Source organism: Myxocyprinus asiaticus, chromosome 11 (genome assembly GCF_019703515.2).
Source record: "Myxocyprinus asiaticus isolate MX2 ecotype Aquarium Trade chromosome 11, UBuf_Myxa_2, whole genome shotgun sequence".
NCBI classification, from domain to species: domain Eukaryota; kingdom Metazoa; phylum Chordata; class Actinopteri; order Cypriniformes; family Catostomidae; genus Myxocyprinus; species Myxocyprinus asiaticus.
The window spans coordinates 50,539,988-50,612,076 of record NC_059354.1 but is presented as its reverse complement, the minus strand read 5'-3'; the positions used below and the strand labels follow the sequence as shown (position 1 = coordinate 50,612,076).

The 72,089-nt window shown below is 38.5% G+C and overlaps 3 protein-coding genes across 5 annotated transcripts in view; 1 reads left to right on the top strand and 2 right to left on the bottom strand.

Moving 5' to 3' along the window:
* Window positions 1-3,085, bottom strand: part of mospd2 (motile sperm domain containing 2) — a 38,016-nt gene extending 34,931 nt beyond the window's left edge. The window contains exons 1-4 of one of the 3 annotated variants that reach the window (XM_051710660.1): window positions 2,897-3,085; window positions 2,751-2,808; window positions 1,415-1,570; window positions 18-104 (exon numbers count right to left, since the gene is read on the bottom strand). In XM_051710660.1, the coding sequence (XP_051566620.1) occupies window positions 18-104; window positions 1,415-1,570; window positions 2,751-2,808; window positions 2,897-2,929 (334 nt within the window). In that variant the 5' untranslated portion in view covers window positions 2,930-3,085. The other 2 variants (XM_051710661.1, XM_051710663.1) reach the window with 2 other exon arrangements.
* Window positions 3,086-3,167: 82 nt separating this feature from the next.
* Window positions 3,168-29,302, top strand: fancb (FA complementation group B). The gene is made up of 9 exons (XM_051710622.1): window positions 3,168-3,302; window positions 7,810-8,781; window positions 12,577-12,732; window positions 12,808-12,897; window positions 13,527-13,655; window positions 15,960-16,141; window positions 23,312-23,718; window positions 25,048-25,276; window positions 27,759-29,302. The coding sequence occupies exons 2-9, from the start codon at window positions 7,867-7,869 to the stop codon at window positions 28,174-28,176; spliced, it is 2,526 nt and encodes an 841-aa protein (XP_051566582.1). The 5' UTR covers window positions 3,168-3,302; window positions 7,810-7,866; the 3' UTR covers window positions 28,177-29,302.
* Window positions 29,303-33,051: 3,749 nt separating this feature from the next.
* On the bottom strand, window positions 33,052-68,096 carry glra2 (glycine receptor, alpha 2). Its single transcript, XM_051710674.1, has 9 exons — window positions 67,805-68,096; window positions 65,386-65,507; window positions 57,887-57,954; window positions 51,890-52,113; window positions 42,331-42,413; window positions 42,032-42,169; window positions 40,261-40,475; window positions 36,427-36,576; window positions 33,052-33,585 (listed from the first exon to the last, which is right to left on the bottom strand). Exons 1-9 carry the CDS (start codon window positions 67,882-67,884, stop codon window positions 33,310-33,312), a joined length of 1,356 nt encoding a protein of 451 aa, XP_051566634.1. The 5' UTR covers window positions 67,885-68,096; the 3' UTR covers window positions 33,052-33,309.
* Window positions 68,097-72,089: the final 3,993 nt, after the last annotated feature.

Genomic DNA, 72,089 nt, shown 5'->3' with positions numbered 1-72,089 from the left:
TTTGAAACGCCACCTACAGAGTTTGTTTCCCTCTTTGTCGTATCCGTGCAGATAAACGGCGCCGCTCTCAAACATCCAGCGAGGAATACTGCTCTCTGTGAGGTCTATAGGAAGAACACAACAACAGTTAAATACCATTCATACATCACATTTCTTCCAGTTTCATTTTACTGGAAACTCACGACACGTGATCAGTGTCAAACACCAGTTTCCTGGAGAACTCTGATAGGTGACAGTCTACGCTGTTTTATTTCATCCTACGCTGTTAGGGGTTTTATTTCATGGTTCCTCTGTGGCACTAACTAGCTGAAATCATTGGAAAAGCTGAGAAACCAGACTGAAGCATAACAGCAGTTCTTATGAACTCTACTCGTCGGTAATTAACAGGAGCATACAAAAATAATTAATTATTCACACACAACCCATGATCATGTTTTCATTAGGATCAAGGGGATATAGAAATACTAACATAAAATAATAAGTCAACCCGTATTACCAGATCGACATACAGGATATCTACAGCTGTCAGTCCTTTAACGACAGTCTTTAAGGAAGTAAATGCACCATTTTCTAGCAGTGTAAATCTCTTGAAACCTGTCAAGAACATGGTCATATTTCAACGTCAAAAGAAATAAATTAATATTTTGATTAAAGGAAATGTAGCCTATTGAGGACCATAACAAAACTTTTGCATTGTGAAATTATTTTAATGTCAATTAAGCAGATTTCCTCCAAATTTTCATACTGCAATGCAAAGTGTTTTTACATCATGGCAGTATTTGTAAGTAATAGTCAGCTATACCTGCCAGGCCGATTAATCGGATGATATTTGGTCAATTTGCGATTATGGCATCCGCCAATAACCGCAACCGCTTGGCCGAAAAACAAGAGTGTTAACTTTCCCTTGTGTCAGTTCCAAAATCAACCAATAGATTTTGTCAATGGAAGTTTGTTTAAAGTTCATACAAATGTGAATAAATATTGCATAAGTGTTTGTTTCACTTACAGCGTATAATGTTTATCTGCGTTTATATCGTCCATCGGCCCTCCTGCTGTCTAAATATCGGTATTGCATCATCGGCCGATCACTAGTTTTTGTGTACGTAAAAACAAAAAGCATTAAGTATAATGAAAATTACAAACAAACTCAAGTAAAACTTCCAGATGCATATAAGCAATGAGAATTTGGGGGGAAATGTGCGTATCTGTCTTGAAAATAATGTCACAATGCAACAAAAAATAGTCTTCATTTTCTTCAAGAAAAATATAATTGTATCTTTTTCTTTTGAAATCTGACCTGATGTTTTTGTGAGATTCAACCAGCAATGATCCAGTGATGCATGTGAGTAACTTCCTCATTTTGGTCTGTTATTTGCAACACCAAAGCGTAGAGACTGCATGCATTCATTCATACCATTCACGGTAAACTCTTTCCTCCACTGAAAGCTCTCATCGATCATTTTTAAGGTGTCCTCCACAACAAACTGCCTCCACGTGAGGTAGCCTTCAGCCAGCGCATCATCTCGGAAGAGTTTGTCCACATCTCTTGGGTCATATTTATCAGAGGAATCTGTGACATCGTGTTAGTATGAAGGAGAGATTGGCACAATACACACATTTCTGTTAACCAAAGGAAACTTGTCAAGTGTCCAACACTAAGAGAAGGTTTTAACTCTACATGCAAGTCAAAAATACATACAATTAGACGCATATTTTTTAATAAAATCTATTCTTTTGACCTCTGAACATGATATTTGTGTGTTATAATTAGATATAGTGATGTAAAATGAAAAACATATCTTTGACGCACATATGGAAACTATGTACATGGTAGGAAAAGTTCAAAAGTACAAGAAAAAAACAATGTTTAATTAAATTGTTTTTTTTTTTGCAATATAAAAGTACAAATATCAGGATCATCTGAAACTACATTCAAGAAAAAAGTCATAAAACATTATTTTCAGAAGCCTGCAAGACCAGTGTTGGGTAGTAAGTTACTCTAAAAAAAAAAAAAAAAAGTAATTAATTACTAACTACTAATTACATCTTCTACATTGTAATTAGATTACTAATTACTCTGTCTGAAAAGTAATTGCACTGCATATTATTTATTACTTTCTAAAACCCTGATCAACCTCGACCAGATGAAATTGACAGGAAACTGTTCTTTTAATTCTTTCAAATAAATCAAATAAATTATTCATGAACTGGCCAAATAATTTAAAGGGGCAGCGTTCATTAGAAAGCCTTTATTTTAACATCAAATGTTAAATTTCGATTTTAAATCCACCATTGTTTTATATAGAATTGCTCTGTAGTCTATACAGTATTTAATGCAATTACATCAGAAGTAACTGTAATTAAGTTACTTAAAAATTAAGAGTAATCCCTTACTACACTTTTTTCAATGAAAAAGTAACTTACAGTAATTAATGACTTAGTAATGCATTACACCCAACACTGTGCAAGACTGACTTGAACTTATTCCCATTTTATACAACATTATACAAATGTTCAACATTATAACACAACAATGTCATTAAATAGAATGATTTAGAGACTTTACTGAAAACCGAATCAAATATATGTGATATCAAATATTAAGGAGTTTCACAAAACATACACATAAAAACCGGCACTGTGAATACTTTAAAATATTTAATATTAAAATGATTTAGCGCTTGTAAGATCAACACGTTTCCACTGAGTATCACAACACTTCATGTAAACTTAGCGTACAGCTAACTCACCTACAGCATACTCGTTTTTAAACCTCTGTCGCGTTTCTTCAATCTTGCTCTCGACGTCCTTTTGGAGAGAGGACAGTAAAGATTTAAAATACATTTTAGATGTGAATATAACTCGCGACGTTTGTTTTGTTGAGCTGTGTTTTTACCTGCTCTGATTCAGGCTGCCCTGCCTCCGCCATGGTGGTTCACACTGTCTATCAGCAGTGGCTGGAGCTTCAGTGGAATCCACCGCAGGCTGTGTGAAACTGAACACATGATGACGCCATACTGGCTCTGACATGTCAAACAAACCTTTGAGCGGACACTTGTCTTTGATACGCTCTGGTAAAATAAAAGCAAATAGTTGTATCATGAACGGAATTTGAACACAGTAAAATACGCTGACGACATCACTTATTTGAGAAACGGTGATTGAGCCGTTCAACTGTGTCTTTAAGAAATACCCGGAAGAAAGAAGAATGCGCGCGCGCTTTGACGAGGAAGAAAACGCGCGTGTCTCGTACAGATGCTAAACAGATACGAGAGTAAACAACGTAAACATCAGAGATACAGGTATCGTATGAACGAATGCTTTGTGTTCTGTCATTGCCAACATATATGATTTTATGTCCTTGGCCATCCAGTGTATCATGCCTACGTTATTAAATATTAAATACACCTTTTCTGGAACGAATGTGTTCCAAATTACACAATTCCAATGGCAAACCATAAAGGGGAGGCCGGGGCTAGTCGTCACACTTTGTAGTCGAATCTTTCCAGCGTGGGTATATTTTTAAATATATATTTAAATTGATACAAAAGAAACAGCTTTCTCTAGAAACTCCTCAGTCAATCATTGTTTTGAGGAATGAAGGATATACAATGCTTGAAACTGCCAAAAAAAAAAAAACTATTTTATACAAAGGTGTACACTACAGTCTTCAAAGACAAAGGACAACTGGCTCTAACAAGGACAGAAAGAGATGTGGAAGGCCAGATGTACAACTAAACAAGAGGATAAGTACATCAGAGTCTCTAGTTTGAGAAATAGACGCCTCACATGTCCTCAGCTGACAGCTTCATTGAATTCTACCTGCTCAACACCAGTTTCATGTACAACAGTAAAGAGAAGACTCAGGGGTGCAGGTCTTATGGGAAGAATTGCAAAGAAAAAGCCACTTTTGAAACAGAAAAACAAAAAGAAAAGGTTAGAGTGGGCAAAGAAACACAGACATTGGACAACAGATAATTGGAAAAGAGTGTTATGGATTTTAACCCCATTGAGCTTTTGTGGGATCAGCTAGACTGTAAGGTGCGTGAGAAGTGCCCGACAAGACAGTCACATCTATGGCAAGTGCTACAGGAAGTGTGGGGTGAAATGTCACCTGAGTATCTGGACAAACTGACAGCTAGAATGACAAGGATCTGCAAAGCTGTCATTGCTGCACGTGGAGGATTTTTTGATGAACACTTTGAAGTAGTTTAAGAAGTTCTGAACATTTCTGTTCAAATTGTAATAGTAATTTTCCATGTTATTAATGTCCTGACTATACATTGTGATCAGTTGAATGCCACTTTGGTGAATAAAAGTACCAGTTTCTTTCCATAAGAGCAAAATCTGTGCATTATTCCAAACTTTTGACCGCCAGTGTGTGTATATATATATATATATATATACACAGTGCATCCGGAAAGTATTCACAGCGCTTAATTTTTTCCACATTTTGTTATGTTACAGCCTTATTCCAAAATGGATTAAATTCATTATTTTCCTCAATTCTACAAACAATACCCCATAATGACAACATGAAAGAAGTTTGTTTGAAATATTTGCAAACTTAAAAAACAAAAAAAAACAACAAAAAAAAAATCACATGTACATAAGTATTCACAGCCTTTGCTCAATACCTTGTTGAAGCACCTTTGGCACCAATTACAGCCTCAAGTCTTTTTGAGTATGATGCTACAAGCTTGGCACACCTATTTTTGGGCAGTTTCTCCCATTCTTCTTTGCAGGACCTCTCAAGCTCCATCAGGTTGGATGGGGAGCGTCGGTGCACAGCCATTTTCAGATCTCTCCAGAGATGTTCAATCGGGTTCAAGTCTGGGCTCTGGCTGGGCCACTCAAGGACATTCACAGAGTTGTCCCGGAGCCACTCCTTTGTTATCTTGGCTGTGTGCTTAGGGTCGTTGTCCTGTTGGAAGATGAACCTTCGCCCCAGTCTGAGGTCCAGAGCGCTCTGGAGCAGGTTTTCATCAAGGATGTCTCTGTACATTGCTGCATTCATCTTTCCCTCAATCCTGACTAGTCTCCCAGTTCCTGCCACTGAAAAACATCCCCACAGCATGATGCTGCCACCACCATGCTTCACTGTAGGGATGGTATTGGCCAGGTGATGAGCGGTGCCTGGTTTCCTCCAGACATGACGCTTGCCATTCAGGCCAAAGAGTTCAATCTTTGTTTCTCATGGTCTGAGAGTCCTTCAGGTGCCTTTTGGTAAACTCCAGGCGGGCTGTCATGTGCCTTTTACTGAGGAGTGGCTTCCGTCTGGCCACTCTACCATACAGGCCTGATTGGTGGAGTGCTGCAGAGATGGTTGTTCTTCTGGAAGGTTCTCCTCTCTCCACAGAGAAACGCTGGAGGTCTGTCAGAGTGACTATCGGGTTCTTGGTCACCTCCCTGACTAAGGCCCTTCTCCCCCAATCGCTCAGTTTGGCCGGGCGGCCAGCTCTAGGAAGAGTCCTGGTGGTTCCAAACTTCTTCCATTTACGGATGATGGAGGCCACTGTGCTCATTGGGACCTTCAATGCTGCAGAAATTTTTCTGTACCCTTCCCCTGATCTGTGCCTCAATACAATCCTGTCTCAGAGGTCTACAGACAATTCCTTGGACTTCATGGCTTGGTTTGTGCTCTGACATGCACTGTTAACTGTGGGACCTTATATAGACAGGTGTGTGCCTTTCCAAATCATGTCCAATCAACTGAATTTACCACAGGTGGACTCCAATCAAGTTGTAGAAACATCTCAAGGATGATCAGTGGAAACAGGATGCACCTGAGCTCAATTTTGAGTGTCATGGCAAAGGCTGTGAATACTTACTTACATGTGATTTTTTTTTTTTTTTTTCGTTTTTTATTTTTAATAAATTTGCAAAGATTTCAAACAAACTTCTTTCATGTTGTCATTAAGGGGTATTGTTTGTAGAATTAAGAGGAAAATAATTAATTTAATCCATTTTGGAATACCCACAGGTAATCTCAGGAGAAATACAGGCTGCTCGGGAAAAAGACGGTGTGGTTGTTTCAAGGAGCACAATACGACGATACTTGAACAAAAATGAGCTGCATGGTTGAGTTGCCAGAAAGAAGCCTTTACTGCACCAATGCCACAAAAAAGCCCGGTTACAATATGCCCGACAACACCTTGACATGCCTCACAGCTTCTGGCACACTGTCATTTGGAGTGACGTGACCAAAATAGAGCTTTATGGTCACAACCATAAGCATATGTTTGGAGAGGGGTCAACAAGTAGTGTGCTCCTTGAAAAAACCACACCGTCTTTTTCCAGAGCAGCCTGTATTTCTCCTGAGGTTACCTGTGGGTTTTTCTTTGTATCCCGAACAATTCTTCTGGCAGTTGTGGCTGAAATCTTTCTTGGTCTACCTGACCTTGGCTTGGTATCAAGAGATCCCTGAATTTTCCACTTCTTAATAAGTGATTAAACAGTACTGACTGGCATTTTCAAGGCTTTGGATATCTTTTTATATCCTTTTCCATCTTTATAAAGTTCCATTACCTTGTTACGCAGGTCTTTTGACAGTTCTTTTCTGCTCCCCATGGCTCAGTATCTAGCCTGCTCAGTGCATCCACGTGAGAGCTAACAAACTCATTGACTATTTATACACAGACACTAATTGCAATTTAAAAAGCCACAGGTGTGGGAAATTAACCTTTAATTGCCATTTAAACCTGTGTGTGTCACCTTGTGTGTCTGTAACAAGGCCAAACATTCAAGGGTGTGTAAACTTTTGATCAGGGCCATTTGGGTGATTTCTGTTATCATTATGATTTAAAAAGGAGCCAAACAACTATGTGATAATAAATGGCTTCATTGATCACTATCCTTTTTATTATTATTATTATTATTATTATTATTATTATTATTTCCCTTTTTCTCCCAATTTGGAATGCCCAATGTGCTTTTTTAAGTCCTCGTGGTCGCGTAGTGATTCGCCTCAGTCCGGGTGGCGGAGGACGAATCCCAGTTGCCTCCGTGTCTGAGACCGTCAACCCATGCATCTTATCACGTGGCTTGTTTAGCGCGTTGTCATGGAGACATAGCGCGTGTGGAGGTTTCACGCCATCCACCGCGGCAACCACGCTCAACTCACCACGTGCCCCACCGAGAACGAACCACATTATAGTGACCACGAGGAGGTTACCCCATGTGACTCTACCCTCCCTAGCAACCGGGCCAATTTGGTTGCTTAGGAGACCTGGCTGGAGTCACTCAGCACGCCCTGGGATTCGAACTAGCGAGCTAGCGAACTCCAGGGGTGGTAGCCAGCGTATTTAAATAATCCAGAAAGTTAGTCTGTAATCGACACATGGAAATTATTTATAAAAACCTGGATTCAGAGTCATTTCCAACATTTCTGGTATCAAACATGACAATATTTACACCACTATTGCCCAGGGAAAAAAAAGATGCAATTAATTTAACAAAGTTGAGTGCTATAGCAGGGCATGATGTTAGAATGGGAACTTTCCATTAAAAAGCCTATTATTGGCTCAAAATGTAAACATCAAAACAATTATGCAAAAAATAGAATAACATTTGAACTAATAATTAAACATTTAAAGCACACGTGAGCAACCTACCCCAACAAAAATGTGACAACTTGCCCCAGCACTTATCCTGAGAACTAGGTGTTTGAAACTAGCATACAAAACCACTGCTAGAGAAGATAAGCAATTCTATGTGGACTTTTAACTCTAAACCTTACTGAGATAAAGCCCCTGTGACAACTAGCCCCGGCATGTCTAATGTCCTTTCTAATGTTTTCCATCTTTTTAGGTTCCAGGTTTCTTTCCCCTTATCTCCAGCATATCAATTGTGAAGAAACCATCAGAAATGGCGGCAGAACGGTGCATCAAAATGCTTCCAGTTCGAGGTGACGTGCTGGTTTTCCAGTGCAAGAGTTTGAGCTCAAAAACTCGAGATCATCGACGAGGCTCAGAGGTCTCGTTCTGCAGTTTATCCTTCGACAGGAACTCCCAGAAGTTCTCTGTTAAAGATCACAGCATGAACCCAGTGCACAAGGACAGCTTGGCTGAAACAGACATCATTCACTGTTGCTCTGCCGTGGATGTTCAACAGAGGCAAAAAGTGCCGTGTGTTTTGCTGCGACTGTGCAAGAAAAGGACCTCAGGGTTTAAATACATGCTTTACTCCATAAGCAGTCCCACCGATGGAAAACTTCATGTCGAATTTGTATTACTGTATGAGATGAGAGATAATATTGCAATATTGCAAGGCCCCACATTGGTGTGGTGTCATGAAAACACCGTCTTCTACGCATCCTCACAGACTGGTGGTGTGAAAGAGCTTCCGATTCCCGTGACTGTAATATTTATTGGCGAACTGCCTCTTCGTCAAAGAAACCTAGTGGTTCTAGGGGCCCAAAATGCCACGGGCCTGAGTGAACAGTTCAGTGTCACAGAAGTAAACAACATACTTTACTTCATGGAGGATGGGAGAACGTTGAACGGTGCATGTCTGGTGCCGAATGCGTACAGCTCTGTTATCAGATGTATGATTGTTCTCTCTGCTGAAGAGTACAATGGGTCTTTGAGATCATCTGTACTGGCGGCCACAAGCATGAAACAGCTGGTTTATTTTGAGAACGGACTTCCTCACGATGTTTGTCCTCTGCCGTATGAGCAACCTCTGAAAATTCAGATGCTTCATACTCCGAGAAATGACTGTCTCATTGTTATTACCTTCAATGAGGGTAATATTTGTTCTGTGTGGAAAAACACTTTCCAGGTGAGTGTTTATTGTACAGCACATGAAGTGGGTGACTAAACTGAGCAACTGAAAAAATATATATATATTTTTTTTTATTTTGAACACATATCAGGATGATTAGTTTTAGTGTGACTCTTCACAAAAATATGTACCAATTCTTTTGAGTTTTGTTTACTGCATTATACAGTATTTTTTTCACTTAAAGTGATAGTACACCCAAAAATGAAAATTCTCTCATCATATACTCGCCCTCATGCCGTCCCAGATGTGCATGACTTTCTTTCTTCTGCAGAACACAAATGAAGATTTTTAGAATAATATTTCAGCTCTGTAGGTCCATACAATACAAGTGAATGGTGACCAGAACTTTGAAGCTCAGAAATCACATAAAGGAAACATAAAAGTACTCCATACGACTCCAGTGGTTTAATCCATGTCTTCAGAAGTAATATGATAGGTGTGGGTGAGAAACGGATCAATATTTAAATATTTTTTTACTATAAATATCCACTTTAACTTTCACTTTTAGATGTGAAAGTGAAACTAATCAGGCACCACATGTAACTTTCAGATGTAAAAGTGAAAGTGGAGATTTAGAGTAAAAAAAAATACTTAAATATTTTTCTGTTTCTCACCCACACCTATCATATCAATTCTGAAGACATGGATTAAACCACTTGAGTCGTATGGATTACTTCTATGTTTCCTTTATGTGATTTTTGGAGCTTCAAAATTCTGGTCACCATTCACTTGCATTGTATGGACCTACAGAGCTGAAATATTATTCTAAAAATCTTCATTTGTGTTCTGCTGAAGAAAGAAAGTCATACACATCTGGGATGGCATGAGAGTGAGTAAATGATTCATTTTTGGGTGTACTATCACTTTAAATCCATTTTTTCACATTACAATAATGACAATAAGAATTTTAATTTTTTCACATCATGATAATGAGAATTTGGAGTGAAATGTTGTTAATTGTCATAGGCTTTATCTCAAATTTCTTACTTTCAACCTTAAATTAAGCTCTTACACTAATCATCACAGGATGGCATCATTGTCCTATAGCTCACGTCTATAATTACTGTATGTTGTCAGTGGTAATTCTGAAGTAAAATCCATTTAGTTCAATGACAACATCTGTACTTACTGAAATAGTCCAGAATGCAGTTGGTGAATTTAGCAGCTCCTGTCTTCTCAGTTTGCTGTTATGCATCTTTTCAAATTATTTGACAAGTTTAATAATAGATAAACAGGAAGGAAATGGCAGCTCTTTGAAGACTAAAGTCATGATACATGATGGCACAGAAGTTTACTGTATTGGAGGATTCCTGATCGAAACACTGTTCACAGTCCTTGCATTTAAAAGTTATAATTCTGTTCACACCTAAATATTTAAAAGTAGCAGAAAATGTACTGGTGTGACTAATTTATGCACTTTTTTTTTTTTTTTTTTTACAAAGATACTGTAGTAAAACTGGTCTGTATGCATGACATCTCATACAGATTTGTGTTAACAATGCATACGCTCTAGAACATCTTTGTCACTGTTGTCAAGCAGGTTTAAAATGTTTAATGCAAGAAGTAAAATGCAGTAAAAATCTAGATGGTAAAGTTTGGCAAGACAAACTTTGATGTTGACTTGACAAAGACTTTGAATGTTTAAAAGTTTAGACTTGTTGTTTTTTTGGGGGGGGGGGATTTTTCCCCTTTTTCTCCCAATTTGGAATGCCCAATTCCCAATGTGCTCTAAGTCCTGGTGGTGGCATAGTGATTCGCCTCAATCCGGGTGGCGGAGGACGAATCCCAGTTGCCTCCGCGTCTGAGACAGTCAACCCGCGCATCTTATCACATGGCTTGTTGAGCGCGTTGCCACGGAGACATAGCGCGTGTGGAGGCTTCACGCCATCCACCGTGGCAACCACGCTCAATTCATCATGCGCCCCACCGAGAACAAACCACATCATAGCGACCACGAGGAGGTTACCCCATGTGACTCTACCCTCCCTAGCAACCGGGCCAATTTGGTTGCTTAGGAGACCTGGCTGGAGTCACTCAGCACGCCCTGGATTCGAACTAGCGAACTCCAAGGGTGGTAGCCAGCGTATTTTACCACTGAGCTACCCAGGCCCCAAGTTTAGACTTGTTTAAAAAGTTTGAATTTTGATGGTTATATAGACATTACAGTAAGACAGTCAGCCAGCTAAATAGATAGTCAGACTGCCACATACAGTGCTGTGAAAAAGTATTTGCCCCCATCCTGATTTCTTGTTTTTGTGTATATCTCGTACTAAATTTTAAAAATAAATTCAAACAAAATCTAACATAAAGGCAATCTGAGTAAACACAAAATACAGTTTTTAAATGATAATGTTATTTATTGAAGCAAAACAGTTATCCAGTACCAACTGGGCCTGTATGAAAAAGTATTTGCCCCCTTAGTTACTAAATCCCCAAATCTATAAAACTGCATTCATAATGGGGTTCAGCTGGACTAAGACACACACAGACCTGATTACTGTCAGCCCTGTTCAATCAAATCAACACCTTATTACAACTTTTTCAGCAGCATGAAGTTGGCTAAAAGGTCTCACCCATTAGCACACTATGCCAAGATCAAAAGAAATTCCAGAAATGATGAGGAAAAAGATGATTGAATATATATCAGTCTGGGAAGGGTTACAAAGCTGTTTTAAAGGCTCTGAGACTCCAAAGAACCACAGTGAGAGCCATTATCTCCAAATGGAGAAAAGTTGGCACAGTAGTGAACCTTCCCAGAAGTGGCCGACCTTCCAAAATTCCTCCAAGAGCACAGCGACGGCTCATCCAGGAAGTCAGCCAAGCAAAAAAGCCAGGGACAGCATCCAAGGAACTGCAGGCCTCTCTCGCAGCAATAAAGGTCACTGTTCATGACTCCACTATCAGAAAGACACTGGCCAAAAATGCCATCCATGGAAGAGTGGCGAGGTGAACACCACTGCTAACCCAGAACAACGTTAAGGCTCGTCTGAATTTTGCCAAAACACACCTTGATGTTACTCAAACATTTTGGGAGAATGTTCTGTGGACTGATGAGTCGAAAGTGGAACTGTTTGGAAGACAGGGGTCCCGTTACATCTGGCGTAAATCAAACACAGAATTCCACAAAAAGAACATCATACCTACGGTCAAGCATGGTGGTGGTAGTGTGATGGTGTGGGGATGCTTTGCTGCTTCAGGGCGACTTGCAGTAATTGAGGGAAACATGAATTCTGCTCTCTACCAGAAAATCCTAAAGGAGAACGTCTGATCATCAGTCCGTGAGTTGAAGCTCATGCACAACTTAGACAATGATCCAAAGTATAGGAGTAAGTCCAAATCTGAATGGCTCAAAAGAAGCAAAATGAAAGTTTTGGAGTGGCCTAGTCGAAGTCCTGACTTGAACCCGTTTTGATATGCTGTGGCAGGAACTTAAACGGGTAGTTCATGCTCGAAAACCCTTCAGTGTGGCTGAACTAAAGCAGTTCTGCAAAGAACAGTGGGCCAAACTCATCCACAGCGTTGTGAAAGACTGATCTCCAGTTATCGGAAGCGTTTGGTTGCAGTTGTTGCTGCTAAAGTTGGCACAACCAGCGATTAAGTTTAAGGGGGCAGTTAGTTTTTCACATGGGTGATATAGGTGTTGCATAAAAAAAAAAAAAAAAACACAATTGCACAATATTGCTTCATTTGATATAAATCATGAGCAAATGTATCAAGAATGTATCTTGTATTCCACATATCGCCAGTCCTTAAACAGCCTGTTTATGTATTAATACTGTGTGCCCATGTCAGGTGGCGTGTTGTTGGTCAGGTGTGCGTCTGCTCCTCATTGATGACTTCCTGGGATGCGGGAGCGATCAGATACTGTTGGTGTTTGAAGAGCAGAGTTCTTCAGGAGAGCTACTAAGCAACTTTCTCCTCACGGATCTGTGTGGCATCACTTACTCTGTTCGTCAACATTGATATTATTAGATGTCATTAGAGGTTAGACTCTGTTGTGTTAAAACTATACATACTTTGTAGTGTGGAAGAGACGGTGAGGTCCTGAATGCATCAGACACGGCTCAGGAAAACCATCTTCTCATGGTGCAAGCCTTAGAATCCAGACTGCAGGTAACAGATCTTCATTCAAATGTCTGACACAGTATAATAATTGTTACTCTGAATCAGTTTTCTGTCTCACAAATAATAATCTTAAAGAAATAAAGTAACATGCGCTTTATTTGTTTTATCAAGACATTTCTTGTGGTTGTTCTGCATCTTTAAAAAGTTTTGTTAAAGGAGTAGTTCATCAAAAATGAAATTCTGTCATCATTTACTCACCTTCCTGCTGTTCCAACCCCATATGCAGTTACTTTTCTGTGGAATACATATGCATTTGTTGTATGGAAAAGAGCTGTGTGAAGATTCTTCAAAGATTTGTGTGTTTGGAACAACATGAGGGTGAGTAAATAATGACAGATTTGTCATTTTTGGGTGAATTATTCCCTTAAAAGGAGTGTTCAGGGTTTAATACAAGTTTAACTTTGTTTTCAGCACCTGCGACATGCAGAAATGTGTACAATAATGCACTTGCAATCCAACTTTCATTGCATTGTCAATAAAGCACGTGTCAGTTATATTCAGGTGTAACAGCATAGAGCTGAAGCTGTACTGAACCCCAAACATTCCTCTCTTTACAAACATGAAGTTATATAGGTCTTGGTAATGTTATTTCCTTGTCTCTCTTGTTCTGTGTTTAGAGTGGCCTGAACGTCCTGGAGGAGCTTCAGGGAGACGTGTATGTGAAGGACAGAGTCTTACAGCAGTCTGTACTGGCTTTAACTGACCTGATATCAGGCAGAACACACGTGATATCTGCTCCAGAACAGGTCCCACCAACTTTCACAGCGAGATAAAAAATGATCCATACAAATGTTGGCAGAATAATAAATTTTCTGATGCTTAAAGTGGAAAATGTCATGTGGGGTAACCGTCCGGAGACAGTTAAAAAAACAAAAACAAAACTTGTCTCATTAAAGCTAAAATTCTTAAAAAAAAAAAAAAAAAAAAGGAAATGTTGGCAGAATAATACATTTTCTGATGCTTAAAGTGGAAAACGTCATGTGGGGTAACCGTCCGGAGACAGTTTAAAAAAAAAAAAAAAAAAAAAACTCTCATTAAAGCTAAAATTCTTAAAAAAAAAAAAAAAAAAGGAAATGTTGGCAGAATAATAAATTTTCTGATGCTTAAAGTGGAAAATGTCATGTGGGGTAACCGTCCGGAGACAGTTTAAAAAAAAAAAAAAAAAAAAAAACTCTCATTAAAGCTAAAATTCTTAAAAAAAAAAAAAAAAGGAAATGTTGGCAGAATAATAAATTTTCTGATGCTTAAAGTGAAAAATGTCATGTGGGGTAACCGTCCGGAGACAGTTAAAAAAAAAAACTTGTCTCATTAAAGCTAAAAAAAAAATGGAAATGTTGGCAGAATAATACATTTTCTGATGCTTAAAGTGAAAAATGTCATGTGGGGTAACCGTCCGGAGACAGTAAAAAAAAACAAAAAAAAAACTTCTCATTAAAGCTAAAAAAAAAAAAGGAAATGTTGTCAGAATAATAAATTTTCTGATGCTTAAAGTGGAAAATGTCATGTGGGGTAACCGTCCAGAGACAGTATAAAAAAAAAAAAAAAAACTTCTCATTAAAGCTAAAAATAAAAAAAGGAAATGTTGGCAGAATAATAAATTTTCTGATGCTTAAAGTGAAAAATGTCATGTGGGGTAACCGTCCGGAGACAGTTTAAAAAAAAAAAAAAAAAAAAAAACTGTCTCATTAAAGCTAAAATTCTAAAAAAAAAAAAAAAAAAAGGAAATGTTGTCAGAATAATACATTTTCTGATGCTTAAAGTGAAAAATGTCATGTGGGGTAACCGTCCGGAGACAGTTAAAAAAAAAAAAACTGTCTCATTAAAGCTAAAATTCTTAAAAAAAAAAAAAAAAAAAAAAAAAGGAAATGTTGGCAGAATAATAAATTTTCTGATGCTTAAAGTGAAAAATGTCATGTGGGGTACAGTTAAAAAAAAAAAAAAATGGTCTCATTAAAGCTAAAAACAAAAAAGGAAATGTTGTCAGAATAATAAATTTTCTGATGCTTAAAGTGAAAAATGTCATGTGGGGTAACCGTCCGGAGACAGTTAAAAAAAAAAAAAAAAAAAAAAAAGGAAATGTTGTCAGAATAATACATTTTCTGATGCTTAAAGTGAAAAATGTCATGTGGGGTAACCGTCCGGAGACAGTAAAAAAAAAAAAAAAACCTGTCTCATTAAAGCTAAAAAAAAAAAAAGGAAATGTTGTCAGAATAATACATTTTCTGCTGCTTAAAGTAAAAAACGTCATGTGGGGTAACCGTCCGGAGACAGTAAAAACCAATTCAGTCTCATTAAAGCTAAAATTCTTGAGGATAAAAAAAAAAAAGAGTAGTGCAGAGTAATCTTTTATTATTATTATTTTTTTTAATTATTATTATTTAAAAGGACCAGAAAGATTTGTTTTCAATGTATTAATATTTGAAAAACTTGTCTAACAAATCAGGCATGTCGCTTAACCAACATGTATAATGCATTTTGATGTTTATGTAATTTTTTATTAGTAAATGTAAAGTTTTAATAATATCTGATATTTTGATCTTTTTATGAAAAAGCACATTTTGTTCAGGTCATGTGGTGTAACCATGATAAAACATCTTGACTCAAAAATTCATGATACTTGTAAAAAATATTTTACCTTGAAAAATGTGTTTGAAAACTTTTTAAAATGAATAAGTTGTGTATTTTAATACTTTTTAATACATTAATACTTTAATGGTTACACCACATGACATTTTTAAAGACATTAAATCAATTTTTTGTTAGAAATTGCAATACATGTTTTTCAAAAATGTGTAAAACCAAATTGGACAGAAAGATTACATTTCTACGAACTAGACACGTGTGAAATTAGATTTTTGAAAGATTTCTAATTTTTATCAGCCTTATTTGTCAATTACCCAAATACTGGAGGTAATATAGTGTGTCATTTGAAAGTACAGTATAAAAAGTGTAGAAAAGACAGTGTCAGAAGTATTTGTCCCCTGGAATTACAGTTAATTTAATATTCAGCACTGTACCTGAGTCTTTAATTGTGTTTACATGTGTTGTAGGAGGGTCTTGTGTCTCTGTGGGATGACGATGACGATGATGATGATGATGGAGCGGTTGACGTCTGGGATGATCAGATGCACACTGAATGTGCTGAAGCACTTGTGAAGGTGGATAGAGTTTGGCAGAGAGTCCTCGGGCAGAGTTTGGTGTTTGGTGCCATTCTCACAACAACAAATAACATGTAAGACACTCTTGTAACGTTGTGTTTGCCATCATCTCTCAAGACATATGCAACCAAACCAGTGTAGTAGCCTTATAAAAATCAGTCCTAAATATACAGTATCTCGGTTGTCATTTCTATTGACTATGAAATGACCATTAACAATTAGATTTTATACTTGGACTCTAGAAATGAAATTACGACATTATGATGCTGAACTGTTATTGTTGAGGGAGTCTAATTAAAAAACAGATTTTAACATTTGGGCTGGGAAATATACATTGGCTTAAAAAATATTTTTAATGCAAAAATATAATTTTAATGAATTGATCTTTATGTATTTGCTCTGAAATGACTGAAAAGTGTGAGTTTGTTTTAAATCAGAGGAACCTTCATTTCAGCCATTGAAGCCAAGTAGGTTCGAAATGTTTAATTTAAGAAGTAAAATACTGTAAAAGTCAAGCTAAAATAATCTAAGCATGTTTTCCCACACAGTTTTGTGTTAATAAACACAAGGAAAAATTATATTATTATTTTTAGTATGCACAAATATGATAAAACAACAAAACGGCATTATTTAATTACAGTACATGTATTTTTATTAAAGCATTTTAATTATGAAAAATGCCATGCAGAGTCATTGATCTTTTTAACATGCACGTTTGTACACCGACTGTGCTTAATATTCTGAAAATTTTGTGATCATGTAAACATAAACGGGTAGATTTATGCCCATTACCCCAATTCCGCGTTGCATGTAAACACGTTCTTATCGGCTTATCCTTTGTGCGCAGGTGTTGTGCAAATATCTGTTTATGTTTTGTTGTCAAAAGCAGAGATTAACCTGATTATTTAAAATATCGTTTTTGTATGTTTATTTTTTATCTGAGTTTTGATAGTTATCAGCGTATTGTTGTGCATGTAAACATGCTCATTGAATGTGTATATATTTTATACATTGCTCAGCCCTACTTAGAATTTAAACTCAAAGACCAAATAACCAACCAACATGCAATAATTTCAGGGAGAAGCTTTCTCCTGTGTAGTGGTACAGTTAAAGTGAAATAATGTGATCATGCTGAGCAACAGGTCTTCCTTCAGGTCAGGTGAAGGTTTATGTAACATCCCAGATGAACAACAGACCAGCTGCATTTCTAAAAATGGCCTAATTGTCCTCCACAGCACATAGCAATCTGGTTTCCATGGTTACACAGTCTCTCAATTGGCTCCTGAAGCTCGCTCTCCTGCACTCGCTGTTATTACTGATTACAGCCCTACTGCGCTTTAGCTGCAGATATTTCTGGTCGTCTCATAACGATACAGTAATGAGATTCGGCTTGGTCATTAGTCCTTTTCTGTTACTAACACGAACACTGGCGTTGGGCGATATGGCGAATATTGCCGAAAAGAGCCAACACTGTGAATATTGCGATGATTTTAGGATGCTTTTAATTTAGCCATTAAGTTTACTAAAGAGCGTGTCGTTAGACTGGTTCACAATCTTTCTTTGTCTCGGGACTCGTGAGTATGAGAGCGTTGAAACAGATCTAGCGTATTAATAGCGTAATCTTTTTCGGTTGGTAAGTTTGATTCATTTCTGTGAATCAGTGCATTCCATTTCAATGAACCGATTCATGATGCTAATGAAGTGATTCACTTGCGTCATCACTCAGAAATATTCACATTAGTCTCTGTGGGTATTTTACATGGTTTAAAGTGTTTTAGTGAACAATTTATGCACTACTGTTTGTGACTATATATTGCTTTGTTGGTGCATAAAAAATAAAAACAAATCACACCTCAGGCATTTCAGAGCAAATAGATAAATATTAATATATAGGGTTGGAACCCTAATATATATATAATTGAATACGGTTGGAATCTATGAACCAGTTCTGAATATGATTAATAAAAAAATGGGTAAAAAAAAATGAAATACCGAAACCGACTTATTGTTCTGTAAACGGTTTTTGAACACTGTGCTAAAATATTTACTGTGTTTCCTGCGCTACCATTCAGCGGCACTCAAGTGCCACTATTGAATCTACAGCGCGAAGCACACTGCACATCCAGTGTTGTATGATTCCTGAACGAATGACTCTTATGAACCGGTTCTTTTGGATCTACACAACGAAACACACTGCACATCCAGTGTTGTATGATTCCTTATCGAATGATTCTTATGAGCCGGTTCTTTTGAATCTACACCATGAAACACACTGCACATCCAGTGTTGTATGATTCCTGAACGAATGATTCTTATGAGCTGGTTCTTTTGAATCTACACCATGAAACACACTGCACATCCAGTGTTGTATGATTCCTTATCGAATGACTCTTATGAACCGGTTCTTTTGAATCTACACCATGAAACACACTGCACATCCAGTGTTGTATGATTCCTTATCGAATGATTCTTATGAGCCGGTTCTTTTGAATCTACACCATGAAACACACTGCACGTCCAGTGTTGTATGATTCCTGAACGAATGATTCTTATGAGCCTGTTCTTTTGGATCTACACAACGAAACACACTGCACATCCAGTGTTGTATGATTCCTTATCGAATGATTCTTATGAGCCGGTTCTTTTGAATCTACACCATGAAACACACTGCACATCCAGTGTTGTATGATTCCTTATCGAATGACTCTTATGAACCGGTTCTTTTGAATGTACACCACGAAACACACTGCACGTCCAGTGTTGTATGATTCCTGAACGAATGACTCTTATGAACCGGTTCTTTTGAATCTACACTACGAAACACACTGCACATCCAGTGTTGTATGATTCCTTATCGAATGATTCTTATGAGCCGGTTCTTTTGAATCTACACCATGAAACACACTGCACGTCCAGTGTTGTATGATTCCTTATCGAATGATTCTTATGAGCCGGTTCTTTTGAATCTACACCATGAAACACACTGCACGTCCAGTGTTGTATGATTCCTTATCGAATGATTCTTATGAGCCGGTTCTTTTGAATCTACACCATGAAACACACTGCACATCCAGTGTTGTATGATTCCTTATCGAATGATTCTTATGAGCCGGTTCTTTTGAATCTACACCATGAAACACACTGCACATCCAGTGTTGTATGATTCCTTATCGAATGACTCTTATGAACCGGTTCTTTTGAATCTACACCACGAAACACACTGCACGTCCAGTGTTGTATGATTCCTGAACGAATGACTCTTATGAACCGGTTCTTTTGAATCTACACTACGAAACACACTGCACATCCAGTGTTGTATGATTCCTTATCGAATGATTCTTATGAGCCGGTTCTTTTGAATCTACACCATGAAACACACTGCACGTCCAGTGTTGTATGATTCCTTATCGAATGATTCTTATGAGCCGGTTCTTTTGAATCTACACCATGAAACACACTGCACGTCCAGTGTTGTATGATTCCTGAACGAATGATTCTTATGAGCCGGTTCTTTTGAATCTACAGCGCGAAGCACACTGCACATCCAGTGTTGTATGATTCCTGAACGAATGATTCTTATGAGCCGGTTCTTTTGAATCTACACCACGAAGCACACTGCACATCCAGTGTTGTATGATTCCTGAACAAATGACTCTTATGAGCTGGTTCTTTTGAATCTACACCACGAAACACACTGCACATCCAGTGTAGGCTGATTCCTGAACGAATGATTCTTATGAACCGGTTTTTTTGAATCTACACCACGAAACACACTGCACATCCAGTGTTGTATGATTCCTTATCGAATGATTCTTATGAGCCGGTTCTTTTGAATCTACACAATGAAACACACTGCATATCCAGTGTTGTATGATTCCTTATCGAATGATTCTTATGAGCCGGTTCTTTTGAATCTACACCATGAAACACACTGCACATCCAGTGTTGTATGGTTCCTTATCGAATGACTCTTATGAACCGGTTCTTTTGAATCTACACCACGAAACACACTGCACGTCCAGTGTTGTATGATTCCTGAACGAATGACTCTTATGAACCGGTTCTTTTGAATCTACACTACGAAACACACTGCACATCCAGTGTTGTATGATTCCTGAACGAATGATTCTTATGAGCCGGTTCTTTTGAATCTACACCATGAAACACACTGCACGTCCAGTGTTGTATGATTCCTGAACGAATGATTCTTATGAGCCGGTTCTTTTGAATCTACACCATGAAACACACTGCACGTCCAGTGTTGTATGATTCCTGAACGAATGATTCTTATGAGCCGGTTCTTTTGAATCTACAGCGCGAAGCACACTGCACATCCAGTGTTGTATGATTCCTGAACGAATGATTCTTATGAGCCGGTTCTTTTGAATCTACACCACGAAGCACACTGCACATCCAGTGTTGTATGATTCCTGAACAAATGACTCTTATGAACCGGTTCTTTTGTATCTACACCACGAAACACACTGCACGTCCAGTGTTGTATGATTCCTGAACGAATGACTCTTATGAATCGGTTCTTTTGAATCTACACTACGAAACACACTGCACATCCAGTGTTGTATGATTCCTGAACAAATGACTCTTATGAGCTGGTTCTTTTGAATCTACACCACGAAACACACTGCACATCCAGTGTAGGCTGATTCCTGAACGAATGATTCTTATGAACCGGTTCTTTTGAATCTACACCACGAAACACACTGCACGTCCAGTGTTGTATGACTCCTGAACGAATGACTCTTATGAGCCGGGTCTTTTGAATCTACACCACAAAACACACTGCACATCCAGTGTTGTATGATTCCTGAACGAATGATTCTTATGAGCCGGTTCTTTTGAATTTACACCACGAAACACACTGCACATCCAGTGTAGGCTGATTCCTGAACGAATGATTCTTATGAACCGGTTCTTTTGAATCTGCACCACGAAACACACTGCACGTCCAGTGTTGTATGATTCCTTATCGAATGATTCTTATGAGCCGGTTCTTTTGAATCTACACCATGAAACACACTGCACGTCCAGTGTTGTATGATTCCTTATCGAATGACTCTTATGAACCGGTTCTTTTGAATCTACACCACGAAACACACTGCACGTCCAGTGTTGTATGATTCCTGAACGAATGACTCTTATGAACCGGTTCTTTTGAATCTACACTACGAAACACACTGCACATCCAGTGTTGTATGATTCCTTATCGAATGATTCTTATGAGCCAGTTCTTTTGAATCTACACCATGAAACACACTGCACGTCCAGTGTTGTATGATTCCTTATCGAATGATTCTTATGAGCCGGTTCTTTTGAATCTACACCATGAAACACACTGCACGTCCAGTGTTGTATGATTCCTGAACAAATGACTCTTATGAACCGGTTCTTTTGAATCTACACCACGAAACGCACTACACGTCCAGTGTTGTATGATTCCTGAACAAATGACTCTTATGAACCAGTTCTTTTGAATCTACACCACGAAACGCACTACACATCCAGTGTTGTATGATTCCTGAACAAATGACTCTTATGAACCGGTTCTTTTGAATCTACACCACGAAACACACTGCACGTCCAGTGTTGTATGATTCCTGAACGAATGATTCTTTTGAGCCGGTTCTTTTGAATCTACAGCGCGAAGCACACTGCACATCCAGTGTTGTATGATTCCTGAACGAATGATTCTTATGAGCCGGTTCTTTTGAATCTACACCACGAAGCACACTGCACATCCAGTGTTGTATGATTCCTGAACAAATGACTCTTATGAACCGGTTCTTTTGTATCTACACCACGAAACACACTGCACGTCCAGTGTTGTATGATTCCTGAACGAATGACTCTTATGAATCGGTTCTTTTGAATCTACACTACGAAACACACTGCACATCCAGTGTTGTATGATTCCTGAACAAATGACTCTTATGAGCTGGTTCTTTTGAATCTACACCACGAAACACACTGCACATCCAGTGTAGGCTGATTCCTGAACGAATGATTCTTATGAACCGGTTCTTTTGAATCTACACCACGAAACACACTGCACGTCCAGTGTTGTATGACTCCTGAACGAATGACTCTTATGAGCCGGGTCTTTTGAATCTACACCACAAAACACACTGCACATCCAGTGTTGTATGATTCCTGAACGAATGATTCTTATGAGCCGGTTCTTTTGAATTTACACCACGAAACACACTGCACATCCAGTGTAGGCTGATTCCTGAACGAATGATTCTTATGAACCGGTTCTTTTGAATCTGCACCACGAAACACACTGCACGTCCAGTGTTGTATGATTCCTTATCGAATGATTCTTATGAGCCGGTTCTTTTGAATCTACACCATGAAACACACTGCACGTCCAGTGTTGTATGATTCCTTATCGAATGACTCTTATGAACCGGTTCTTTTGAATCTACACCACGAAACACACTGCACGTCCAGTGTTGTATGATTCCTGAACGAATGACTCTTATGAACCGGTTCTTTTGAATCTACACTACGAAACACACTGCACGTCCAGTGTTGTATGATTCCTTATCGAATGATTCTTATGAGCCGGTTCTTTTGAATCTACACCATGAAACACACTGCACGTCCAGTGTTGTATGATTCCTGAACAAATGACTCTTATGAACCGGTTCTTTTGAATCTACACCACGAAACGCACTACACGTCCAGTGTTGTATGATTCCTGAACAAATGACTCTTATGAACCAGTTCTTTTGAATCTACACCACGAAACGCACTACACATCCAGTGTTGTATGATTCCTGAACAAATGACTCTTATGAACCGGTTCTTTTGAATCTACACCACGAAACACACTGCACGTCCAGTGTTGTATGATTCCTGAACGAATGATTCTTTTGAGCCGGTTCTTTTGAATCTACAGCATGAAACACAAAGTGTTGACTCCTGAACAAATGCCTCTAAACATTATCGTCATGACCTACTCCGAATGAACAAAGAACTATTTTTATATTCTGTTATATGTACTTTAGACTCGTGAGACTTAAATCAGAGTTGGCTAATTACAGGAGTTTGATAAGACTAATAAGTTAAAGATATAAATATTAATGAATTAATACAATTGTATTTATTTAAAAAATCTGTGTAAATATTTGTTAAGCTATATCACCCAGCTCTATTAAACATCATTTGGTTTTGTGTGTGCTTTCATTCATTCATTAGCGTCTGCTTTGGTTCTCCTGTAGGTCTGTAGAGAATATAAGTGGTTCAATCATAGCGGAAAACTGTCATAGTGGATCCGCTTATGTTGCTGTGAATAGCAGGAGTAAAACCCTTCAGTACCACACATCAGATACAACTATCAGTCATGACCCGTTTGCGGCAAAGAAGATCAGACAGGCTGATTGTCCAGGTGATGAGATCATGCCAACACTTGCCCTGCTCACCGTCACCGATTTGACCCCTATATTGACCTCTGGCAGCGTCAAATGCTCCCTCATGCTCCATTACAGCAGCAAACAACCACTCGGACCTTCTTCTAAACAATGTGGTCGAGTTTCTCAACACTGCGGGAAAATCTCACTGGATATAAAAGATGTTTCACTGGGAAAGTTTCAGCCCCGACTGTTAAAAGACTCCAAACTCAACACAGGTAAGAGAACAATCCGACAATATTTACAACCATTTTGATATGTGAATCAGTCCTATCGGAATAGTGCACACAAAAATAAAATAATCCGAATCTATCTAGCCTTTTTTAGAGCCAAAATGCAATCGGTCTGAAGTCATCGGCAGTTTTAGCATTACAATGTGCATTTTTATCTTTAATTTGATGAATTTCTAATTTTAATTTGACCACGACTGTCAAAAAAACACCTGAAAAATATGATAAAAGTGGTTCATATGACTTGTGTGCTATATTCCAAGTTTACTGAAGCCATATGATAACGTTTGCTGTATGAGAGCTGCATAAAGATTCTTAAAAAATTCTACTTTGTAGTTTCACAGGAAGAAACAACAGCATGTGGGTTTAGAACGATATGAGGTTGTATGAGGAAAACTAAACAAAACACCTGACAAAGCCTTGTCTGAAAGTCAGAAAAAGCTTAATAAAGGGGGGCCTGGGTAGCTCAGTGAGTAAAGACGCTGACTACCACACCTGTAGTCACGAGTTCGAATCCAGGACATGCTGTGTGACTCCAGCCAGGTCTCCTAAGCAACCAAATTGGCCCGGTTGCTAGGAAGGGTAGAGTCACATGGGGTAACCTCCTCGTGGTCGCTATAATGTGGTTCTCACTCTCGGTGGGGCGCGTGGTGAGTTGTGCGTGGATGCTGCGGAGAATAGCGTGAAGCCTCCACACGTGCTTCGTCTCCACGGTAACGCACAGATTGACTGTCTCTGACGCGGAGGCAGCTGAGATTCGTCCTCCGCCACCCGGATTGAGGTGAGTAACCGCGCCACCACGAGGACTTAGAGCGCATTGGGAGTTGGGCGTTCCATTTGCGGACGACATGACACGTTCTAAAATTCGAAACAAATGTTTTTATTTACCTTGGTAACTTTTGTATGTACTGTCTGCAACCTGAACCTCATCGATGTGCCCCGTGTTTGATACCTGTGCCTTGTCCTAGCCGCGGTGTGGCGCTTCTCATCCGGTGTGCGACTGCCTGAACACTCTATCTACACCGGACGCGTGCGTCACGTCAAACACAATAGAACCCCGTTATAAAAAACGATGCTGTTTACACTGGAAGTGTCCGTTGCGGCGACAATTAACAGGTGTCGTGTTCCATTTTGCGCTGCACGCACTGGCGCTACTACACAAATTATACGGTTTACAACATTCGCGTCGAAGCATCCAGTGTAGACAGCCTCAAGCCAACATATTAATGGAAAAAAAAAATACATTTTCGGATGAACTATTTCTTGAAAAGACATCATAAGCTCAGAAGTGTCATATTTGATTTTCTCTATATTCAGAAGAGGCGAGAGAAGATCTGCTCAGTCTGATGGCGGTGTTGGACGTGTGGTTTTTCCTCATTGAGAGCTCCGATCACACACTGACAGATGTGCAGCGCTGGTTGCAGGAGTTCCTGCTCGCTGAGCGGCTGGAGGTCGAGCCGCAGTATTCTGCATGCTTATCTACCGCCATGCTCTTTCACTGGCAGCAGAACACACCTTTTCAGGGAGTGTTGACAGTCCACTGCAGGTGACAACATGTAGACTATGTCTGTCTCTCCATCCATCCATTAAATGCACGATTTAATCATCCATCCTTTTTTTACATATGAAATAGCCAACACTGAATCTTACATGTTGGTTTATGAAATTTGCTAATGCTTTGAGCTGCTTATACTGTAAGAGTTTAGTACCATCAGCTCCATTTAACACATTTTGCCATGTTTAAACTGAAGTGTGTAAATTGTTCAATATCAAAATACTGTCTTGTGTAGTGCTGAACGATTATTTTAAATAAAATCGATGATGTGACCCAGTGCGATTATCAGACCGCAAGGGCTGTGGTTTAATTAAATAAATGAATCATCTAAACGCACTGCCTGCTGTGTTGCTCGACGCTAATGCGGTTTTGTCTTCAGTTTGTAGAGCTTTCTTAAACACATGTAAACGGGCTCAGTACACACACTCAGAGCTCACGTGAGGCTCGTGATTTTCAGTGTTTTAGTGGTTTCTGTGCTTGACACACATGAATCCTTGAGGACAGATGTGCTCCGAGTTCGGTGTGCTATCGTGCACTGAGCGCATTATATTTAAAGTGCTCCGGATTTACTTTAATTGTACATTTGCGTAATTTCACATATGTTTGCAGCAATTTAAAAGTAACCCCATGACACTGAATTTTTGTGGACATAAGGGAAGATGAGAGCATTTTACTGCATTAAAAGCTGTTGTCAACTCAATTACAAACAGAAACTTCACTTCCCTGCCAAAATAAAAGCTTGAGGGTTTAACTGGACTGCATAACAATGCCACAAGCAAGTTAAGAAATAATTTACTATTGAATAATAATAATTATTATTACTATTATTCAATAGTAATTATATTTATTTAATCATTTCTGAACTTTAAAGGGATAGTTCACACAAAAATGAAAATTCTCTCATTATTTACTCACTCTCATGATATCCCAGATGCGTCTGACTTTCTTTCTTCAGCAGAACACATTTGAAGAAAAATAGAAGAATATCTCAGCTCAGTAGGTCCTTAAAATGCAAGTGGATGGTGATCAGAACTTTCAAGCTCCAAAAATCACAGACAGTCAGCATAAACGTCATCCATACGACTCCAGCGGCTAAATTAATGTCTTCTAAAGCGATATGGTCACTTTTGGTGAGAAGAAGATCAATATTTAAGTACTTTTTAACTATAAAGCATCGCTTCCGGTCAGCAGCATTATGCACGTGTGACGTAATCGTGTTGGCATGTTCACACGAGAACTAAGGCACATGTGTGACACACCCGGAAGAGCAGCGCTGTTTACAAGTGAGAAGGAGGAACGCTGTACGGAAGCTTTGTTGGTTTTAATTTAGATCTGTTATTATCTGTTTCTTTACTGACATTGGTGCATTTGTGTGCTCATCCTGGATGTCACAACCGAGAGAAGAACGTGAGATTACGTCCGTTACATGGCAACACGAATTCATCACACGAGAGACCGCGTGAACTCGGTGCTCACATGAAGCATACCGGAAGCGATGGATTATAGTTAAAAAGTACTTAAATATTTATCTTTTTTGCACCAAAGGTGATCGTGTAGCTTTAGAAGACATTAATTTAACCGCTGGATGACGTTTATGCTGACTGTCTGTGATTTTTGGAGCTTGAAAGTTCTGATCACCATCCACTTGCATTTTAAGGACCTACTGAGCTGAGATATTCTTCTATTTTTCTTCAAATGTGTTCTGCTGAAGAAAGAAAGTCGGACACACCTGGGATATCATGAGGATGAGTAAATAATGAGAGAATTTTCATTTTTGTGTGAACTGTTCCTTTAATAACTTGCATTTATTATTATATTACAATGAAATAATATAAAAGTTGACTGGGTTAAAAAACAAATGATGAAAAGTGGGCTGACCTTTTCACTAATTGGACAAAAAAACAAAAGCAGACAGATGCAATGTGATTGTGATGTTTTCACTGTTTTATGTTTTAATTTAGTGTGAACACCCTTTCAAGAACAGTTTTTCGGCAGTAGAGCATGGGCAAAACATGGTTTAATTTGGGTTAAATTGAATCACTTACACTTTTATTTATTTAAAGTTTATCAAATCACAATATTTTTCAAAATAATCACAATTAAAAAACAATTGTTCAGCCCTAGTCTTGTGGCTAAACGTTTTAAATTTGAAACGTTTACGGATTGACCCCATTGACTTCCATTGTAAGTGCCTCGCTGGAACAAGTCGAAATTAATTTCTGTGGTAAGCAACATTCTGCCGCTTTGAAAACATATTTCTTAAGCATCCTGACCAGTTCGACAAAGCAACAGTGAAGTTTGGGGAGCGACTGTCTGTTTGTGCAACTAATAGAAGATGAAGAGTGTTGGGAAACTTGTGTGAAAACAGTCATTATTTTACCGAAAATAGTCTGGGCCTTGAATGTTAAAAATGTCATTCTTTCAAGCTACAATGACACTTTTTGAAATCTGATACATTTCTCTTGCTCTGCAGAGACGAGCTGCAGTTGCTGCAGTTCCTGCATTCGCTCTGTGACTTCCTGCCTGTGTCGCATCACATACAGCTGCTCAAGACCCCCAGGGCACGCCGAGACGCCTGGGCTCTCGCTCAAACTCTGGAGACAGAGATACAGACTGTAACACAGGAGGTGTCGTCTGTACTGCAGTGTGACGAAGGAGAAATAAAGAGAGAAGAAACATCAGCAGCCTCCTCAGAGCAGCTCCAGAGACTGAGAGACGAGTGGCAGAGAGAAAGAGACCGGTACAATAAGAGACTGCGACCTCTGGTGGACGCCACGCGCTATAGCACACTCGTGGAGCGCTTGATTCACACACAACTGCGCAGTGATGAAGTCGCGCTTATGGAAGCACAGGCGGATTTATCTCAAGTTCAAGGAATAGTTCATCCATAAATGAAAATTCTGTCATTGTTTTCTCACTCCCGTGTCGTTCTAAACCGATATGGCTTTCTTACAGCTGTGAAACACAAAGGAGATGTTAGGCAGAATGTCCGAGCAGATCTTTTCCATATAGAAATAGTGTATTCAATATTGGTTGTAAATATTTACTTTCAAGCTCCAAAAAGGACACAAAAGCACCATAAAAGTAGTCTATATGACTCGAGCACTTTATTCCAAGTCTTCTGAAGCCGTACGATAGCGCTCTTGAGCCTCATTTGCATCTCATTAAATGTCGTATCACAGTCAGTCGTTGTTTAAATTAATATTTCGGGTTCAACACAAGTTAAGCTCAGTCGGTAGTATTTGTGGCATAATATTGATTCCTTTAATGGAAGCACAAGGAAGATTTTCAGTGATAAACAACTTACATTTTTGTCTGTTCCTCACACAAAACTCTCATATGATTTCAGAAGATTTTGGAATATAGTGCACAGTCAAATTTACTACTTTGTATAATACTTTAAGGGTTCTTTTATGGTGTTTTTTGGGGTCCTTTTTTTTAGCTTGACAGCAGTGGTCACTATAAACGGTTGTTGTATGGTAAAGAACTGCGTAAACAATCTTCAAAATTTCTCCTTTGGTGTACCGTGGAAAAATAACAGCATATGAGTTTCAAATGACATGAGGCTGAATAAATAATGGCACAAGTTTCATTTCAGGGTGAGCAAAATGAATGTAATATAATAAAATAGTGCACGTTACATTCAGCTTGCCGTCCACTCCGGGGAGTTTATGAGGGTCGAGATGTCTCACGGTGCTTCTACCTCTTTAGATTGTCTTCACGCCTCTAATATCTCTGTGACATTTCCACAGGAAACTCTTAAGCTGACCTCAGTCGCAAAACTGCTCAGCCAGTCACATCTCGCCCTGCAGTTCATCCTCAGGGAAACACATGTGTTATGTGTGATCTCTACACACACTGACGGACAGCTCTCTGTGCAAGAGCGGATTCAGGTCCTCTGGTACAGTGTTTTGGTTTTGTTACTGCTAAAACTGTACGGTTTGTACATTAAAAATGGCTATTTGTAGAAAGCTTTTTGTTCACTATGCAATTCAACTGCGAATAAAAAAAAAAGATGTTTCATCAGCACGCTGTATATTCAATTATTCATTTAAATGCCTAATCAAAGGTGTGATCTCATGCTAATATCGTTAGTGAAACTAGAACTTAATACAAACTGTAATTTTAGGGAAAATGTTTTAAGTTAACAAGAGTTTAGAGTTTTCTAAAAACACTACTTCATACAACTGTATAATGAATTACCTTACAGTTTTTATTTTTGCTTTTGAAGGGGAAAAAATCTCCAGACTTCTCCGTCTAGACTGATGGTCTGGGAGGTAAAATGGTTTCCATGGAAACACTGCCTGCAGCAAGTTTGCTTGAAGTGGACGATTGTTTTGAATGAGCATTTTTAATGGCAGCTCTATTTGCTTTGTGTCTGTATTAACCTTATAAAGCCTGACATATGAAATAATAGTCAGAAAATGCAAAAAAAACATTAGCTGTTTTCTGAATCTATAAGCAAAAAAAAATGAAAAAATAAAATAAATATATATATATATATATATATATATATATATATATATATATATATATATATATATACACACACACACACACACACACAATGCAAGTGAATGGTGACCAGAACTTTGAAGCTCCTAAAAGCACACAAAGGTAGTATAGAAGTAACCCATAAGACTCCAGTTGTTTAATCCATGTCTTCTGAAGTGATATGATAGGTGTGAGTGAGAAAAAAAAATCAATATTTAAGTCCTTTTTTACTATAAATCTCCACCTATGACCAGTGCTGACCAGTAGATGTGGATATGCACGAAGAATGCGAATAAGAATGTGAAAGTGAACTATCCCTTTAAGTAAATCACTTGGGTTACTAATATTTCTGAAATAATTGTATTCAGTAATGTACTTTTTAAACATCAACTATGTTCATATGTACATCTGTTTGTCTGTGTTTCTGTGACGGGATGGGGCAATGGCGATGAACGAGGAGGACATTTTTAACTCTGTAAGTCGCCCGAGTGCCGACATGTTTGCATGATGTAGGGTTGGCAACTGTACGGCACTAGCTGGGACGTCCCAGATTTTGGCAGAATTTTGTCCCATTTCAAGGCCCCTAGTCGGACGATAACAGAGTTTCTCGAAACACTTGAGGGGCACCCCCATCCCGTCCGTCACCTAGATTTCTGCTCCAGTTTCCAAGTTAAACGTCTGACTTCAAGTAAGAAGTCTATGTAGGTTGACTGGAAAACAGCAAGTCTGGTGTAAGTGTTTCAGATAAGCTACATTTTGGGTTATAGACGTTTTGAGAAAATATACAATGTGAAATTATTATTATTATTATTATTTTTTTTTACAACTGTAACTTTTGTCATTATTGACACCCAAGAGATGGTTCAGTAGTCATATTTTCATCATATGCAGTGTTTAATAGTCTGATATCTCAACAGAGCCCATGACATAATAGAGACAAACAAATGGCTAATGATGACACCGTAACATCACGCTGTACCTTAATGAGACAGAATGTGATAAAAACATTTATATGTGCATTTCACGATTTGTTATTTATTCTTCAAATAACAAATGGAAACCACTCAATATAACAGCTGAAATTGGCTATAAAAAACATGGTTGTGTCATGGAGAAGGCCTAAAGGTCCCTATGGGTGAATCGCACAAAAAACAAGATCAGCTCACATTTCACACCACAATAAAAATAAAAAGCTAACACTTTACAATAAGGTTGTATTCGTTAACATTAGTTAGCTAGTTAACATGAACTAACAATGAATGACTTTTACAGCACTTATTAATCTTGGTTAATGTTCATTTTTTAACAAATATGAATTTATTTTAATGCATTTAGTAATGTTAATATGCAACTTTTAATAAGAGTAAAAGTTGCATGTTAACATTACTAAATGCATTAAAATAAACAAAATAGCAAAGAGCAAAATAGTAAACAAAATACTAGCAATAAAAAATATTTTTCATTGTTTATTCAGGATAGTGAATGCGGTAACTAATGTTAACAAATAGAGCTTATGGTAAATTGTTTCAGAAATGTTTAAACAACTAAACACATTCCCCTTAAAATTACTAACATAATAATGTTTCATTTAAATCATCAAGAGAGGAAAACAATAATAATAATTATTATTATTGGTGTTATAAATAATTAATTAAATAATTATAGATATGATTTTGGGAGAAAATGTGCTAAATTGTCATGAAAATTATTTCACAATGCAAGAAATCTTAATGGCCCAAAAAATAAACTTAATTTTCTTTAAAATATAATTATAATTTCTTGTTTCTTTCTTGTGATTTTGGAGTGAAATATGACCTGGACATGTTATTGACAGATTTCGGGAGATTTACACGTATAAAATTACAAAATTCTGAGCTTCAGTTTGTATTTGGACTCGTCACATTTGGTCTGCTCAGTGCGCGTGGGTGTGAGTGAGTGAGTGAGTGAGTGTGTGTGTGTTTGTGTGAGTGCGAGTGAGTGTGTGTGTGTGTGCGAGTGAGTGTGTTTGTGTGTGAGTGAGTGTGTGTGTGTGTTTGTGAGTGTGGGTGTGTGTGAGTGAGTGAGTGTGGGTGTGTGTGAGTGTGGGTGTGTGTGAGTGAGTGTGTGGGTGTGTGTGAGTGAGTGTGTGTTTGTGTGTGAGTGAGTGTGTGTTTGTGAGTGAGTGTGTGAGTGCGAGTGAGTGTGTGTGAGTGCGAGTGAGTGTGTTTGTGTGTGAGTGAGTGAGTGTGTGTGAGTGTGTGTTTGTGAGTGAGTGTGTGTTTGTGAGTGAGTGTGTGTTTGTGTGTGAGTGTGTGTGTGCGAGTGCGAGTGAGTGTGTTTGTGTGTGAGTGAGTGTGTTTGTGTGTGAGTGAGTGTGTGTTTGTGCGAGTGAGTGTGTTTGAGTGCGAGTGAGTGTGTTTGTGTGTGAGTGAGTGTGTTTGTGTGTGAGTGAGTGTGTGAGTGAGTGTGTGTTTGTGAGCGTGAGTGTGTGTTTGTGAGTGAGTGTGTGGGTGTGAGCGTGGGTGTGTGTGTGTGTGTGAGTGAGTGTGTGTTTGGGTGTGAGTGTGTGGGTGTGAGCGTGGGTGTGTGTGAGTGAGTGTGTGTGTGTGTGTGTGTGTGTTTTTGTGTGAGTGTGTGTGTGTGTGTTTTTGTGTGAGTGAGTGTGTGTGTTTGTGTGTGAGTGCGAGTGAGTGTGTGTGAGTGCGAGTGAGTGTGTGTGAGTGCGAGTGAGTGTGTGTGTGAGTGAGTGTGTGGGTGTGAGTGAGTGTGTGGGTGTGAGCGTGGGTGTGGGTGTGTGTGTGTGAGTGAGTGTGTGTGTGTGTTTGTGAGTGAGTGTGTGGGTGTGAGCGTGGGTGTGTGTGAGTGAGTGTGTGTGTGTGTGTGTGTGTGTGTTTTTGTGTGAGTGTGTGTGTTTTTGTGTGAGTGAGTGTGTGTGTGTGAGTGCGAGTGAGTGTGTATTTGTGTGTGAGTGCGAGTGAGTGTGTGTGAGTGCGAGTGAGTGTGTGTGAGTGCGAGTGAGTGTGTGTGAGTGCGAGTGAGTGTGTGTGAGTGCGAGTGTGTGTGTGTGTGTGTTTGTGAGTGAGTGAGTGTGTGGGTGTGAGCGTGGGTGGGTGTGTGTGTGTGAGTGTGTGTGTGAGTGAGTGTGTGAGTGTATGTGTGTGGGTGTGTGTGTGCGGTAAAATATATACTGCTGTGCTCGACTTGTAAAGAGTTACAACTCGATTCATAAAAACGAGTCAAAAGACAATCGTATAAAACAGTGATACTCGTCTTTCATATGAAACCTTTGAAAAAACTGCTGTTCTCTCTGGAGCTTTATATATTTGAATACTGCATCACATTACATTTAGACAATACTGCACTTTAATTCCTTAATTAAATATTCCCACTTGCTGCCATACATCTCCAGTGATCTCATGGGACGTACACAGTGTTTTCACAAAATCGGTTAGTAATTTTATCCCTGACAGAAAGTACAAATGACCACCCTTCAATGGATCTTCTCAGCGTTCTCATGAAAATCACAAGGGAAATAAAACTATACCGACAAACTAGACTTTCCTGGCGTTCTCATGTCTGATAATCTTGAACGTTATCCAGTAAAAGACGTTGAAGATGAGGAATGCCAGAGGAAACGCAGCACGAGATATCGTGTCAATTCTCTTCGCTCTGTCGATAAACTTCTTTCTGTTCGGTTCCGTGTTCTTCAGGATTGGCGGCTGCTGAACTGTGTTAGTCGTCGCAGTTTTTACCGCGGTACCGTCCTTAACACAGGAAGTCAGGTTGTAGACAGGGAAGTGCAAACGTCCGTCTTGTAATTCATCTTCCTGTGAGTTCAGAAAAGAAGAAAAATGAAGATGGTACTGAGTGTTATTGAGCTGAAAAGCTGCAAAACAATTTCATGAATTTGAGCATGAAAACAACTCGAGGGCAGATCATTAGCAGCGTGTTATTTTCAATTAACATTCTCTCTCGTTTAATGAGTCGCCTGTAGCTGCGTCTTTGTGTTTATCAATTAGTCAGGTTTTGTCTCGTGTTGAGGCCTTCAGGTACAAACGATTTATGACTACAGTTAATACTGAAATACTACATACTGATACTACAGTTAATCTCTAGAGCGAAACTTTCTCAGGCCAGTCTTTAAGAAATAAATAAATAAATTACAAGAAAAAAATGTGAAAACAGGTTCATCATAGTAGAAGAGTATCCAAGTCCTTTCTTTGTGTGAATTGCATTTTTTTATTTATTTTTTCTCCCCAATTCCCAGTGCGCTCTAAGTCCTCGTGGTGGCGTAGTGACTCGCCTCAATCCGGGTGGTGGAGGACGAATCTCAGTTGCCTCCGCATCTGAGACGTCAATCCGCACATCTTATCACGTGGCTTGTTGAGTGCGTTACCACGGAGACATAGTGCGTGTGGAGGCTTCACGCTATTCTCCGCGGCATCCACGCACAACTCACCACGTGCCCCACCGAGAGCGAGATCCACATTATAGCGACCACGAGGAGGTTACCCCATGTGACTCTACCCTCCCTAGCAACCGGGCCAATTTAGTTGCTTAGGAGACCTGACTGGAGTCACTCAGCACGCCCTGGATTCAAACTCATGACTCCAGGGGTGATAGTCAGCGTCAATACTCGCTGAGATACCCAGCCCCCCGTGAATTGCATTTTTGATGTATTTTTGAATAATTAAATAAATGAGTGTTACGTCATTGACCCAAATAATGAATATAAATTAACTTATAAACTAATAATAAAAATGATAAAAACTTATAACAATAACAACTTAAATTAGTTATATGTAATAATTTAATAATAATAATAATAACTTATAAACGAATCATATTTAATAATTTAATAAAAATTAATTATAAACTAATAATAAATTATAAACTAATTGCAATATATTAATTTAATAACTTAAAAACTAATAAAAGTTTATAATAATGATAATAACTAATCAGCTAATTATATATAATAATTTAATCATAAAAACAGTAATTTATAAACTAATAATAACTCATAATAATAACTTATAAACTAATCATATTTAATAATTTAATAAAAATCATTTATAAAATAATAATAAATTATAAACTAATTATATTAATTTAATAGCAATAACTTAAAAACGAATAAAAGCTTATAATAATAATAATGACAACTTATCAACTAATTATAATAATTTAATCATTAAAACAATCATTTATAAACTAATAATAACTCATAATAATAATAATTTATAAACTAATAATAACTTACAATAACTTATCAACTAATTATATATAATAATTTAATCATTAAAACAATAATTTATAAACTATAACTCATAATAATAATAATTTATAAATTAATAAACTAATTATATTAATTTAATAATTATAAGAATATCTTATAAACTAATCATATTTCATAATTTAATAGTAATTTATAAACGAATAATAAATTATGAACTAATTATATTAATTTAATAATAATAACAAACTAATAAAAGCTTATAATAATAATAATAATGATAACTTAACTAATTATAATAATTTAATAATTAAAACAATCATTTATAAACTATAATAACTCAATAATTTATAAACAAACAATAACTTGCAATAACTTCTAAACTAATTATATTAATTTAATAATTATAAGAATAACTTATAAACTAATATTTCATAATTTAATAATAGTAATTTATAAACTAATAATAAATTCTGAACTAATTATATTAATTTAATAATAATAACTTAAAAACTAATAAAAGCTTATAATAATAATAATAATGATAACTTATCAACTAATTATAATAATTTAATCAATAAAACAATCATTTATAAATGAATAATAACTCATAATAATAATAATTTATAAACAAATAATAACTTGCAATAACTTATCAACTAATTATAATAATTTAATCAATAAAACAATCATTTATAAATGAATAATAACTCATAATAATAATAATTTATAAACAAATAATAACTTGCAATAACTTATCAACTAATAATATTAATTTAATAATTATAAGGATAACTTATAAACTAATATTTCATAATTTAATAATAGTAATTTATAAACTAATAATAAATTATGAACTAATTATATGAATTTAATAATAAGAATAACTTATAAAATAATACTAACTTTCAAAACGAATCCTTTACAAATACTTTATACTGTGTAGTTATTATAAAGTGTTACCAATTTGAGTAAAAAAAACAAAATGAGATGAGGGTGAGTAAATGATGACAGAACTTTAATTTTTGGGTGGACTGTCCCTTTTTAATACTGTTAATACTGTCCCTTTAAAACTGTTTTTGAAATCTATTCATATGGACTCACAAGAGTCTCAGTTTTTCACAGCATTAGGAATGTTGTAAACAGAGTCAATCATTAAACCTCAGACAGTATTTGAGTGAGTGATTTCTAATTTACTCTGGTGTTAATTCCCTCCTCGTCAAGACGATAACGCTGATCCATTTTAGCAGGCGAGGCTAATTTACTTTCTGAGCGGCGAGCGAGTGGCGGTGGCATACGATAGCGTCTTCAGTCATTACAGCAACACTGAGGATGATCTGCCCTCTGGCCTTGAGCAACAAACCAATGTTGAACCTTGAAAAGCCCACAATTACTCATCCGCCGCAACATTACACGCCTGTCGTGTTTGTACCTTTTGATTTCGTCTTTGCCTTCGTTTCAAGCGAAGAAATTCCCTCTGTTGTCTGGACACAAAGTTTACGCCGGCGTATTCCAGTAGAGCGGCGAAGACAAACAGCAGACACACGGCCATCCAGATGTCTATGGCCTTCACATAGGAAACCTGTTAGAAACACATCCAGGAAAATAATCGTATTTAATCACCATATAAACATCTATATAGTCCAACTGTAAACAAAACCGCATTGACTTCAATTGTGAATCACACAACTGAGAAAACGACACCGTCCCCATTTGATAAAAGACTGAATTGAAATCTCCTGTAAGAAAACATGTTTCATTGATTCAGCCATGAAAGTCAGCTAGGATTATCTGATTTTTTGGCAGTCTACTAATGCATGCTTTGATTTCCAAATCATAATTTGAGTATCAGATTAACATTTTGACACATGCATAACGCTATAGCACTCAATTTAAAGTTCCCAGCCCATTTAGAGGTTATTATTTTGTAAGGTTTTATTTTTTACAAGGTTTAGCTTTGGACGAAGTAGAGCTTAAAACCTCATTAGAAAAGCAGCTCTCACGGCAGACGCTAATTTGCATTATGGGTTACAGAACAAAAAAAGCTAATCACCCTGATAATTGTGTTCTCAGCTTTTGTTGCTTTGATTCTGTACTCTAAATGGCTTTCCACTAAATATTTATATCCTTTGATGTAAGTCTCTGACGTATCGCAACACTTGTGGACGTCAATGCATCAGAGACGGTGATGAGCTGTTTTGAAAGCGTTGATCATAAGAGCATCATGTTTCCTCATTTACATCTTCTGGAGCTCATTATAATGATGCAGCTTTAGTATTCAATGTAAATCGCAGCTGATGAGACATTTACTTGCTTTGAAAAAGCAGACTGGAAAACGTTTACGACGAGGTAAAAAACCTCAAGCGAAACGTAATTTTGTGAATGAATGGAAACGACTTTTATGTCAAAACACATGCAGCTGCTCTGGGGTTTATTGAGTGTTTGTGGTAACGACACAAGCTAATGTTTTCATGCCTCATTAATTTTACACTGTGTTTTGTTTAGATGCCCTGCAATTGCATGCTCTTTAAGGAAGAGTTCACCCAAAAAATGAACATTTTATTATTAATGACTCACCGTCTCGCCCTCATGTTGTTTCCAGCATAGTATTATTTTCCTTCTTCATTGAAACACAAAAGGAGGTATTATGAGTTCATTTCTGGGTGAACTAGCCCTTTAACCTTGAGCGACCCCGCGTCCACATGTGTGGACGTTGTATTTTGGCTTCGCTATACGCAATGCATCATTTAAATGAATTAAAACTGACTGAATACTGTTCACAAGACTCTACACTGTCATTTACGGGTTAAACTTCTGTTGCAATGCGTCACATGACACAACAGAATGTCGTCGATTTCTGTGAAGCGCGTCTACGGGCGCAGCACCAACAAAAGTGCCTCTGGTAAGAAACCTCTTTTAAGTTTTTTAATTGAAACCTGTTTGGTTGTAAAGAGTTGCGTCTCTAGTTCCATCTGATATGCCGCTTTAAAAAATACATTAATTTTTCACGTGTCAGCGCACTGATAAACACGAAGTCCACATATGTGGAAAATGGGACCATATTCCCTCAAAAGTTTAAAAAACAAACATTTTTGTTATTTTGAATAACTTTCAACATTAACACATCTGTGGATCATTTCGCTTCATTTTAATATAAATTTTGTTATCACTGTCCAATACAGTTCTATTCATTAACATTATTTTGTTTATTTTTGGGGGGGTCCCCTTTTTCACCCAATTTGGAATGCCCAATTCTCAGTGTGCTTTTAAGTCCTCGTGGTGGCGTAGTGATTCTCCTCAATCCGGGTGGCGGAGGACGAATCCCCGTTGCCTCCACGTCTGAGACCGTCAATCCGTGCATCTTATCACGTGGCTTGTTGAGTGCGTTGCCATGGAGACATAGCGCTTGTGGAGGCTTCACGCCATCCTCCGCGGCATCCGCACTCAACTCACCACGCGCCCCACCGAGAACAAACAACGTTATAGTGACCACGAGGAGGTTACCTCATGTGACTCTACCCTCCCTAGCAACCGGGCCAATTTGGTTGCTTACGAGACCTGACTGGAGTCACTCAGCACGCCCTGGGATTCGAACTAGCGACTCCAGGGGTGGTAGCCAGCGTCTTTTACCACTGAGCTACCCAGGCCCCCCCTATTCATTAACATTCCTATATTCACTGTGCATTAACTTGAGAATAAATGTATTCATGCAAAAGCTGAAAAATGTTGCTTTCAGAGGGTTTATATGGAGTTAGGCTGAAAATAAAATGCATTTCAAACTGTTCTGAGACCAGTGCAGACAGACAGCACACTGGAGGTTAAGTCATTCACTAAATAGGGAGCAAGGGAGCATCCTATAGCTCTCTATGCAGTTAAGTGCGTTCACTCCTAAAATCGGATCAAAAGTTCAGTTTCAGGCTGCAGATGATGTTTGGATCACTCAACATGTTTGACAGACATGTGACAATGATAATCAGTACATAGATTCAGAATTTATAATGTATCATTTTATTTTAACATGGTTGGCTGTGATTGGATGATGCTGGACATTACTTTGAATCTGAATTCATTATTCAGCTGTAATGTCTGTAACGTCTCAAAATCATGAATATCCAACAATCCTGGACACCTAATAAACTATTTGATGAAAAAAAATCTGACTTTCTATAGCTTGGTATTATTTAATATTTCACAACTTAGTCCCGCCGTCCACATATGAGGACAGCAATTTTTAGGGAAACAAACTTTTTTTTTGCATGTTTATCAGGTGCTACTAGTTACAAATCAAAAAGGTAAATGGAAAATCATCAGCAAATGCAAACACAAACATAATAGGGTGATCCTCACGAAACAAATCAAGAAACTTTCCAAGTCCTATTAAACCCCAAATCAATACAAAAAACAACATGAAACTATACTTTGCATTAAAAGCGTAAAGCCTACATTTTGGACGGTTTAGATTTTTTGCATTGTGACTATTGTCAGGACGCTTAAGCACACTGTGCGCTAAATTCTCATTACCGTAACACGTCCAGACGTTTGACTATTTTCATTGTTTTCAATTATGATTCTCATTACCGTATCACGTAATTTTTTCTGTATTAAAGTTAAAAGAAATATTGTTTTTTTTTTCAAATTAAACTCAATGAAAATTAAAGGCAGCACCAATGGAGTTCTATTATGATATATTGTATAAATACTTTACAATTTAAAAATATGTTTTTTTCTCACATTGCAGTAATGAGAATTGAGGTTAAACTGTGCGTAACTGTCATGAAAATAATGTCACTATATAAAAAATCTTAATGGCCCTAAATATAGACTTTTTTATATGCAAAATAACCTTTTTTTATTATTATTTATTTATTTTGATTTTGGAATAAATAGAACCAGGACATTTTCATGAAAATCCCTCATTTTCTCCAAGTTATATGGCGGGTGGAAACAACATTCTCGTAGCGTAATAGAATAACATTTTAATGCCGAAAGCATTTAATAATAAAAACATTTTTTTTTAAATAGTATTATTTTATTTGATTTATTTTTAGTTTTTTTTCTTCTTTCTCCAGTGTCTTTTTATGTATGATTTGTATTTTGTCTTTAGTAAAAATATGTAAAAAATTAAACGTATATAAAAAAGAAAGCAACTGGACAATGCATAGAATGACACGTTTGACTGTAAAGTATGTGTGCGTATTCCCTGAAGTAAATCCAGGTAAATTTAGGGTCACAGAAGAACAGTGGTTCTGTGTTAAGTTGATCTGACCTTTGGCAGTGAAGCTCGCGAGCCGGAACTCTGTGTCGTCATGGTGAGGACGGTGGTGATGCCGAGGGCGACCCGAGCCGGCGCCGCATCCATGTTGATCCAGAAGGAGACCCAGGAGAGGATGACGATCAGCAGACTGGGGATGTACATCTGGATGAGGTAATAACCCATCTGACGCTCCAGATTAAACTTCACCTCAATACAGGTGAATTTACCTAAACACATAAAAAAACTATATATATATATATATATATATATATTTTAAAATAGGTGTCGAGTTCACAAAAATGTAATATTTATTGCATTTTCGGCACAATATTTAATGATTTTTAAAATCCAGTAAAAGGTATTAAATACTTTCCATGTACCTTAAATACACGTTAATGGATCCACAAAAAAATTAATAAATAATAATAGTAATTTTCAAACTAATTTTCCAATTTATTTTTTATTTTTTTTTATTTTTGTTACATATTGATCATGAAATTTAGTCAAGAATATCAAGAAGTTTTCTTAGGATTACTCCATTTGACCTAAACAAACTGACTATTCATAAAAATGTTTTAAATCTTTACATGCAGTCATGAAGGTCTACAGCAGGGGTCGGCAACCTATGGCACGCATGCCAGCATTGGCACACGGAGGGGTAATCACTGGCACGCCAGCAATGGCGAGAGAGGAGTCTACTATTTTATTTAGATGGAATTATGCACCTGCATTCCAATCTACATCTTGATGTAATCCTTCCTCATGATCACACAAAATGTTTTCATGAGCTGAACGGGAGACTGAACAAAAAGTTAAAGTGTGACGAGACTGCAGTGTACCCAACAGACTCGTGCAGCGCGTGCAAGCCATTCGCACATCACGAGCCGGCAGCGCTTCACGTTCGGTTAATCACGCGAGTAAACGGCATTAACTAGGAAAATAAAAAATGGCACTCCATGTCAAAAAGGTTGCCGACCCCTGGTCAAAAGGGATCTTCTCTGTTGTGTTTTGTTTGGTCACATGACAGCAGAATGGCTACCTGCATGTTGGTTACACCACCTGACTTTAATTTGGTGGACAAAAGTTTTTGACATTTTAATAATATTTTAAAACACATTTTTTATAAATAAAATATTATTCCAAACTACTTATGCCAATATTTATTTTTTAAGAATTTCAGCTTTTAATTTATTTAACTGTCTCTGGACGGTCACAGCACATTTTTGACTTTAATAATATATATAAAATGATTTTGACCTCAGTGATTGAAAACATGTTCATCATAGAAGAGGTGTATTCAAGTAATTGTTTTGTGTGAATTGCATTTTTAATTAAATTCTAATGACTTTTTTAAATAACTAAGTAGATCCAGACAAAGTCAGCGTAACATTCATTTGAACTCTTCATGCATGCTGTTCCATCAGCAAATGCTTACAGAAGTTTTTCAATTTGAATAAATCAGCAAAGTTGTGTTTGCTTGCAATGTAATGAGTATTGCCATGAACAATAAAAATGTGTCAGTAAATAAAAAAAAACCCATAAGGAACAGTTCATACTCTGTTAGAACTGGTAGAGAACATTCATCAGTTATTGAAGAATTATTCCGGGTTCAATACAAGTTAAGCATTATGTCGTCATGGCAACGAATTTGTACAATTGCCTATAACTTTACACAGTCGAAATGTAAAAAAAATAAAATAACTGTATGCCACAAATGCTGTCGATTGAGCTTCGGTTGTAATGGACCCGGAATATTCCTTTAAATGTTAAATGATGTGGTCACCTGTATTGTAGTGTTTGGTGCAGTAGCCCAGGTCTTTCTCATCTCTGATGAGGAACTGTGGTAAAGTCAAACCATCTGCCACCTGAACGGGACCTTCATCAAGCCACTCGAAGATCAGATCATTCATTGTGTAGCCGACTGAAGACACAAAGCAGAAAAACAGCATCAGTGCATGTACACAAACAATAAATAGAGCTTAGAGACATCTAGGAATTCATTCTATTGCTAGAGGTTTGTGTTTAGAATAGCATACTACCATACTAATATATATACAATTAATAATAATAATAAATACTTACAACTCTCCAGCTGCATTGTGCATGTCTGTACATCCATGGGAAAGTTCTTTAGGTCCATTGGGCATGACAATATTAATGTCAATCTATAAATAATGTGACAAGCAACCTTCATTATTCATGCATTATGAGGCTGAAACAAACTTGACTTAAACGCTTCTTCATTAGACTTGACACAAGACTTGAAGCTTAATGTTTGATTGAAGGTCTGACATTAAACTCACTTCTCAGCAGAACTGAAGTGAAGTACAATACACATGCACACAGTATGATTTATGCATGAATTCAGAGCGTATGAACGTGAGCGTTTTACTGAGCGCTGTGATGTGTTGTGGTTTCCTATAAATAGAAAGCCATTTGCGAAAACCGGGACAGTATCCTGTCAGCTGATTTTCAAAATAAAACATATTCTGTCTTTCTGTAAACATACGTGACTTTATAATAAGAGCTACTATAAAATGCTTCTTTGTTTGCTATAATGTCAAACGTCATTTGCTGAATAGAAATGTTTCAGTATTTCTTGCACCTCAGCTGAATAGTGCAATGCCACAGTTACGGGTTCGGCCAGGCTTCGGTCCATGGTGGCCACCCCCTTAGCTCCACGGCGCCACTGCTCCGACCAGGTGTAACAGTTGAAATAAGCAAACTGATTGAATGACATCAACATCTCATGTTTTGCATGACAGACTTCAATCCTTTAGAGTTTAATGACATATATGATATACAGTACTGTGCAAAAGTTTTAGGCACTTGTGAAAAATGTTGCATAGTGAGGATGTCTTCAAAAATCCAGTAAACATAAAAAAAAAAGCTAAATCAGGGGTCTGGGTAGCTCAGTGGTAAAATACGCTGGCTACCACCCCTGGAGTTCGCTAGTTTGAATCCCAGGGCGTGCTGAGTGACTCCAGCCAGGTCTCGTAAGCAACCAAATTGGCCCGGTTGCTAGGGAGGGTAGAGTCGCATGGGGTAACCTCCTCGTGGTCGCTACAATGTGGTTTGTTCTCGGTGGGGCGCATGGTGAATTGAGCGTGGTTGCCGCGGTGGATGGCGTGAAGCCTCCACACGCGCTATGTCTCCGTGGCAACGCGCTCAACAAGCCACGTGATAAGATGCGTGTGTTGAGTGTCTCAGACGCGGAGGCAACTGGGATTCATCCTCCGCCACCCGGACTGAGGCGAATCACTATGCGACCACGAAGACTTAGAGCGCATTGGGAATTGGGCATTCCAAATTGGGAGAAAAAGGGGAAAAATCCCCCCCCCCCCCCAAAAAAAAGCTAAATCAATATTTGGTGTGACCACCTTTGCCTTTAAAACAGCCCCAATTCTCCTAGATACACCTGGACACAGTTTTTCTTGGTTGTTGGCAGATAGGATGTTTCAAACTTCTTGGAGAATTCACCACAGTTCTTCTATCTATTTCGGCTGTCTCTATTGCTTCTGTCTCTTTATGTAATGTCAGACTGACTCGATGTTCAGTGGGGGGCTCTGTGGGGGCCATGACATCTGTTGCAGGGCTCCCTGTTCTTCTATCTATTTAGGCTGTCTCAGTTGCTTCTGTCTCTTTATGTAATCTCAGACAGACACGATGTTCACTGGGGTCTCTGTGGGGGCCATGACATCTGTTGCAGGGCTTCCTGTTCTTCTATTCTAATCTTTTCTATTTGCAAAAGTAATGTTTGGGAGTCTAACATTTTCCTGTTGACACACTAAAGCTGAAAATATAGATAACCATCTTAAGACGGTTGTTGTCAGTGGACGCCATGCGAAGGGCAGACGTGTGAGAGACAGCTTTGCGCACTTTGCTAATTTTTTTAAATTATTTTCATGATATAATCCGGTGAAATTCGATACACCCAGTTAGACATTTGCTGTTTGAGGTAAACATGGCAAAGAAGTCAAAATCCTCGGGCTCTGGAGACATTAAAAGACACTTACGGGTTCAAGATGAAAGCCCAGACAGGCCTGTGGACCGGGGACTCGATTTGGATGGCGCGGCGGGAGAAGGAATCCAGCGTCAACTGTCCAACATGTCGGTGATGTTGACGAAGGTACTTGCAGACTTGGAGGATCTCGCTGTAATACGTCGATCAATTACGGCGATGGAAAAAAAATTCTCTGAGTCACAAGAGTGACAGATGTTGAAAAACAACTCGATTATTTGGAGCCATCAAAGAGGGAATTAGCTGCTAATCCGCCCGCGACCAAAGTTGATTTGGAACGTGTTCTTAAAAGCTTGAAGATCTTGAGAATAGAAGACGCAGGAATAACATTCTAATTATTGGATTTCTTGAGCATGAGGAGGGAGGAGATATGGTGAAATTCCTAGACGAGCTTTTCCCGAGTCTGCTCTACATAACAGGCCACAAGCTGGAAATCGAGCGAGCTCACAGATCTGCTGAGGGAGAAAGGCCCCGATCGATTCTGGCCAAATTTTTGAGATCATCCGATAAAGATCTCGTGTTGCGCCAGGCGAGGAGCAAAGGAAAGCTTTCTTGGAAGAATTACAATATTTTCTTGTTTCTGGACTTTGTGAACTCGACAAGAGAGAAACGCGATTGGTTTAAGGAATGCAGGAAACTCAGCGGAAGATCACTTTTGCTCTGATGTTTCCAGCCAGACTGAGAATAAACACCAAGGATGGCAGCAAAGTATTTACATGTCCCAATCAGGCAATGTATTTTATTGAAACAGTGGGTGAGTAACCATTGGGTGTTTTTCTTGTGAGTGGATTGACTCACTGTACATACTCTGGCTTTCGGAGGAAGCTGGGTGCCATTTTTGTTTCTTTTTGCGTTGGCTCCGCCGAGCGGCTGGAGTTTGTTTTGTTTTGTTTTGTGGCCTAACACTTTTCCTTAAAGAAACTTTTGCATTGACAGAAGATCACTTTTACAATGAAGTTCCCAGGCAGATTGAGAATAGACACTACGGATGACCACAAAATATCTACATGCCCACACAAAGGATGTCTTTTATAAAGTTGGCGGACTGTGTAAGTCATGGGATATACTTTTATGCGGCCTCCGAGTGAATTGACTCTTGACCATCTGAGGAACCGGGATGCGTGTTTCGTTTCCTTTTGTGCTGGTTCTGCCTAGCGGTTAGAGCTTGTTTTGTTAAATAACACTACTTCGGGACAGTTATGGATGAATCTGTCAGTTCCTTGTGCTTATGCGTCCTGTTGGCTGGAGTATGATTTGTGGAGTATTTTCATGGGACATTGGAATGATTATGTCATCTGCTGCACTCATCAGCTGGCTCACTGAAGATTCGTTTGTCTGTCCGAGGAAACTGAATGGCTTTATATTGGCTGGAATTTGTTTTGTGAAGGAACACACCTTCGAGACAGTTCTGTGAATGAGTCTACACGTTCTTTGTGTTTATTCTGCCTATTGGCTGGGGTTTGTTTTACAAAATATTTGATGTTATGTAATTTTGCCTTACAAAATAGCTCTCATAGGCGTACATGGACTCTTTGAGTTTAAAGGGATTGATGCCGGTTGGCACTGTCGTGCGCAGGGTTGATGCGCACATTTTTTTTTTTTCTGTTTGTTTTGTTCGGGGGGGAAGTTTGGGGTTTTATTGTTGCATCAATGTTGAAATGTGGTCTTCATATTTTTGTTTTTGGCACACAATTTATTTTTTCCTACTATATCAAAATGTCAAATGTTAATATGAGTAGATTGTCTCTCTCCACGTGGAATGTGAATGGGTTGGGGCATCCCGTAAAAAGAAGGAAGGTTATTACTTTTCTTAAACGTAAGAAATATGATAGTGTTTCTTCAAGAAACACATCTTTCCCCACAGGAAGCTGAAAAATTTGGGAAGATATGGTGTGGACATGTTTTCTTTAGTGCTGGCTCAAGGAAGAGCTGGGGAGTCATTATATTGATTAATAAACATCTACAATTCAAATGTCTCAAACAGTTTAATGATAAATTAGGAAGAGTCATTATTGTTTTGCAGAAATTCAGGGGCAAAGTCTGATTTTGGCTAATATTTACGCACCTAACGCTGATGATCAGGGCTTTTTTATAGATCTTGAAGGGATGCTGCAAACCGCTGGCACCCCTCATGATATAATATTAGGAGGATACTTTAATCTTTTGATGGACTCAGTCCTTGATCATAGTGAAGCAAAAGTATGTAAGCCCCTTAGAGCAACACTGACACTTCACAGGATGTGTAAAAATCTTGGTTTTACAGATATCTGGAGACTTTTGAACCCATCTGGTAGGGAATATACATTTTTTTCATCAGTCCATAAGATTTACTCTAGAATAGATTTTTTTTTATTTTTATATTTATCCAAATCCCTCATTTCATCTGTTGTTGATTGCTCAATTGGAAACATTTTAGTCTCAGATCACACCCTGGTGAGTTTAGAAATGTTGCCACATATAGAGAAAAATAAATCATATAGTTGCCGTTTTAATGTATCCCTTTTGCAAAATCCTGATTTCCAACAAATGTTTAAGACTGAAATCAGTGTTTATATGGAGATCAACTGGTCCTCAGTATCCTCTGTGGGCGTGGCTTGGGAGGCACTTAAGGCGGTTCTGATGGGTCGGATCATACAGTATGCCTCATTCATCAAAAAATCCAAAGCACGAGAACTCGTGGAGTTGGAAGGAAATATTAAAAGTGCCGAGGCAGAGCTGAAGCACCGTATGTCATCTGATGGCCTCAGAGAATTGACCAGATTGAAATATAATACTATTTTGTTGCAGAAGGTGGAGTTTTGGTTATTCAGGGCAAGACAATCATACTTTGAGTCAGAGGACAAAGCAGGGAAGCTTTTGGCTAGATATATAAAGCAAAGAGAGTCTTTTTCTACCATTCCCTAATTGACATCTGCTGGTGGTAAAATTTTTACCTCAGCCATTGATATTAATAATGCCTTTAAAGTACTCTATCTTGATCTCTATAGTTCCACGTCTTCGTCTACTGATGAAGATATTAGAAACTTTGTGGAACCATTAGATCTTCCTAAACTGAAGGCTGAGCAAAAAAACTCTTGATTCTGAGATAACCTTGGAGGAGCTTGACGAGGTAATTAAGTCCCTACCTACTGGCAAGGCTCCGGGGCCAGATGGTTTTGCCGCAGAATTGTTTAGATCCTATGCTACAGAACTGGCTCCACTTTTGTTAGAAGTTTATATGGAATCATTAAAGAAGGGAAAACTTCCTCCAACCATGACACAAGCCCGGATCAGTCTGATTCTTAAAAAGGACAAAGATCCAAGCGAGTGTAAAAGTTACCGTCCAATCTCCCTGATCCAACTAGATGTAAAGATTTTGTCAAAAATTTTGGCTGACCGATTAAGTAAGGTTATGACATCTCTTATACATATAGATCAGGTGGGGTTTATTCGAGGCTGCAGCTCTTCTGATAACATTAGGCATCTCATCAGTATCATGTAGTCAGTAGCGAATGATCAGTCTCCGGTCGCTGCCATCTCACTTGATGTCGAAAAGGCGTTTGATATGGTAGAATGGGATTATCTTTTTAGGATTTTGGAAATGTATACTTTTATTGGGTGGAATAATTTACTTTATAGACACCCTGTAGCAGCGGTACAAACAAACGGATTAATTTCAGATTATTTTACTCTGGGTAGGGGCACTCGGCAGGGTTGCCCTCTTTCCCCATTATTGTTCTGTCTTGCCTTGGAACCATTAGCAGCCGTGATAAGAAAGGAGGATGATTTTCCAGGGGTGACAGCGGGAGGTATGGCGCATAAGCTTCTGCTTTACGCAGATGATATTTTATTATTTGTCTCTGAACCTACTAGATCTATGCCTTGCCCCCACAGAATTATTCATTCCTTTTCCAATTTCTCAGGATACAATGTAAATTGGTCTAAATCCGAAGCTTTGGCTCTGACAGCGTACTGTCCAGTAACGGCTTTCCAGCCAGGCGCCCTCCAATGGCCCAAACAGGGCATTAAGTATTTGGGGATTTTATTCCCAGCAAATTTGTCTGATTTAGTAGTGTTAATTTTGACCCTTTAATAAAAAGATTTTTGAGCGATGTGGGCTGGTGGGCTTTATTACATTTATCAATGATTGGGAAGGTTAATGTTATTAAAATGAACTGTATTCCAAAATATATCTACCTGCTACAGTCTCTCCCGGTAGATGTCCCACTCTCTTATTTCAAGCAATTTGATAACATAGCGAAGTCCTACATTTGGAATGGTAAACGTCCCAGATTACACTTCAGTAAGTTACATAGGCCGATGGATAAAGGTAGGCTAGGCCTACCCAAGATTCTGTTTTATTACTATGCGTTCAGTCTCAGACATTTGGCGCATTGGTCACTTCCACCTGAGAGAGCCCCTCCCTGGTTTGTTATTGAACAGGCAGTTTTTGCCCCTGTTTCGCCATTACAAAGCATCTCTATCAAACTAATTGGAAAAGTTAAGTTATACCCCGTTATTTCGCATTTACACTCAGTATGGACTAAAGTGTCCAGATTGTTTAAATTGGACACTTATTTAAATGTTGCCTCGAGCATATGGCAGAACCCAAGATTGTGTATTGGCAAGTCCCCTTTCTGATGGCCAGAGTGGATTGTGAGGGGGGTCACTACACTCGGTGACCTATATGAAAGTGGAGTGTTGAGATCGTTTGAAAACTTGGTCCAACATTTTGGGATCCCAGACCTCAGTTTTATAGGTATTTACAACTGTGCCACCTGCTTTGTACTATTTTTGGGAGTAGCATACACCCCCCTAAGGAGGCAGATGCTTTTGGAGAGGTGATTGCGGCTTTTGGAAAAGATCATGAGGCATCAGTGTATTACTCCCTGTTAATTCAGAGTCTGGGGGATGGAGCCTTAACTTCTCTCAAGAGATTATGGGAGAAAGATTTCAACTTGGCATTGGAGGAAGGAGTGTGGGCTAAGATTCTTAAAAACATTAGGTCTGCATCTAGAGACGCAAGGGTGCATCTTATACAATTACAAATTTTGCATAGATTTTATTGGACCCCCTCTAGACTGTATAGGCTTGGTCTTAAAGACACACCCACCTGCTGGAGATGCCAATTGGAGGATGGAGACATGGCCCATGTTTTTTGGTGGTGTGTCGAGATCCAGAAATTCTGGTCGAAGGTTCAGAATTTTGTGTGCGACGTGGTGGGCACTTGGGTTTCGTTTTGCCCCAGACTTTGTGTTCTGGGTGATGGGGCAGTCATCGATGTGGGTGATGGCCATATAGAGAACTGGGTTCTGACCTGTGTGATGATCGCCAGGCAGGTTATTTTGAAGGGTTGGAGGTCAGCTGGTGCGCCCCCATATCCGGAGTGGTGCACGGAGATGGGGAGGGTAGCGGCTTATGAGGAGGTGTCATTGGGAAGACGGGGTGATTTAGATTTGTTTGTCCGGAAATGGGGCTCTCGGGTGGGGTGTGGAGAGAGTATTGTAGTATAGTTTTTAAGTGAGTATGATTATGTGTGTATATGTATATGTATGTGTATGTATATACATATATATATGTATGTGTGTGTATGTGTATGTATATATTTACTTATGTGTGACCACAGGATTGTTTTTTGGGGAGGCGGGGTTGGGGGTTGGAAAGGGGGAGGTTGTGGGGTTTAAATGTTGTGTGTGTGTGTGTGTGTGTGTGTGTGTGTGTGTGTGTATGTATGTATGTATATATATATATATATATATATATATATATACAGTCATTACCACTGAATGTTACGTGAGACAAATGTTTGAACATCAAACCGTAACACTGAAATTCATGACTTTTCAACAATTCATTTTACAAATTTGAAGGCTGATTATTGGATCAATAAAGGTTAATGTCATATTATGTGACTATACATTACCACTATGCATTAGGAATTGCTGGTGCAACCAAATTAAGCACTGACTAACTGGTAGTTACTAAGCCATTAGTTTGAACTTAATGTCCCAATTTAAGTAAGACTTTGCACACAGCTGGTGCAACCATACCCTAAAAACAAAAGTTTTCATGTTATTTAAAAATCAAGATTTTCTGTGGAACACAAATAGAGATATAAGCTTCTCTTTTTTAAACAACAAAGGTGGAACCATACAAGCACTTGTTTAAGTAATTATTTAGTGTTAATTTGCTGTACTTACAGTAAGTAATATTTTGGAAAATTTGTACTTAAGTAAATTGGTAAAACTCCACAATAAGGTTACATTTGTTAACATTAGTTAATAACAAACAATGAACAATACAAGCATTTATTAATCTTGGTTAATGTTCAGTTCAACATATACTAATTCAATTTTAAAATCAAAAGTTGCATTTGTTAACAATAGTAAATGCACTGTAAACCAACACAAACTTGCAATGAATAACTGTATTTTTAATAACTAACATTAACAAAGATTAATGAATGCTGTACAAAAATATATTTTTGTATTGTTTGTTCATGATACCTAATGCATTAACGAATGCTAACAAATGGAAGAGTGTCACCAGTAAATTTGAGGCTGCTTTTAAAAGGTTAAAAAAAGTTTTATTTTGGAAAAGTTGCACTTAATTAAACTAAAAACTTAAACTTTAAATCAAATACTTTTCTAATGAAAACAAAAAACAAAAACAACTTATTCATTCCAAATTCAATTAAACCTTTTTAAGGTATGACTGCAAATTCTAGTTAGTTCGAGTTAGCTTTGCATTATGAATAGTTACGTCCCGTCCCCTTCTGATATCTTCATAACGAGACAAAGCAAATGTATTCAGGTTTATTTTTCAGCATATCTGAAAGATTGGATGCACTGCACACACTTGTGTGTGAGATTAGAATTGGTAAGCCACAAATCGTAATTTATTAAAAACAATATGTTTTCTGGATGGCATACTATTTCCAGTGGATTTGGGAAGTGTGCATCCATGCATCCTTTTTCCAACTAATGATGCCCATAAACCTGTTTGCAATAGAAGAGGACAGTCTGTAATGGCTCTCTTTGAAAAGAAAAAGGTTTTAAAGATTTTGTTTTAGCTAAATGCACTAATGTAAATGTAGCAGAACATCTGGTATGCCATAAACATAGTCAGGACATTGAGAAAATTTGGATTAAACAGGTTGTGTTTAAAAATAGGTGCATCAGTTTCTTGAATGACAAAATATCCATTGTTTCCTTTATTTCATCAGTCAAATCCTCATATGAAGAGTGCTTATTTTTAACCTTTATATGCAGACTGTTCCAAGTTCAATACAAGTTAATCTCAGTCGACAGCATTTGTGGCATAATATTGGTTACAACAAAAATAATTTCGACTTAAATCATGTTAACAAAAATATTGCTCACTTCTCGTGGCTATACTTTTGAAACAGTGAGTATAATTTACCAGACTGTAGAAAGTACTCAGAAACTATACTTAAGTAAAAGTTGGATACTGAGTGAAAATGTTGGTGAAAATCTGGTTTACAGTCAGTAAAGCACTTACTATAGAAGTGAATGGCCAGTTCCTTAATGACATCATCCTCCAGGACGTGACATCATTTTTGGAGGGAAAACAACAGCACAGACATGAGTAAGATCAGCAGTGGAGAGGATGAATTCTTACCTGATGCTGTACAGAACCGTTCCATCTTTAAAGATCCTCAAGAGTTTGTTATCTGTGGTGACATCATGGAAGTTTGCGCCTTTCTCATTGGCGAAGAACAGGTCCGGTTTCCAGATGGAATCGAGCATGGAGGGATCCAGATCCAGAGAAGAGTCCGGGTACTCGCTGTACGCCAGACGAGGGTCGTTCCATTTCTGCCTCAGGAAGATGTTCACCCTGTAGTCCTGTCAGATGCACACAATGATGAACCAGGTAAGTTTCCTCTGAACTTAACAAAGAAAGATCAGAATGGAAGTCTTTTTTTTATTTTTTACATCCCTTTTTCTCCCAATCTGGAATGCTCAATTCCCACTACTTAGTAGGTCCTCGTGGTGGCACGGTTACTCACCTCAATCCGGGTGGCGGAGGACAAGTCTCAGTTGCCTTCTGAGACCGTCAATCCGCGCATCTTATCACGTGACTCGTTGTGCATGACACCAAGACTCGCAGCATGTGGAGGCTAAGCCACAGTCTTATCAATGCATTACACAACTGCCACAATAATGTAATGCATTTTTTTTTTCTCCCCAACTTGGAATGCCCAATTCCCAGTGTGCTCTAAGTCCTCGTGGTGGCGTAGTGACTCACCTCAATCCGGGTGGTGGAGGACGGATCTCAGTTGCCTCCGCATCTGAGACCGTCAATCCGTGCATTTTATCATGTGGCTTGTTGAGCGCGTTACCACGGAGACATAGCGCGAGTGGAGGCTTCACGCTGTTCTCCGCAGCATCCACGCACAACTCACCACGCGCCCCACCGATAGCGAGAACCACATTATAGCAACCACGAGGAGGTTACCTCATGTGACTCTACCCTCCCTAGCAACCAGGCCAATTTGGTTGCTTAGGAGACCTGGCTGGAGTCACTCAGCACACCCTGGATTCGAACTCGTGACTCCAGGTGCGATAGTCAGCGTCTTTACTCGCTGAGCTACCCAATACCTCAATGTAATGCATTTTAATTATCTGATTTATTATTTATATTTAAATATAACTATTTAATCATTATATATTGAATTACTGTTATTTGAGGGTCTTTCTCAGCAAATATTTATATATGCGATTAATTGCGATTAGACTATGTAATGAATTCAATTAATAATGTAATCGATTGACAGTCCTAATTACAAAACTTTCTCCGATCTTACCTTAATATGCAGAGAAAACTATAAGTAAGCCACCCATAAGTTGATTTACCCAACATTAATCTGTTTGAGCACCACAGCAGCATTCACTCGACCAATGCCGTGTATGTGTACATTCAAAAGTTTCAAAACAATGCTTCTTTTTCCAATTCCTTTTGATGACACTAGTGTCGCAAAAGCTACACACTTTAGCTTTAAAGTCAACATGGAACGGCCTTCGCAACTAATTTGACTCCGGTAGCCTGACATACATTAGAGTGAAACAAAATATCCCACCAGAAAACAAAAATAGGGCGGGACTTGATTTAAACCATTGGGAATTGATTGGATGGTTAAAAGTTGGTGTAACAAAGTTCATGATGGGGTGCAAGGAGGAAGCAGGAGATGGCAAATTCAACTCAAACGGTATTTATTTTATAGCACAAAATTTGCTTTTCAGCTCCATACACAAGCCGGCACTCAACCATGCGCCCACCACCACAGTCGGCGTTACATACCAGAATTGAGTCAGGAGGTTGGAGGGGAGATGTTTAAAAATAAAAGGGCTTGGTGGTGTCAGCTGAAAAGCAATGTTGTTTCATTATTTGCAATAATGTGCACTGATGAATCATGTACAATAAGAGCAGGAAAGAGTGTTAAGAAAGTAAAAAATGGTTCATTTCTATTTCATGTTTACATTAAAGGGTCTTTGCTATACCTTTGAGCACACGTTACACAAAATGCCCCAGAGAACCTTTATGGACACACAGCTGGTGTGCAAACAGATTCAGGTTCAGTGGACCTCAGTGGGTTCTTCTGGTGAAATGAAAGTGTTTGAGTGCTTGTGATGTCTGCTTGAATAGCTCCGTTACTGTTATGGATTTTGTTGAGCTTTCACTCAAATGCATCAATCTGATGCTGTAGTTTTTGTAGAGCCACATCATAAAAGAACTCTTTCATCAGTAATAAAACATGTGCACTATGCTCCAAAACACTATAACTTGCATACCGAAACCATTCAATCACTTTGTGAAAATTTCTCTGTTTTGTGTTATTCAAGGTTTTGATTTAATGGAACTCTGAAAACTGTGCTGAATGAAATGAATTGGCTAGACTTTCTGTTCCTGTCTAACAAGTAAACTGGTGACATTACAAAAAGATCCACCCAATACCAATCAAACTAATTAGCTGGTTAATAATGGAAAATCATTTACTTATCAAAACATTAAATGCTTGTGTGATAATAGCTCGTTAAAATATTTCATAAACATAAGCATATATAGGTAGTGAATTTTGTGCAGATTCAGTCTGAGATGCTTCTGTTCTTCACTTATTTATTTCTATTGTTTTGTATATAATATATTTTTATGCTCCACACGTTACAGGTTGTTGGTGACCCTTTAAAAACCTGCTCTGATTCGTTGCTTAAAATGATTTCCAAAAATATGTCAACAAAATGACCAGTTGATCAATGCTATCCACTTGAGATGTTCTTAGTTTTAACTTTGGGCCACAATAATATTCTTTGGAAGAAAATAATTAGACCTGAATCTAGACTGGTAATGGTTTACCCCTAAAGCATTTGATAAACTCTAAACATTAGAATAATCAATCTGAATTGCAGGCCTGAGAGCAAATCATGAGGATCATTTGCTGGTTGTCGCCATTTGAATTATGAAAAACAAACAAGTTTAATGCATGTGCATGGAGAACATGAGAAACATCAAGGGAATGTTCAATGACTTTTAATGAAATCTAATGGACACAAACTTGATGATGTTACAAAAATGGAAAATGGTGATAATCTAAGAATAAAAGCTGGAAAATAGGTTTTAAACAACAACTGGAACAAAATCAGTGCTGATTGTATATATGCTGGAGGTGAATTTCCCCATTCTCACTAGCTGCTGCCTGTCTGTCAGAAAGCCAGTGATCCATTGACAGATAGAGGCAGGAACAGAGAGCTGGGTTAATTTAGTTCATAGGAGAGCGGGGTCGATGGTGTTAAAAGCCACACTGAAGTCAACAAATTGTATCCTTGCATAAGTCCCTGGTCTGTCTAGATTTTGAAGTATGTGATCCAGAAAGGTTTCAGTATTGTCCTTAATGTGAGCCAACACCAGTCACTCAAATGACTTCATGACCACAGACATCAGAGCGACAGGTCTATAGTCATTACATTTTTGATCTTGGGTTTCTTTGGGACGTGGATGATTGTGGAGCATCTGAAGCAGCAGAGAACTTCACACTGCTCCTGTGATCTGTTGAAGATCTGTGTGAAGATGGGGGCCAGCTAGTCAACACAGGATTTTAGACAATTGGGTGAAACACTGTCTGGGCCCTGTGCTTTTCTTGTCTTCTGTTTCCGGAATACCCGGCACACATCCTCTTCACAGACCTTAAGTGCCGGTAGAGTAGCAGGAGAGGTGAGGAGGGCGGCTGCAGGAGGTGTAAATGTTTGTGTGCTGTGAAGGTCAGAGCAGGTGTGGGGTCTGAGATTGGGCTTTTCAAATCTACAGTAAAACACATTTAGGTCGTCAGCCAATTGTTGATTCCCTACAGTGTTGGGGGAATGGTGTCTTGTAGTTGGTAAAGTCTTTCAGGCCTCTACACAGTGATGCAGGGTCGTTAGGTGAAAACTGTTTTTTCAGCTTTTCAGAATAGTTTCTTTTTAGCCACTCTGATCTCCTTTGTCAGTCTGTTTTTGGCCTGAATGTACAAGATTTTATCTGTCATGATCCTTCTCTGTCTGCCTTTCTATCTTTGTCAGTTTTTCTTCTGTATGAGTTTGTTTTATGTATGAGCACATGGCTTAGGCTAATGTTTTTGTTTGCCATGTGCTGTCCCAACTCCGCCCCCTCATTCCCTCTGGCCTCACCCTTAGTTTAGTCCTTGTTATGTTGATTGTCTGCACCTTTCTCTCATGTATGTTCCTCTATTTATTGTGTTTGTCGAATCGTTTTGTAAGATTTTGTTAGTTTGTTAGTATTCTCGTCTATCCAATTTCCAGTCCTGTTCCTCTTTCCAGTTGGTCCTGGTTATTTGTGTGTATTCTGGTTTATGTTTCATTTTGTTTTTCTCTCCCTTGTGAGAGTTTTGTGTTCCCTGTTTGTTTCAATAGTTTAATAAAAGTATTTTATTTGACTCATTCCTGCGCTTGGGTCCTCCTTTCTGGATACGTTCCCTGATATATTAATGTTAATATGAACATATTAAATAATAACAATGGCATGTTGCCTTAGTGTTTCTCAATTAAGTAAACACTGCTTCATGTTTTTTAATTATTCAGGTAAATAGCCATTATAATAAAGAAGAAGCTTAAGTATTAATTAAACTAAGAACATAATAGGCTAAAAAAACAAACAAGCAAATAATGAGCAGTCAGTGGCTTTCTTTTCAATATAGTTTTTTGATTAATATTAATAACAGAATAGACAGGCAGATCTATTAGGCTTCATTAGTATGTTTACATGGCAGAGTCTTATACACCGATCCGATATTTTGATGCGTACAGTACCTGATTTGTTGCACCTGTTTTCATTCATGTAAGACATAAGCGATTGTTTGTTTATCACTCGCGGGACGGGCATTGACCATGAAGCACATTTATCCGTTCAGGCACTGCGTTAGCGCTCATGCCCCATGATAATTGTGGTATGTGTATGTGTTTTTTCATGACTCAATGCGTATTTCCACCTTGTTTCCATTACACACAAGATTTTACTCAAAGCTTCTGCTCAATACTGGAAAAAATGAGCATTTATATGGACTCCAGTTAAAACACTGAGCATGCATTTAGCTCTGATTCAAGAAAATCTCTAGGTTTTCCCACACCCTTGAGTCCGCCATCTGTGTGGATAATTTTTCCATCTGCGCGGAAGCAACACCAGAAGTGCCTGGTTGTGCACACGTGCAGCTTAGAGGGAACAGTGTTGGTGACATCAGCCAAAAATAAAGTTGTTTCAATTTGGAGCAAGTAATTACATTTTTGATAAACGATTACGAAGACAAACATTCTTTGGAGTAACACAACAGCACCAGGAACATATATTCAAAAAGGAAACGGGGTCAATTTTGCAGCCTGATTTTACGAAAATTATATGACTGTGGCGACAGTTTTGCAAAATTATATTATTTGTGGTTTATTACACGTATCGCGGCAGTTCCGAGGTGAAGTGTCCACTGTGTGGCGATAAAAGCGAGTTAAATGTTCTCCCAAACAGATGAGGTTTTTATGGTTAATGCTCAATAAATCCGACCTCCCTACCCTAATCCTTAAACCTAAACCTAACCGATAGTGTCAGAAAAAGCAAATGTGAGATGAAAAACACAACCACGTCATTTTGTGGTGCTTCTATGACACTTTGGGTTCACGTGTGGACTCGTGTGCTCTTCAGGACTCATACTCCGCTCCTTTACATCACAAGTGCCACACTCTATCAGTTGAGCAATATGATCACACTTGAACAAGCTTGTAAATGTTGTTGATTATGTAATGCAAATGTTAAAATGAGTCATGCACTATAGTAAAAGTGTTTAGATGTCATAAAATAGCATTGTATGAGGAACAGACGAAAGGTAAGTGTTTATGAACTGATAATCTGCCGTTTTACTCATGATGAAAGTGAATAAAAGTCATTGTTGTTGTAGCGTCTCTAGTGTTCATTTCACCAGGAAACTGAAATGATACGTACAACGAGCGACATAAAAATTGTTTTGCTAAAATATAGGTATAGTAACATGATTCTATGAGACCAGGTTGTAATTTCATGTTAACTGTAAGGCAAAGGTAACCTCTTATTGGTAAAGGAAAGACTGAACAATAGAACACTCACCATAGTCGTCTCAGTCACTGAGCCAAAGCTGTTGATGAAAATATTGCACGTGACGTTAACAGGGGGACCTGTAACAGTAGAATGAGAGTAACATAGAATTCAAGACTAAATTCAACATTTCTGATCAGTCTTTTAACATATTCTGCTAGTTACTTTATGACTGTTTTTAATCAGGGGGAACCATCATTTCAAAAGCAAATGTAGCCATGCAGATTCATCACAGTTCATTCAAAAACATTGCAATATTCGCAATGTTACTTAATTTTGTCTTTACAAAAGCATAACTGTGAACATATTGTAAATATTATGTAGATCTTAGGTTAATTGACTTATTCTAACAGGCCATTATATTGTTTTTACAAATCCAACAATTCCATGCTTGCCTGTCATGCTTGGGTTTGTTGAACATCATGAAAATAATTTATTAAGGTACTCTAGGCGCGTGAGTGTTGGAAACACCTCTGAGATATTCTGAACCTCATGAATATTTCATAACAAGATTGAGTTTTAATCACTCCTAGGCTCAAACACTCATCGAAGCCAAATAAAACTAGAATAGATCAAGTGAATGAAACCTGGCACTCGTTTACTTTGAGGGAAGGAACATTATTAATAGAGAATATATACAGTGCATCCGGAAAGTATTCACAGCGCTTCACTTTTTCCACATTTTGTTATGTTACAGCCTTATTCCAAAATGGATTAAATTCATTATTTTCCTCAAAATTCTACAAACAATACCCCATAATGACAACGTGAAAGAAGTTTGTTTGAAATCTTTGCAAATTTATTAAAAATAAAAAATCACATGTACATAAGTATTCACAGCCTTTGCTCAATACTTTGTTGAAGCACCAATTACAGCCTCAAGTCTTTTTGAGTATGATGCTACAAGCTTGGCACACCTATTTTTGGGCAGTTTCTCCCATTCTTCTTTGCAGGACCTCTCAAGCTCCATCAGGTTGGATGGGGAGCGTCGGTGCACAGCCATTTTCAGATCTCTCCAGAGATGTTCAATCGGGTTCAAGTCTGGTCTCTGGCTGGGCCACTCAAGGACATTCACAGAGTTGTCCCGGAACCACTCCTTTGTTATCTTGGCTGTGTGCTTAGGGTCGTTGTCCTGTTGGAAGATGAACCTTCGCCCCAGTCTGAGGTCCAGAGCGCTCTGGAGCAGGTTTTCATCAAGGATGTCTCTGTACATTGCTGCATTCATCTTTCCCTCGATCCTGACTAGTCTCCCAGTTCCTGCCGCTGAAAAACATCCCCACAGCATGATGCTGCCACCACCATGCTTCACTGTAGGTATGGTATTGGCCAGGTGATGAGCGGTGCCTGGTTTCCTCCAGACATGACGCTTGCCATTCAGGCCAAAGAGTTCAATCTTTGTTTCTCATGGTCTGAGAGTCCTTCAGGTGCCTTTTGGCAAACTCCAGGCGGGCTGTCATGTGCCTTTTACTGAGGAGTGGCTTCCGTCTGGCCACTCTACCATACAGGCCTGATTGGTGGAGTGCTGCAGAGATGGTTGTTCTTCTGGAAGGTTCTCCTCTCTCCACAGAGAAACGCTGGAGGTCTGTCAGAGTGACCATCGGGTTCTTGGTCACCTCCCTGACTAAGGCCCTTCTCCCCCGATCGCTCAGTTTGGCCGGGCGGCCAGCTCTAGGAAGAGTCCTGGTGGTTCCAAACTTCTTCCATTTACGGATGATGGAGGCCACTGTGCTCATTGGGACCGTCAATGCTGCAGAAATGTTTCTGTACCCTTCCCCAGATCTGTGCCTTGATACAATCCTGTCTCGGAGGTCTACAGACAATTCCTTGGACTTCATGGCTTGGTTTGTGCTCTGACATGCACCACAGGTGGACTCCAATCAAGTTGTAGAAACTTCTCAAGGATGATCAGTGGAAACAGGATGCACCTGAGCTCAATTTTGAGTGTCATGGCAAAGGCTGTGAATACTTATGTACATGTGATTTTTTTCGTTTTTTATTTGTAATAAATTTGCAAAGATTTCAAACAAACTTCTTTCACATTGTCATTATGGGGTATTGTTTGTAGAATTTTGAGGAAAATAATGAATTTAATCCATTTTGGAATAAGGCTGTAACATAACAAAATGTGGAAAAGTGAAGCACTGTGAATACTTTCCGGATGCACTGTAATAGAGAAGACAGCTGGAGGTGTGACAGACAGATTCGGTTTCCTCTTCAAGCTCAGCTCTCAACATTTTTACCTTTACTTTCCTACAGCTAAAGCAAACAAAAACAAAAAGACGGTTCATGTACATAATGGGAGTCTCAAATAATACATTTTTAGATCTCAGAAGAACAAGAATCGTGGCTTCTTTGAGCCCATCCTTTTGGTTGACAGGCACAAATTTCTTCCAGCAGAGATTTTCAAGTTCAGCAGACTGAGTGAGTGAGAAAGAAGCAAATAAAGGTTCCTTGTTCCTGTTCGCCTGCATTTGTGCCAGAATAGAGTAAAGAAAGCTGCTGTAACCTCTAACCGGATCAGTATGGCTTTTGGGTTTGGGACAAATGAGTAAAGCATTAGAAGGGTGAATCTCAAGAAATCTGTCAAGTACATATGCCAGCTGTATTTTGCCACAAAATCAAAACATTTTGCATAGAGAAAATATATTTTGCAACAATAAAGTATTGTAATAAAGTACATTTCCACCCCAAATTCTAATTTCTGCACTGAAATGCAAAAACAAATCTCATTCTGATTAATTTAATGTGAAAACCAGTGATAAGTATTTATTAATCACTGAAGTATTTGTTGTACTGCCTTTAGTTTATGCCCATTTAACATAAAAAAAAAAACAGTTGTATATTAGTATTTTTCCTAATAGAATCTAATGAAAAACACCATTGCGAACAATGGAATTTAATCATAATATTAATAATAATAATAATAAACACTTAAGTAAACTGTCTGGATGCATTATGGTAATGAGAATTTCGGAAGAAAATGTATTTAATTGTTAAAATGTACATTTTAAAGGAATATTCCATGTTCAATACAAGTTAAGCTCAATTGACAGCATTTGTGGCATAACGTTGATTACCACAAAAATTAATTCCGACTCGTCCCTCCTTTTCTTTAAAAAAAAAAAGCACAAATCGAGGTTCCAGTGAGGCACTTACAATGGAAGTCAATGGGGCCAATTTTTGGAGGGTTTAAAGGCAGAAATGTGAAGCTTATATTACTATATTATTTATAAAAGCACTTTCATTAAATCTTATGTTAAAACTCATATATTATTTGAGCTGTAAAGTTGTTTAAATCAACGTTTTTACAATTGTTTTAGTGTTGTCACGGTCCTGGTGAGTTTGCCGATTTGTTCTGTTTGTTTTAGTTGTCTCTCCCTCATGTGTTTCAGGTGCTGCCAGCATGCATGATCAGCATTTCCATGGGAACACTGATTATCCCATGGGAACGCTGATCATGCCACTAATTTGCGTGCTGACAGCACCTGTTTTCCGTTGATTGTCTGCCTACTTAAACCCTTCATTTTTTCATGTTCTTTGCTAGATGTTGTTGTGTGTTCTAGTATCTCACCTCACTCTCTCTGCCTCAGTTGGTTCTGTCTCGTGTTTCTGTGTTGGTTGCCAGTCTCTGCCTGTGTGTCTGAAGTGTGGTTACCTTCCAGCCTGCTGCTGCGCTTGCCTTTGTGCCAAAACGCTCTTCATTTGAGGATTCCTCTCGGATCTACCCTCTACACTGCCACGACGCATACACACCTACGAACACACTCTTTGCTGAGTATTCCTCACGAACACACTCATCGCCTTCCTGCTGCAGTCAGTGCCGGGTCCCTTACTGTTTGCCAGCCCTGCTGTGCTTTTGAGTTCATGTTATTAATACATTCTGTGAACTGTTCCTCTGCTCTTGGGTCTCTTGCTTGCCTGTGTGACACAACAATCTAGCCAGGATGGACCCAGTAGAGGTCTTCAGTCTGCTCTTTCTCAGCAGGGAGCCTTACTGGGATGTCAGCAAGATCAGATCTCTGCTTCCAACAGGACTCTGGAGATGATGGTGTCACAGCTTGCTGAGCTCACCTCTGTCATCCAACAACTCCACTAGCCTCCCGATACTGGTCCTACCCAGGAAGCACCTACACCGGCCCCAGTGGTTCCCCATGCTTCTGGACACTCTTGCCACACCTTCCTCTCACACGGAAGTCCTCCTCTTTTCTTTCGGAGACAACGAAGGTGGCATGCTTCATCACGCTCCTCAACGGGAGGGCCGGTGGATGGGGAATCACCATGTGGGACAATGGACATCCCTGTTGCGTGTCATTCCAAGCATTCTCTGAGGAGCTCCGCCGAGTGTTCGATCACTCAGCTCAAGGTCGTGAGGTGGTGAGGGTTTGGATTGTCTCAGAGAAACCGGCCAGTCACGGATTATGCCATCAAGTTCCACACCCTCGCCGCATCTTGTGAGTGGAATGTTCACATGCAGTGGGACCATTTTCTGAATGGGTTATCTGACAACATTCCAGATGAGATCTATGATTGGACCTGTCCTCCCGTTTCGACGATCTGGTGGACCTGGCCATCCGAGTTGACCGGCACCTGGCCCTGTGTCGCTGCCATTCTCCACCTGCCCAGGCAGCAGACCACTGTACCCAGTCCATTTTTACGGCTTGGCCATCGGAACCACGGTCCGAGGCAGAACCTATGCAGGTCGGGATGACTCAGCTATCTCCAGAGCAGAAGCAACGATGCCTCACCCAAGGAATCTGCCTGTATCTGCCAGCCATGTCTCCGCCTCCTGCCCAGTAAAAGTCACTGCTCGTCAGTAGGCAAGGTGTTACTGGCGAGCGCAACCCCTGGACTACTGACACTTCTCCTGGCCCAACTGCAGTACAGGTCAACCAGTCATGCTGTTTCCACGTTGGTGGACTCCGGAGCTGAAGGGGACTTTCTGGATATTGACATGGCTTCCAAGTGGCAGGTTCTGGTGGTCCATTTGGATGAACCCATCACAGCCCATACCATCAGCAGCACGCCCGACCATTGTCACCCATTCCACCCAGCCTGTGACCTTCGACTCTGGCAACCACTTGGAACAGCTGTCCTTCTTCCTGGCCCAGTCTTCATCGGACATATTGGGATATCTTGGTTGGTAACGCACAACCCACACATAGACTGGGCATCCAGTACTGTTCTTGCTTGGAGTCCGTACTGTCTGTCTCATTGTCTTAACTCTGCTATCTCCCCTGTTCAGTCTTGTGTTTCGTTTCAGGATGAATCGGCAGATTTATCCGGAGTACCGGTGGCATACCATGACTTGAGGGCAGTGTTCAGCCAGTCCCGTGCCACGACCCTTCCACCTCATCGCCCATACGATTGTGCTATTGATTTTCTTCCTTGTCCGGATGAGGGAGGGGGATGAGTGGAAAACAGATTTTAACACCCATAGGGGGCACTTTGAATATTTGGTTATGCCTTTCAGATTGGTCAGTGCCCCAGCCGTCTTCCAGGGGTTCATGAATGATGTGCTCAGAGACATGGTCGATCGTTTTGTGTTTGTTTATTTAGATGATTTTCTGAATCTTCTCCCAGAATATCCAGGACCATGTCCAGCATGTCAGGAAGGTGCTTCAGCAACTGCTAGAGAACCCGGCTATTCATTAAGGCAGAGAAGTATGCTTTTCATGCGCAGTTCCATTGAAAAATGTTCCAGATTTTGCGTGGTTCCGTTCCTGGGGTTCATCGTTTTATCTGAGGGAGCGCGCATTGACCCTGCCAAGGTCAGAGCAGTCTCCGATGGCCAACCCCGGATTTTCGCAAAGCTTTGCAGAGGTTTCTGGGGTTCGCTAACTTTTATCAGCGGTTTATTCTGAATTGTGTCAGATGCTGCCGGCAAGCATGATCCATGGGAACACTGATTGTTCCCATGGGAACACTGATCATGCCACTAATTTTCATTCTGACAGCACCTGTTCTCCATTGATTGTCTGCCTACTTAAACCCTTCATTGTTTCATGTTCTTTGCTAGATTGTTGTTGTGTGTTCTAGTAACACACCTCACTCTCTCTGCCTCAGTTGCTCCTGTCTCATGTTTCTGTGTTGGTTGCCAGTCTCTGCCCATGTGTCTGAAGTGCGGTTACCTTCCAGCCTGCTGCTGTGCTTGCCTTTGTGCCCACACACTCCTCACCAGAGGAATCCTCTCGGATCTGCTTTCACACTGCCACAACACACACATGCCTACGAACACACTCATTGCTTTCCCACTGCAGTCGGTGCAGGGTCCCTTACTGTTTGCCAGCCCTGCTGTGCTTTTGAGTTCCTGTTATTAATAAATTCTGTGAACTGTTCCTCTGCTCTTGGGTTAATAAGTGATTTTATCACACTAAAATCAAGTTAACACACATATTGTTTATGTCTTGTGTCTATACTTTTGAAACAGATTATTTTAATGTTTATGAATTGGCCCCATTGACTTCCATTGTAAGTGCCTCACTGAAAAACAGATTTGTGCTTTTTTTTAAAAGAAAAGGAAAGGATGACTCAAAATCAATTTTTTGTTGTAATCAATATTATGCCACAAATGCTGTCGATTGTGCTTAACTTGTATTGAACCCGGAATATTCCTTTAATTGGCCTAAAATAGGCTTCATTTTCTTTATGCAAAAAAGGTCATTTAACAGACACTTTAGACCGTTTTCACATTGTTGCTTTACTAGTCCAGATCTTTCAACACCCAGCCACAAGCATCACATCTCAAATGTGGCATTTGATGCCGTCTTATCTCATTTTTTTTCTATCCCACATGCATCATATTCACATTCCTGATAATAAAAAAAGGCTTTTGCAGAAAACCACCTTCCTTAATAAAAAAACTCTGTTTTTGAAGGCTTTGGTTCTTTGGTCTTTATTTGCTAGATAAGATCATCAGCCTTTCTGAGTTACAGCAGTCTGGGTTTTTACTGTATCTGTGAATAATTCAATACTCTTCCGTCTCACACCGATACTGGGAGACTGTCATTACTTTCTCTTAGGAATAGTTCACCCAAAAATAAAATGTAAAGTCTTTTGAAGTCATTCGATAGCTTTGTGTGAGAAACAGACCCACATTTAAGTTATTATTCACTGAAAACCTTCCCTCTCTAATCTTATTCTCCATTCAACATTTTCAAACTGGTATATGCTGGGTTCGGTTATGACATGTGAGAACTAATGGGATTTGGTCTCAATGACGTGGCATGACACACCTAAAGGTACCATATTTGAATTGAACGAAATCATAAATGAGAGCTCTGGCAGTGGGGAAGATTATCAGTGAATAACGACTTGAATTATCATCTGTTCCTCACACAGATCTGTTGTATAGCTTCATAGGCATGGAATATATGGATGGTGCAAATCTTGTAAGATGTCTGAAATAAAAGGATAAAAGAGCTTTAAAAACATCACAATGGTTTTACATTCAAAACATTAAAAGCAAGTACATCAGAACAAAATTGTGTTGTAAACATTGAGTGATGTCATACCTTTAAAGTTGGGTCTTATACGGGCATCATAACCAGACGTCCTCCCCATTAGCTTGTCCAGGAAATCAGACGGGGACATTGTCGATGAAGAAGCCCTCTCGGACTCTTTTCCTTCTGTTATCCTATAAAACACAAAGTAGGATGTGGGTTATAATCCACTTGAAAAACATCCAAAATCATTCAAGCTCTGAATAATTATTCAATTATCACAAATGACACCGAACATTCCTTTAAAGAGACAGTTCACCCAAATATGAGCTTCAAAGTTCTCATCACCATTCACTTGCATTGTATGGACCTACAGAGCTGAGATGTTCTTCTAAAAATCTTCATTTGTGTTCTGCAGTTTCATTTTTGGGTGAACTATCCCTTCAATGTTATAGTGTATGGTTCCCATTTGGTTGGAACCACATACCCTTTTCAGTTCAACCTTTCAGTTTAAATCTATATTCATAAACTGTTGGCCGGTGTGGTTTTTATTATATTCACTAATTCTCCAACAGCTATTGCACATATATGACACTGGAATTGTAGTTTGGAGGACAGAATGCACAAAAATTATCCTAATTTAAGACAGCTTTTATTGTGACAACTAGCCCCAGTCTTCCCTACTTAGCAAATGAACATTGCAAAAATAGAATAGAATAGAAAATAGAAAGTTTACATGTGTACGCATAGGAGGTTGTGACTATAAACTGCTTCTCTGAATGAGATTGTGTTTGACAGTCTACTTTTCATGAAGGGATTTTCTTTCTTTGCATTGCCATAGTGTACAACAGAACGAAACGTTCTTCACTTTTGTAAGTTATTAACTCATCTTAATCTTATTGGATTATTAGGCAGTGTCAGAAATTAAGGGAGCTTGGGGTAAGAATGCCTCTGAATACCCTTGAAATTCAAAATGTGGGGGCAAATAATGCATTCCATGAATTCCTCGGTTTGTATTTAACCCTTGTGCAACCTTTGGGACATTTTTGTCTTTTTCATATTTATTTTCTCGATCATTTTGGCTGTGTTAATGCCAACAGCATAAATTTTGCCAAAGCTGTGTATTTGTGGGGGAATTTTTTATATTTCAACCTCAGTTCCTATAATACATCTATAATACACTGTGTACACAAAATAGTTACACTCAGGACCTTCTGGACAAAAATGTCCCCATTGAAACCCATTAAAACTGCAATATTTGATCCCAGTGCCATTAAAGCATAAAATCATGAATTCTATGATATTATACTTTCATTCTGGAGCCCTGGCTTCAAAATTTACATTTTTAATATTTTCCACCAGATGGCGCCATTTTTCTCATGTTTAGCCTATGGAGCAAATACATGCTTTTCCCCTATTTTCTGTTTGCTGTATTATAGAGCACTGCAGAACAATTGAATAAATGATGCAGCTAAAATTGTATGTGTGTGTTGGTCAGAGTGTGTTTTGTATGTGTGTGTTGAGAAATTTGTGTGTGTGTAAAAAACAACAGTGGCATTATGTAAACAAACTGGCATTTAAAGGGTTAAAATCCTGAAAATGAATGAATATTTGGTAGTTATGATCAGGACTGATGTTGGTTAATAAATCTAAGTCGGTGAAAGTTGAAAATAATATTAATATATAATGTTATTATGCCATTTTTTTGACGCGGACATTTTTGTGCTCTAAGGTCCTGAGTGTGACCTTTTTTTTTATTTATTTTTTTTATCTGACACTGCACAAAAAATAATAATGCACCAGAATCAGTGTTGTTGTTAATCATTGACATATACAAGACTGTGATAATCCAAAAAAATAAAAATAATAATAATAAATAAATAAATCCCCTTAGCCTTTAGTATATGGAAAATAATTCATTTTCTTTTTTTCTTTTTTTTTTTTTTTAATAAAAAAACAACATTGCCATTATATAAACAAACTGGCATTTAAAGGGTTAAAATCCTGAAAATGAATGAATATTTGGTAGTTATGAACAGGACTGATGTTGGTTAACTCATTGAAAGTGGAAAATAATATTAATATATAATATTATTATGGCAGTTTTTTGACACGGACATTTTTGTCCTCCGATCAACTTTTTTAAATTGGCGCACAAGGGTTAAATGTCTGTTATAGTTCTTAAAATTCTCTACTTTGAGTTAATTTAACCCAACCTGTGTTCTGCGCTGGGTTGCCAAATGGGTTATTTTTAACCCTGATTATTTTAGAGTGTGGAAGGTCAAGTTACGCTGTAGATATCACATTAATATGAGCTGATGATGATTTAATTTGATTAAAAGATAGATAATAAATCCTCAATTTAATTTTTCCGTTTGAAACATTATGCTGATGAATTGATTATTTAGACATGAAGAATGGCAGTATATTGTACACGACTGTCCTTACTGTTAAAACGTAATTTGTTACTTTAATGTGCGCGGTTACATACCTGAAGTTGTGCATTTGTATGAAACACGCGAATAAAGTTGTGAGGAGTTTGAGAGCAGGGCGCGTCATTCCTCCGCTCATGGACACGCGTCTCAAACACTGACACCGCTTCCTTCCGAACTAACACAAAGCCGGAGGTTTTCACAGGTAAAGCCGAACACACCAGACACACTTCAGTCCAGACGCTCATGGTTCAGACTGGTCAAAGAAACGGCACCGAAACGCCGCGGATCCGCTGTTGCGCGTGCAGAAATAGCCACTGGAAGCTCCAATCACCATCGCGCGCTTGAGATTCAGATGATGCGGGAGAGGAAAACGCGAGTGAAATCCTTGTTGTCATTCAATGCTGAAGCTGTGATGTGTTTGTCTGTGCTGGAAGATCTCTTCAGATGACGGATGTTGGCTCGCACACCCGGATCAGCACTTGGACAGCTCGCGAGTCCCCGCGCGCATGCGCAACAATTCCAAAGTGTAGGATCGTGAGTGGATTTGTAATCTGAAGAGTTGATTAGAGACACACTGGAATCAGGGTGCGAATTAGAGGGTGTTTGAATCTCCTTAAGAAAGTCAAAACAATAGTTTGGTCTAAAAGTGTGTATTCTTTTGACATTTATGTAGGCTATATTTGAGTGATTTTTTTTTATCACAAGACCTGATCATCCATCATTGACTTATTCCTTATATGTATGTATGTATGTATGTATGTAGACCTATATACACCAATCAGCCACAACATTAAAACCACCTGCCTAATATTGTGTAGGTCCCCTCTCATGCCGCCAAAACAGCTCTGACCCATCAAGGCATGGACTCCACAAGATCTCTGAAGGTGTCCTGTGGTATCTGGCACCAAGACATTAGCAGCAGATCTTTTAAGTCCTGTAAGTTGTGAGGTGGTGCCTCCATGGATTGGACTTGCTGGTCCAGCACATCCCATAGATGCTCAATCGGATTGAAATCTGGTGAATTTGGAGGCCAAGTCAACACCTTGAACTCTTTGTCATGCTCCTCAAATCATTCCTGAACAATTTTTGCTGTGTGGCAGGGCGCATTATCCTGCTGAAAGAGGCCATCAGGGAATGCCATTGCCATGAAAGGGTGTACGTGGTCTGCAACAATCTTTAGGTAGGTGGTACGTGTCAAAGTGACATCCACATGAATGCAAGGACCCAAGGTTTCCCAGCAGAACATTACCCAGAGCATCACACTGCCTACACCGGCCTGCCTTCTTCCTATAGTGCATCCTGCTGCCATCTCTTCCCCAGGTGAATGACGCACATGCACCCAGCTGTCCACATGATCTAAAAGAAAACATGATTCATCAGACCAGGCCACCTTCTTCCATTGCTCCATAGTCCAGTTCTGATGCTCACGTGCCCATTGTAGGTGCTTTCGGTGGTGGACAGGGGTCAGCATGGGCACTCTGACCGGTCTGCAGCTATGCAGCCCCATACACAGCAAGCTGCAATGCACTGTGTGTTCTGACACCTTTCTATCTTGACCAGCATTAAATTCTTCAGCAATTTGTGCTACAGTAGCTCTTCTGTGGGATCGGACCAGACGGGCTAGCCTTCGCTCCCCACGTGCATCAGTGAGCCTTGGGCACCCATGACCCTGTCGCCGGTTCACCGGTTGTCCTTCCTTGGACCACTTTTGGTAGGTACTAACCACTGCACACCGGGAACACCCCACAAGACCTGCTGTTTTGGAGATGCTCTGACCCAGTTGAGCCATCACAATTTGGCCCTTGTCAGAGTCACTCAGATACTTATTTGTTTGTTTGTAAATATTTATATATATATATATATATATATATATATATATATATATATATATATATATATATATATACATACACACACACACAAACAAATAAACAAATTATAATGCATTCACAAATTAGATAAATTAACAATAAATAAATAAGTAAAAACATGTAAATAAATGAATTAATTTGTGTGTTTATTTTTGTTTATAATATATATATAAACAAACAAATAGATATATTACAATGCATAAAAAAATTATTTTTATTTTTTATTTTATATGCTTGTATATCCACAACAAATAAACATACGGGACAATACATAAATAAATAAATTAGTTTAATTATTTGTTTTTATATAATATACTGTATATAAACAAAAACACATGAATTATAGTAAATAAATAAAAATTATATTTTTATATGATTATATTAAAAATAAACAAGTAACAATAAATAAATACATTTGTTTATTTTTATTTATATAATATATACAATACATCAATAATAAAAATAGTCTTTTATATAATGTGTGTGTGTGTGTATATATATATATATATATATACACACACACACACATATATCCAATTGTAATTCATACCTAATAAAAATAACCAATAAACAATTGGCTCACCAGCATATCCCTCCTGGGAATTTATCAGGAACTCAGGTTGCCTTGGAAACAGATTCACTTAGCACATGATTGCAAATGCTAAAAGGTTGTGCTTGTTGCCGGGTGCAGTGTGTGAGTGACAGACGGACAGAGAGAGTGTTCAAGGGTGTTTAAAAAACAAACAAACAAAAAAAAGACTTATACCTATGTCTTTTATTATTTATGTGTAAATCCTTTAAAATAGGATTTATAAAAGCAGCAGTGTGTAACAGTGATTTTACTGTTTTGTGTCTATATAAAAACCTTGATGGCATTTCGATTTATTATCAAAAATATAACACTTATTTGCTTCACATAAAAAATTAACAGCAATTTTTGAACAAGCGCTGCCACGCTGAGAGTATTATTTGTGAATAAAGGGAAATGCAGAGAAGATGAGATACAAAACATTAATGTATTATTAAAAAGCAACTATCAAGATCATTTTATCCAGCACTATAAACACAAACGGGTTCAAGAAATTGAGTGACACTGACTGACCTGATTTCTTTCTCATTTTTTATTATTCTCAGTTATTAATTCAGTAATATGACGTAACAAAATAACACAAAAGGGAGATACGGTACATACATTAAAGACAAACACAAACAATCATTTATTCAAAACCATTTCAATCCAATGGGATTTTCTCCTAGTTTTAAAGTCGAAGTTTGATGTATTATCTAATTACCAGATTCACAGAAAACGGCCATAATGACAGAAATACTGTATAAACAATGTGATACGCAAGAACTGTTTTTTTATCTATGTTCTGTATGGTTCGTGTGAAGCTTCAGGCGGTGAATAATAGCTCGTTGATCTCCAGTGTGACAGTCACTGTCACTAAATCTCTGATGCCGTCGAAACTCATTTCCTTCAACATCTTTAAATCAAACACCGTCTGACCTACAAAACACATTGACAGTCCACATTATGCGTATTACTTCGAATCATCAATTTGTGTCTGTCAGTGTCAAAACAGACTCAGACAACATATCTTGTTCTTTGTTTTTAAAGGAATAGTTCACTTAAACATGACAGTTCTGTCATTATTTACTCCCCTTTATGGTGTATTTCTGCCCTCAGACATGGTCACTATTAACAGAATTGTATAAAGATTCTTCAGAGTTCTCCTTTAATGTTCCACAGGAAAAATAGAGGTAAACTGGTTTGAGGGTGAGTAGCTAAAAGAGTGGCAAAAGAACTCAAAGGCAAAACTATTGCTGTAATTCAGGCTCATAAAATAATGCAATGAGGTCAGCAGGTCTCTTCACCCGGCCGAAGATACAATCCTCCAGCGTGCCTTTGACTGGTCATTAAATCCAGTGAATGTTGCCCTTTGCTCTGGTGGGAAGGGTAATTATATAGGAGAGATCTGCTATAATAAAGCTGTGGATTGTTCTTTTTATATAATACGGTCATTAAATCTGAAGTGGATGCTGTCACAACATCAGAGTAATGGGTGTAATGAATGAAGAATCGGTATATGTCAAGTTCACATGTCTCGTGTGACACATTATCTTTTATCAGGGCAGTCAAGGTCGCACAAATGGGGGGAAAATTAGCCATTTCTTTTTTTAAACAAAACGCAAAACGCCATGCCTCAGCATGCGGTGTTTTGAACGCTCCAAAATAGAGAATCATTTCCCAAAACTATTGGTTCAATTGATTTGAAGTTTCGGAAAGCTTTATTAACTCAAATGAAACTCTTAGTGATGCGCTAGCTAGTGGCAGGAAATGTTAGCATGCTAAACACATGGTGGGCAGCACTACTGAGTGCAGCTTGGTCATTATGCTACAGTATGGTCAGCACAACAGTTGCTCAATGGGTAAAGCATTATGTAAAATCTTCAAAATGTATTGGTCCTC

Excerpts from the sequence above, each read along its gene's own strand:
- fancb (XM_051710622.1), top strand. The coding sequence starts at position 7,867 with ATGGCGGCAGAACGGTGCATCAAAATGCTTCCAGTTCGAGGTGACGTG. Across the intron at positions 12,898-13,526 it reads CCTTAGAATCCAGACTGCAG|AGTGGCCTGAACGTCCTGGA; the intron begins GTAACAGATCTT and ends TTCTGTGTTTAG. Across the intron at positions 23,719-25,047 it reads AGACTCCAAACTCAACACAG|AAGAGGCGAGAGAAGATCTG; the intron begins GTAAGAGAACAA and ends CTCTATATTCAG.
- glra2 (XM_051710674.1), bottom strand. The coding sequence starts at position 67,884 with ATGAGCGGAGGAATGACGCGCCCTGCTCTCAAACTCCTCACAACTTTA. Across the intron at positions 57,955-65,385 it reads TATAAGACCCAACTTTAAAG|GTCCCCCTGTTAACGTCACG; the intron begins GTATGACATCAC and ends CTACTGTTACAG. Across the intron at positions 42,170-42,330 it reads CACAATGCAGCTGGAGAGTT|TCGGCTACACAATGAATGAT; the intron begins GTAAGTATTTAT and ends TTGTGTCTTCAG.